The sequence below is a fragment of the Natator depressus genome, chromosome 10, assembly GCF_965152275.1.
Source record: "Natator depressus isolate rNatDep1 chromosome 10, rNatDep2.hap1, whole genome shotgun sequence".
Lineage (NCBI taxonomy): Eukaryota > Metazoa > Chordata > Testudines > Cheloniidae > Natator > Natator depressus.
In genome coordinates this window covers 74415788-74487876 of record NC_134243.1, presented here as the reverse complement: position 1 = coordinate 74487876, position 72089 = coordinate 74415788, and the positions used below count along the sequence as shown (strand labels likewise).

Here is a 72089-nt window from a genome sequence, read left to right as displayed (position 1 = left end):
GGTGCTATAAAATATTTTTGATATAAGGCTGTTGCCAAAGCCCTGGGGAAATGCTTGAAAGCAAATGGTTTCACTGATTAACATAAAGAACAAATCATCCTCTTGCAAATTTGCTCCCCGTTACCTTTCTGTTCTCTCCCACCTCAGAGGGACCCATATAAATCAGAAATCCCCCAGCACCTTCTGTAAGGGTCATGGCACAACTTCATTGGTCCAAAGTTTTGAAAAGTGCTGCAGTAGCGTTTACTGGACTAATTCAAAAACATGCAGCTCTGCCGAGATGTTTGACTACATGTCCTGCAGGTTTCCATGCAGCAAGACCTGGAAATCAGGTGGTGTGTTAGCTCTGAGGAGGATTTCAGCGCCTGGTGGCTAACATCAGAGGTCCTGCTGATCTTGCACTTTTATCCCGCTCTGTCACTAACTAGCATGGCCGTTCCTTGCATTACAAAGAAATCCAATGGTCTGCTGGCATTCCGAGTGCTTTGATACCAGGGTAGTGTCAAGCTCAGCATTGCTCCCTTTCCTTGATGCTCTTTCAATCAGACATACATTTGATTCGCCTCTGCAATACAGAGCAAACACTCTGGGCGCGGACTTGTAAGATGGCTTGGACCTCTGACTTTCAGACCCAGTTTGAATTAGCATCAGACAAGCATCTGAACTTTCAAACCTTTGTCAGTTGGCTCCTATGTTAGCACATGAATGCATTACTGTCAAGTATATTCATGTCAAACCTGCAGCGCTCCACGTCTGAATCATTACGGAGTGCTAAATCCTCTCCTGAACTCCCGTATACCGGGTCACATCATGACATCAGCTATATTAGTGGGGAATTATGCTTAGAAACTGATGGCTCAACACTGTCCACTGGGTTCAGGCTTGATTAAGAAGCGATCACCAATATACATGAGACTCCGTTTGTTTCGGAGGGATGCATTCTTAAATACTCCAGTCATATACGGAACTGCATATACAAAGCATTCGTTATGCCTAGTTCGCTAACAAGATTTATGTACGCCCTGTGCTGGAGGCAGGGGGTGCATACTGCACCACAAATGCTTTTCTCTGACAGTGGCAACTCAAACTCTGCATTAGATACCGATATTTTATCATAAAAGCTTGACAAGCTTAACAATGCATTGGGTAGATTTACTCTCTCCTTGAGTTTCGTGTTCATCATTCTCTTATGTTCCAGAAATGATCCTTCCTCGAGGTCTGGAGGCAAGGGAAGCCAGCTTACAGATGTAATGGGACTCAGAAACCGTTATCTGTCAAATCAAATTGTTCCTTTGAATATTGGCTACAGCCTGTAAGATGCAGAGTGCAGGACTTTAATGCCATCAGAGGGTTTTTCTTGGTACGGAGAAATCTTCCTGTTGGTATTCAATAGTTTCTTTATGGGTTTTTTGGTCTCTAGACATGAGAAAATCCTGGAGATTTAGATCATTTGGAGAGAATGAGTAATGCTTAGTACAGTATGTAGCTCTTCAAATCACCAATTATGCTTTATTTTCTATTATGTTGAATGGAGCTGTTTTATTATGGATGATCATTTTCTGTTTTTACTGTGGTTTATTTCAACGATCCCTGCTGAAGGCCTACCTACAGAGTGTTTCTAGATAATAATCAACCACCCAAGACTGTTTCAGTCACACTGATGGGTCTAACTTAAAATAACCAATTGAAGGCAGGGATTCAAAGGTAAGAACAATCTGAACATGTGTCATTCTGAAACGTTAAGGGAAATGGTTACCTGATGGCATGAATTAACCCAGCGTCAGCTTGGGTGTTAAGCTCTCACTAGAGTCTCAGCCTTAACATTTATGTTCCTTCCTTTGTGGGCTTAAGACAAATCTTTAGGGCTAAATGATCAGCCTCTGTCTCTGATTTTTGCACACCCACCTGATCACAGCTATGAAAGTGGGTGTGTGTTGGCTGTCATATTAGCCAACACTCCAGGGACTAACCTGAGGCCCTATAGGGCCAGGAGCATGAGTGTCTACAGCTGCACCCCCAGAGCCAGGCTCTGTTTCTGGGACGTCTCCGACTCAAGGAATATTTCCAACACACCTCTGAACAACATACTAATCCACAGAGACCTTCCTACCAACACTACAAAAAGATTCTAGGTGGACTTCTCCTGAAGGTCGAAACAGCAGACTGGACTTCTACATAGAGTGCTTCCGCCGACGTGAAAGGGCTGAAATTGTGGAAAAGCAGCATCACTTGCCCCATAACCTCAGCCGTGCAGAACACAATGCCATCCACAGCCTCAGAAACAACTCTGACATCATAATCAAAAAGGCTGACAAAGGAGGTGCTGTTGTCATCATGAATAGGTCGGAATATGAACAAGAGGCTGCTCGGCAGCTCTCCAACACCACTTTCTACAAGCCATTACCCTCTGATCCCACTGAGGGCTACCAAAAGAAACTACAGCATTTGCTCAAGAAACTCCCTGAAAAAGCACAAGAACAAATCCGCACAGACACACCCCTGGAACCCTGACCTGGGGTATTCTATCTGCTACCCAAGATCCATAAACCTGGAAATCCTGGAAGCCCCATCATGTCAGGCATTGGCACCCTGACAGCAGGATTGTCTGGCTATGTAGACTCCCTCCTCAGGCCCTACGCTACCAGCACTCCCAGCTATCTTCGAGACACCACTGACTTCCTGAGGAAACTACAATCTATTGGTGATCTTCCTGAAAACACCATCCTGGCCCCTATGGATGTAGACGCCCTCTACACCAACATTCCACACACAAAGATGGACTACAAGCCATCAGGAACACTACCCCGATAATGTCACGGCAAACCTGGTGGCTGAACTTTGTGACTTTGTCCTCACCCATAACTATTTCACATTTGGGGACAATGTATACCTTCAAATCAGCGGCACTGCTATGGGTACCCACATGGCCCCACAGTATGCCAACATTTTTATGGCTGACTTAGAACAACGCTTCCTCAGCTCTCGTCCCCTAATGCCCCTACTCTACTTCCACTACATTGATGACATCATCTTCATCTGGAGCCATGGAAAAGAAGCCCTTGAGGAATTCCACCATGATTTCAACAATTTCCATCCCACCATCAACCTCAGCCTGGACTAGTCCACACAAGAGGTCCCCTTCCTGGACACTACGGTGCTAATAAGCGATGGTCACATAAACACCACCCTATACCGGAAACCTACTGACCACTATTCCTACCTACATGCCTCCAGCTTTCACCCAGACCACACCACACGATCCATTGTCTACAGCCAAGCTCTACGATACAACCGCATTTGCTCCAACCCCTCAGACAGAGACAAACACCTACAAGATTTCTGTCAAGCATTCTTACAACTACAATACCCACCTGCTGAAGTCAAGAAACAGATTGACAGAGCCAGAAGAGTACCCAGAAGTCACCTACTACAGGACAGGCCCAACAAAGAAAACAACAGAACGCCACTAGCCGTCACCTTCAGCCCCCATCTAAAATCTCTCCAACGCATTATCAAGGATCTTCAACCTATCCTGAAGGACGACCCATCACTCTCACAGATCTTGGGAGACAGGCCTGTCCTTGCCTACAGACAGCCCCCCAACCTGAAGCAAATACTCACCAGCAACCACACACCACACAACAGAACCACTAACCCAGGAACCTATCCTTGCAACAAAGCCCATTGCCAACTGTGCCCACATATCTATTCAGGGGACACCATCATAGGGCCTAATCACATCAGCCACACTATCAGAGGCTCGTTCACCTGCACATCTACCAATGTGATATATGCCATCATGTGCCAACAATGCCCCTCTGCCATGTACATTGGTCAAACTGGACAGTCTCTACGTAAAAGAATAAATGGACACAAATCAGATGTCAAGAATTATAACATTCATAAAGCAGTCGGAGAACACTTCAATCTCTCTGGTCACTCGATTTCTGACCTCAAAGTGACTATTCTTCAACAAAAAAACGTCAAAAACAGACTCCAACGAGAGACTGCTGAATTGGAATTAATTTGCAAATTGGATACAATTAACTTAGGCTTGAATAGAGACTGGGAGTGGTTGAGTCATTATACAAAGCAAAACTATTTCCCCTTGTTTATTCCTCTCCCCCCCCCTCCTTCTTCCTCAGACATTCTTGTTAACTCCTGGAAATGTGCTGGAAATGGCCCACCTTGATTATCACTTCGAAAGGTTTTCTCTTCCCCTACCCCACTCTCCTGCTGGTAATAGCTCATCTTAAGTGATCACTCTCCTTACAATGTGTATGATAAACACCCATTTTTTTCATGTTCTGCGTGTATATAAATCTCCTCACTGTATTTTCCACTTTATGCATCCGATGAAGGGAGCTGTAGCTCATGAAAGCTTATGCTCAAATAAACTGGTTAGTCTATAAGGTGCCACAAGTACTCCTTTTCTTTTTGCGAATACGGACTAATACGGCTGCTACTCTGAAACCTTTCTGGGAGCTGTAACAGATCCACATCTTCTGTGGCTCTGGCACAGAGGGGGACACTTAACATACACAGAATAGTAGGTTACCAGTGCAGCTCCTAACATTGAGATGCTTATCCACAGACCCAAATTGTTGGATGGTAAATCTCAGGCTTTCTGGTCAGGTTAGGGTATTTCCAGTGAGATTACATGGGAATCACTTTTCTTGTGACATTTTATAGCTTTCCATCCAGAATCTGAATGTGCAGAGAGACACAGGATGGAGGACAATGGGTGGGTAGGTCGAGGGGAAGTTATCCAAACTCCCTTGAAACTCTAAACAACCCTAAAGATGGCTCCCATTAGGTTTCAGATTCCAGGCAAAGTTTCAGCTCATTTCTTATTTGATTTGCTTATCCATCTCTAATTATTAGGCTTTCACAGCATGTGTAATAATCACCAGGACAGATGATTATGCATGAAATTAAGGAATTATTAATGGGGGTACTACAGTCAAAGTCTTCAAGCTACAAAACCAGGTACATTAAACGTTCTTTTTATTGGTTTTTAACTTGCAGCAATTATGACAAAAGAGCAAAGTTACTGGCCAGAGGGTTTTTTCCCTTGTAGCTCTAATTATTAAATCTGGCTGTAAATTCTAATCTCATAAACCCAGACGGATTCAGGCACAGTGATCTAATAATTCCTCTCACTCATTAGTTATTAGAATATCTAGGAGCAATTTAATTTCCCCCCACATATTACTGTGGTTCTCTCTCTCTCTCTCTTTATCTCTCTCACATGTTGTGTAACCCTTCTGCCTGTCAGAGTTGGCAGCAACAAGGGCCGGGTTCAGTATCTAGGGGTTCCATTCCAATAACACAATGCAAAACCAGCTCGAGCCCCCACCCAGTGACCTGGGACAAATATATACCACCCCCGCTGGGCGCCTCCAAGAGGCAATACTTCCCCTCTCGCAAGCACATAGTCTGAGTGTAGCAAAAAGCCTTTTAATAACAGAGAGAAACAATGTGGCATTATGTTGGGGAAACACCACCAACAGGATTCATAACACAACCCATGAGCAAAAAACCCATCCCAAGCAAATTGGGGTGTGTCCTTTCCCTTTGGTTCTTGAGTCCAGCAACCCAAAATCACCCAAAGTCCCGAAAGTCCAACGACCCAAAAGTCTCTGTCCCTGGTCAGGGCAGCCCCAGAGTTCAAAAGTTTATCTGCAGAGCTTTACCTCCCAACCTGGGCGGAGATTGGAGGGGAGGGGGTTTAAGGGGCACCTTACGTGGTCCAAAGCTGATGGCCCCACCTCATGAGCTGCTCTAGGCATCTGACAAACTGCTCTGCTCCACCAGCCGCTCTGCTCCACAAGCTGCTCTGCTCACCGTCCCACAAACTGCAATGCTCTGCTCTGCAAACTGCTCTGCTCGCCGTCCCACAAACTGCAATGCTCTGCTCTGCAAACTGCTCTGCTCGCCGTCCCGCAAACTGCAATGCTCTGCTCTGCAAACTGCTCTGCTCGCCGTCCCACAAACTGCAATGCTCTGCTCTGCAAACTGCTCTGCTCGCCGTCCCGCAAACTGCAATGCTCTGCTCTGCAAACTGCTCTGCTCGCCGTCCCGCAAACTGCAATGCTCTGCTCTGCAAACTGCTCTGCTCGCCGTCCCGCAAACTGCTCCACCATATATCTTCAGGCTCCCCCACTACTTAACACAACGCTCAGTGATTTCAGCTCTTAGTACATTTAGCTCTTTTGTGATTTCAGCTTGTAGTAGGGGACCCTCAGTGCTGGTGCACCATTAGCTCAAAGTGAATTGTGAATTCAGCTCAGCAGCCTGTAACTAGACTCCTAATAGAATCAAAATTAGCTCTGATATTCCACAGTGGAGAGAGGCAGAAGTGCAATTAGCATGTAAGGCTCTCACCAAGTATTAATACCTATCCCCAGCCTCTCTCAATTCACAGTTTTGGAACCCATGTCCCTTGCCTAGCGAGTGCTACTTAGTTGATGGCGAGTCCCTCCATCATAACAAAAGGCCAAGTACAGTTCCACTGTCCTTGATTCCCATAATCAGGGTAATAACAATTTATTCTTCCTGCCCCAATAACAGAGACACTGGGGATCCCACAGCAGCCAAAGTGACCATTTGGGCAGCTATGGCCTCATTCTAGGCGGGGTGGGTGTGCCTATGCAAATGAGATTGGCCCCTGAAGTTCTTTTCCACAACTTGCCACACCTCACCACCAGATGTCAGGGTGGAGCTCATCCTGACTCTGCTTACAGTTGCATGTGAAACAGTAAGGTCTGAGGAGCATACACTTTCTCAGTGAAGTGGGGGAGTGCAGTACAAAGATGAAATGTATGCTCCCTTGCCTGGATGTTGCTGGGACAGTCCCCTGTGTAATTTAGACCAGCCTTTAGGAAGTGCATAGATGCGTATGAAGGCTGCAGTGAGTTACATCAGCTGCCAAAGACCCCAAGAAGCTGATGTAGCAGCCACAGACCAACAAGATATAGGAGTGTCCTGGACATTCCCTTTTTCCTCTGGCCACACGCCTCATACCGAAAGCATAGAAGAGGGCAGCATAGGAAGCACTATATCAACTCTGTGACACCTGAGGTGCTAAGAAGTCACACTACACCCCAGGATCTGCCTAAACACTAGGCTTGAAACATCTGCCCTCTCTGGATCCACAAGTTCAAATATCAGATCAACTTGGCCCTTCATCCACTGAAGGCCGATAAACTGAGTACTGTGTCGGTAGAGCTTTCAGATGACACCTTAAAACCCAAAGTCCTGTATGATCTCTCAAAGTGTGTGGCACTTGTAGCACGAATAAAGTGTTATGCCAGCAGCCTCAGACAAACATTTCCTTCTGCCCAGTGTTGTGCAGAGTTACTGAGCATAGGTTGTTTGAAGTCTTTCACCCCAGAGGTGGCTGGATTTGGTGGTGTTTCCCAAGAAGGCCCCAATTCAGGAAAGCACTGAAGCACTTGCTTATATGCAATTGAAGTTACTGGGATGGGGCTGGGGATGAGGGGTTTGGGGTGCAGGAGAGGCTCCGGGTTTGGGGGTACTCAGGGCTGGGGCAGGGGGTGGGGTGCGGCAGGCGGTCAGGGCTCTAGGCTGGGGGTGCAGGCTCTGGGATGGAGCCAGGGATGAGGGGTTTGAGGTGCAGGAAGGGGTTCCAGGTTTGGGGAGGCTCAGGGCTGGAGCAGGCGATTGGGGCGCAGACTTACCTCTGGCTGCTCCCGGTCAGCGGCACAGCCGGGGTGCACCGTGGACCACACTGCGCCTTGGAAGCAGCCACTCTTGCCAGCAGGCACCACCCCCTCCCCAGTTCCCATTGGCTGGTTGCCAGAACCAGAACCCGGTACTGGTCACTTCCGGGGCACAGCGCGATGTGGGAAACGGTAGGCGCTAGCCTGCCTTAGCTGGGCAGTGCTGCCAATGGGACTTTTAACCTCCCAGTTGGCGGCGCTAACCAGAGCAAGGTAACCCACGGTTTGAGAAACACTGCACTACAGTACTTGTCTGAGGTGAATTGAAAAATACTATTTCTTTTGTTTATCATTTTTACAGTGCAAATATTTGTAATAAAAAGTAATAATATTAAGTGAGCAGTGTACACTTTGTATTCTGTGCTGTAACTGACGTCAATATATTTGAAAATGTAGAAAAACATCCAAAAATATTTAATAAATTTCAAGTTGGATTCTGTTTAACAGTGTGATTAAAACTGCGATTCATTGTGATTAGTTTTTTTAATCACGATTAATTTCTTTGAGTTAATTGTGTGAGTTAACTGCGATTAATTGACAGCCCAATAATTACAAATCATTGAAATATAAAATGAAGAACTGTTAATGGCAAGATTAAGAGCTTTGATAGGTAAACTTTTAATGTTATAAGTCAGTATATGTTATTCTGCGCTATCCTCAATCTATTAGAAAGGGGAGGGGAATTATAGACTATATGATGATTCTATAATGTCAACATTTCTGATAATCTTTAAACATGGGTCTTTTTCATTCAAAGTCCAGTTTTGTTTGTGAATCATTACAAAGAAATGTAGTTAGAATCCTTCCTGTGAATGCATTTTGAGGGGGTGTCTCAATTTTAATGCCGGGATATTTAATTGCTTTTAATGGTACCCCAACAGACTTAAACCCAGGCTTTCCTGATTCAGGGCCTGAAATAAACTGAATGATGCTAATATTGTGCCTAGTTGCAAATTTTGCTTTTAAACCCATGTTCAAGACAAGAACATGGAATAATATCAGCGCCAATCTCATTGTCAAAGCACTCTAGTGTTTCCCATTGATCAGGCTTTCATCTGTAAACAACACATCACAAATACTTCTTTAGTGATGCGCACCTATGAAATCTCTGTCATGTTTGACGTTGGCATGTTTCTGAAGGTGTATTTTTCCAACACAAGCCTGAGTCAGGAACAAACAGAAAGTGCTCGTGCTAAGGTAGGGAACAGAGTCACCTTTTTTGTTTTTGTTCTTTGAGGGCTTTGGGTTTTCAAAAAATAAATGTGCCCTGGTGTGCTGAGTGCACTTATGTTCTGTGCTCCAAAGACTGATGTGTAGAAGACTGATAATCAGTATGGAGCTAATTCCTGCCTTCATTGTTACTCACTTGCAAACTTCAAAGAAGACAGGCCACTATCTTTGCACCTACAAGCATAATTTCCAGAGCTGAAGAAGGGTAATTTTCACATGCAAATTCAAGAGGCGAGTTTGCATTATCTGAGCCATTGCACATGCTGTTTAAAGGGACAATGCCATCTCTCCTACACTTCCCAGAAGAGGGACAAGGCAGGCAGCAAAGATAATAGCCTTTTTAAAAAGACAAAAAAGACTGACGCTTTTGCAAAAGGTGAAGACACTGCCTTGTGGTTTTCTTTGCTCATATGTAGAGGGTTGTGTCACTAACACAGGACAATCTAGAATTCCATTTAACATTTAGATTTGATTTTATATTTTCCATAAGCAGTAGGAACAGCACTGTGTTGGAATCAAAGGCTTTGCAAAAGAGTGGATCATTTTTACCATTTGCCTTGTTTTCAGGAGTTTGAAATATACAGATTTGTGTGCATTAATCTTAGCATTACTGATATGCTGAGACTACCAAAAGCAAAATCTACCATATCTACATTTCTCACCATGTCTTTTACATATTCTCTTGGGACAGTAATTTCTCTAGTTATTGTTTCCAAATCCTCTTTAATGCTCCTGCTTAGAATTTTGCTTGTGAGTGACAGCCCGGTGACATTAATAATGGAGGAATTATTTGGGAGTGTCACAGAATGATTGGAGCAGGGAAGTGGGTGCAGGAGCCAGGGTACCAGAGTTCTATTCTCAGCTTGAATACTGACTGGTTGTGTGATCTGGGCAGGTCACTCAGACCAAACTTGGGTCCCTAAGCTTGGGCACTTAGATAAGTGACCTGATACGTCAGAGGGGCTGAACTCTCACAGCCCTCTTTGAATGCTATGGCAACTGCATGTTCTCAGCACCTTTGCAAACCAGACCACCTTTTTCAGCCCCCAAATACAGCCTTTGATGCTTTATTGTGGCATCACCCAAAGACTGTGAATCATCTTAACCCATGTGCAATATAAAAATTCCGCCCATCCTCTCAAGGGCACAGGTTATTAAATGTTTGGAAAGCTTTTGAAATACTCAGCTAAAAGGCCCTTAGAAGCGCTGAGTGTTATTATTAAGGGGACAACACTTCTCAATGAACCAAAGACAATGGCACACTGTGCTAACTAAGCTTTGCATTTCAATGGCTCCTTTTTTGCCAGGGATGCCATTTTTATTCATTAATCTATACATGCAATGCCCTTCCCTTCTCTGCACTAGCAGGATGAGTGGAGACTTCACTTCAGCCAGCTCTCTCTCCGCTGACTGTGAGCCAATGAGGGGCGGTTGATGGCCATACTGGAGACGGAGGAATTCATCGTTAATCGCAATGAATTCTTTGTATGATTAAAGTAACATTATTAAGTAAGCTCCATCTGTTATTACTGACTGTGCCCTTATGTCAGGGATAGAGATAGCAAGTTACAGGTAATATCATCTGGACAATATTATCCTCATTACAGTTCAAGTGCAGAATAGAGATGTGGCCCCCACCAAGACTCCAGCTCAGAGCATCCCTGACATTCAGTTTGGATTCAGATCTGAATTTTGCAGCTCTCCCCTCTCTCTATAATGGACCAAACCAAATCCAAACACTCCTGAAAGTTAGAAAAATTATAGAGGTGGGGGTGGGGGAGATACAGGGGTAGGGATGAATTTGGTCCTGTGTTTCTCTTTGCCATATTTCTCATGACCTATAGCGCCTCTCAGACCCAGAGGTTGTGAGGACTATCAGGGAAACACAGAATAAGGATCCTGAGGTTTGTTTTTGCATGTATGGCTCTGCCCTTCTGCTTTATTTGGCTTTCAGTCTGTGCTCCTGCTCTGTGCACTGGGGTCTGGCATTCATGCACAATTATTTTAAACGTGGATTTAACCATTCTGAAAGTTTTACATAAAAGGCCTTAAAGAAAGAAGGTCGCTAGTCGTGATGACAAAAGTACTGATGGGATTCTCAAAATCCCTCTCTCCCTCTGGGAGCAAATCCCTCTTTGCATAAATGTCTGGGTCCTGGGACATTTGAGTTCTGAATATCACATGGGTTGGCTGGTGTTGTCTAGGAGCCTGACTAGGGGACACATGCGATGGGATGGCACCTATGCAGGAGCTTCACAGAACTGATACATTAAATAGCCATGGGATGGATTGAAGATAACTCATTTTTAGGCCCTGGAGGGATCGAAGGAGGTCGAAGCTGGTGATATTGGGACATTATTCTGCAACAAAGGCCAAGCAGCAGGGGAATCATGGGATGTCACAACACAGCTCCAGCATATGTACTCAGAAGCCTGCCTAAGTCGGCTTTGTGAAAGCTGTACACCCCACAAAGAGTGCAGAGCCCAAAGGGAGGTGAGGGCCTGCACTCTGAGGCTATGCTAGGAAGGCCCCCGAGGGCACCAAGGCTGCCAAAAGAAATCTGATCTTCAACCAACAGCTAGTTAAACAAACAGCACTTCCGATCTGCTGTGACTCCTTGTGAAAGACAGGATGGTACAAAGTGACAGCAAGGTACCTGCTGTCTGACGCTGTCACAACAAAACATCTCCTCACCCTTTTCCTCTTCCCCCTTCCCCTCTCAGTTTCCACAAAGCTGGGTGATTTTTTTTTTTAACGGCACGTTGTATTCATGCTTTTGTTTTTCATTAGCACCACACTGTGCTCCATGCACCGGTCTAGAGCCTGTTCATTGCTACAGGATAGAGAACCTCTGAAGTTCTCTGTGATTTAAACACCAAGTGAGAAAGCCTGGCCCCGCTGATGTCAATGACAAAACTCCCATTGACTTCAGTAGGGCCAGGATGTCACCCCCAAGACTTTGGATGATGTGTCCAAACCTCTTGTATTTACAAACCTGGGCTTGAAGTCCTGTAACAATGGTGCTTCGGTGAGAGACCTGGTCCCTCTGACATCCAGCCAGAATAGGAATACCACAAAAGCAGCCTTTTATGTAGTATTTTGTAACTGGCCCTGGCTGTAAATGGCAGAAATAACCATCAGAATTAAAGTAAAAAAGGGGGAAAAAGCTAAAACTTCTTTGACTCCAAAAGGTTTGGTTTGAGATTGGAGGAAGGTCCAAAGGGATCCATTGTATGGTCTATCTCTCCAAGAAGGATGAGGACTTACTTAAGGTGGTGCAAGGAGAATATAACTAAGAGTAATAGGCTAAAATTAAGGGAAGGAAAATTTTGACTGAATAACAAACTTTGCACTGGACTGTGGAATAGTCTCTCAAGGCAAGTGGTGGAAGCCTCATTGGCTGAGATGCTTATAAAAACAATAGACTGAACCAAACACTAGAAAATGTGCCATAGGGGACAACCATGGCAATATTTCTCAAGGAATGGACTATATGACCATATAGGTCTTTCCAGTTCTAGTTTCTCTGATACTATCTGGCTTAATTTGTCAGTGTCCCATCGGTAAACATCTAACCCTACCTGTGAGGCCCTCCACATCAGTAGTCTCAGTTCCTGTTTCAAATTCCTAAAAGGAATGCAGCTAACAGAAATGCAGGATCCTGGTGGGTTTTACCAACACAGTAAAAGGCTTACTCTGAAGGCAAAATAAAATGGGCAGTTATTTATTTTTTGTAAAATTGAGCTCTTAAGCAGGAAGTATATATTCTAGCTGGAGGCCAGTCAGAGTTTGAACATATGTATAAGAGTTTTTGCCTGAAGCACCCCATCTTTACTTCTGTTGCTGATCCTGCTAGGAAAAGGTAAGTGGATTCTGCTTGTTTCACTGAAGCAGAAGGCTCATTACCCCACCTGAATATTAGAGAAGTGTAGGAGAGGATCTCTTGAGAGACAAGACCTAGGGACCTAGGGTGTGGGCTGAGCAGTCCTGAGGAGGAAACCTAGGCTATGAGGAGAAAGTATAAACTGACCTTTATATTATATAATTGTTGGTTCTTTGTTTGTAGAGCTATGCCCTGCAATGGGGAACTTTACATATTGTGTGAACTGTGTTTGTGGAGGGGACTAGGAAAGATGCCTTCTCGCAATATGGGCTACAAAAGACGCTCAGAGATTTGTTTCTTATTAAACTGACCAGAATCGGCTCCTAGGATTTTCATTTCTACGCCCAGAGTTTAGAGTTGCAGATAACACCTGTTACAATATAATTGACTCCTGCAGGAATCTCTCAGAAAGGCAGCACCTTGTGATTAAAGTTGCAGAGCTATCTAAAATGATACGACAATTTAAATTACCATATCTAAAAATACACAGGTTGCAATCAAGCTTTTGCTTCTGCCCATTGTATGCTCCCTAAAGGGGAAAACACATAATTTACAAAATCTTGGGTTCTGTGAGCCACCTGTGAGTTAAAGTTACTGACGCATGAGATTATCATAAAATTATTTGGGCAGGCTGGAGAAATATTGGATGGAAAGCATTTGAGATGAGTGTAAGATAATATAAGCAATGTGCTGTCAATAGCATTCTTTAAGCCCATGTGAGGTATCTTGTAAGAGAGCTATATAGATAAAAGATATAAGTGCCTCTTTCTGAACCAAGCAGATTTATGGTTTAGGAAATGGGTGTTTATAGTATCGTGTGTGAGAGCTATCCTCTCTATAGTATGCTACTGAGAATGTTTTATGATGGCTTAAATCCGAGTGGCAGATGACTATACGCATCAAATATATTTCACTGCACAGTCTTGTTCTAAGTAAACCAGAAGCCTAGAAAACTCTGTAAATGCTACCTTGGGCTGTTCAGAATTAGTTCTCTGGTAGGCTTGCATAGAAATGGTCTGGTACTGCCTCTTCTTGGATACTCATGCAGCTCCTTCTAAAACGGTACACTTGAAGGCAGGAGTGAAGCTTTGAAGTCAGATGCCTGCAGTTTGGATAAGGGCCACTCCCGATCCATGGCTTTACTCATTACCTATTAGTTATCCAATGGCAGATTTTAGGCCAAATTCTTCTCCGATGTAATTCCAGTGACCGTAATGGAGCTCTACCAGAATGGAATTTGGCCTGCTGAGTCAAATTGGTGTACACAGTCACATTACTTTATTGCAATACTGCTTTGCACTTAAATAGCACTGGTCCTCTAGAGATCCCAAACATTTTACCAGGGCTAGCCTTAAGGGTGGGCGACATGGGTGACTGCCCAGGGCACTGCAGTCAGGGGGGAGAGGATTGCCATGGTCAAAAGGCAAGGAGCTGCGTGGGCCTGGGGTGTGAGGCCATGGAAGAGAGCTTGGGGCAATGCAGGGGGGAGACAGTGTGGCCAGGGGGGATGGGTGGGGAGCCCGGGGAGGAAGCGAGGCCAGGAGTGATGGGGGTGGAAAGGTGGGTGCAAATAATTACAGGTGGGATCTTCACAAGGTTTCGGTCCTGGGCTAATTTGGCTCCCATTTAAAGCATTCTTCTCCTGCCACAAACAAAGTCCTCCCCTAGGATGCTGTTGATAGGGGTTAATTCTGTTGAGGTACGTGGGGTAGCTCACAACTCAGAGCTATTCTTTCAGGCTGTCTGCCCAGTCAAGCGGATCTTGTTGCAGAGTTTATGCTTGGCTCATATTTTCAAGGTTTAATTTGCAACTCTAAAGCTAGAAACTTTCTTTTTTGTAAAAAGGGAAAACTTATGGAAACAAGTGACTCTAAGATCAGGGCTTATAACCATGGGTGTGTTGTTTCTAAGCCTTAATTCCACCCCACTTCCCTGCTGATTATCTATCTGCATTCATTAGCATTGCAAGGGATTGTCAATATCCTGACATTGATAACTCAAAGCCATATTTGAGTATGTAGCCATATTTATAACTATGCTTCACGGAATATATTTAGATAAAGTGACCATTCCAATTGTAAAGCCTAGAAAGATAAGGCAATTGGGAAAGTTTGTAAGAAAAACATACCTGAGATCTGCCCCCCATTTATATAATCCCTTTGTGAACTTCCCTTCCTCATGCAACACCTTAATCTCCTCAATAAAGCAGGCTGACAAAAGACGAGGACACGATTAAACTATTGGGAAATGAAACCAAATAGCAAAGCCTGGAGTTAAAAACTTGCTGATTAAAAGCAGCACAGAATTCCTGTCGCAGCCAGTTATAATGAACTGGTTCTGCTTTGTTTTGTGGTTAACAATATTCTGAGTTTCATTCCTGCGCACAGAGCTGTGCAGAAAGCCAAAGCTGTGATTTGGGATTACAGCCTGGTGACCATCTTAGCCATCTGGGCTCTGGCTGTTCTGAGGATGGGCACGGGACTTTCTCAGCCAAATAGACTATCTGGATTAGGTGACATTTCTGAGTTGTGCATCAAATTAGGATGGCAGTCTCCACTGCTGTGCATGCCTGTATGATTGAAGGTGGGTTATTTAGTGTGGGTGAGTTGCAGTCAAGATTTGCAGAGAGGAGACCGCTACTGGATCACCGGGCAGAACTGTTGCCAATGGATCACGCGGTGCCAGGTTCAGCTGTGGCTCGTGTTAAATGCGGACCACATGCAACAAGTTCGCTCACCAGTTAAACTGGCTCGAGTGTCTGGTCAGCAGGCACAGCATTGCACAGTTCATTACATGGAGCGAATGAGAAGATGCTTGTGATGTGATCCCCAGCAAAAGCCTGGGCTCAGCAGGGAAATATTTTGATTTGGGGGAAACCAAAATCATCATGGTCTGCACAAGGCTTGTGCGCCACAGAACTAAACATGAACTTGACTGGCATAGTCAACACCACAAACGCCAAGGCCATGCTTGATTTTATGCTGAAACAGATAGAACATGCTCTAGTAAATGGAAGGAGGTGTCTTTCTCCACTTTACAACCATAACAGAGCAACCCCAAACAGAGCAACTGAAAGGCTTTCAGCTCCGCACCAAAGAGCACAGTGAAAAAAAATGGAAGCAGGGCCCGATCTATCGTCCATTGAAGTGATTCTTTGCGTTGACCTCAATGAGCTATAAAACATACCCACAGGGAGAGTCCAAAATGAGCATTTATTTCAGAGCCCAAAAGACATATTTAGGCCATGTCTACACTTGCACTTATGTCGGCAAAACTTTTGTCGCTCAGGGGTACGAAAAAACACCCCGACATAAGCACTCGTGCACAGCGCTATGTCGATGAAAGAGCTCTCTCCTGTCACCACAAACAAGTGATCTTACAGCGGCCCAGCTGTATCACTGTAAGCTTGCTAGTGTAGACATGGCCTTAATGTCAATTAAAAACGTATGATAACTAAGAATGTATTTCTGGAAGTTGCTAGTAGCATCATTTGTGTATTGGGCAGTGCTGATACTTCAAGCTTTAGTGACTGATACTCTGGCTATTGTAAGTACTATGGCCACCGTCACCAGAGAACCTGAGCGTTTCACATGCATGTATCCTCATGGCGTGCTGTCGGTAAGGGAAGTGCTACTTTCCCCACTTTACAGATGGGTAACTGAGGCACAGAAATTCTGTGGCAGAGCAAGGAATTAAGCCTACATCTCCCAGGACTCTGGCTAGAGCCCTAGGCACTGGGCCATCCTTCCCCTCAAGATCTTGCTCTCCAACTCCCAAGCTCCCACTCTGCTCCATTAACATCAGTGGAGTCACTTCATATTTGCACAGGGGTCACAGAGAGCAGAATCTGATGCAGTACGAATGGAAATGGTTTCACTAATAGTTTTATCAATGGGGAAAATATGGTCTGAAACATTTTAAATACTGCCGTACAGTATCCTGTGCACCTAAATACCACAGTGTGATGTTGGCTAAAGCAGAGGGTCTTTTCTATCACATCACATCACGCAGCGCAGTTTCACAATCAGACCCCCTCACACAGGGGATTTTTTTTTTGTCTGCATGCTCACAAGCAGACTCATGCACAATGATACTAGAGATTGCTACGTGTTACACCCGTCCACATGGATCATGATCCCGGAACTAAATTTTTCATGCACATTCAGGGATATTTTCATAACCTTCATGCACACTGACACTCACGCAAAACACTGTACCTAACAGGGGACGCGGGATATATGTGTCTCAAGTCACACACTCAGGTTCCATGCTGAGGGATGGAATCAAAAATGGAAACTGAGTAGAAATTAAAGTGATAGTGAACCACCTCATTTCATTGTGCAAGACACAGGAAATGCAAAAAAACAAACAAAAACAGAATTGATTCCATTTGTATGTTCCATCTTGTCTTGTACTGCTGGTTTCTGCATTTGTATTCAGACGGCTTTCTTTTTAATTCTGTCTAGTGAGAAGTTCCCAGCAATTCAGAGCTAGCTTTCAAGGACCACATACAAGGTCACAGCATCGTGTATCCACAGAGTTTATAACATGGGATATAAAAAGAATCTTTTTAGAGATATGAAAAAAGCCACATTCATCTCTATAAGAGAAATGTGGTAAAGACACATTCTGGCTTTCTATAATAAGGCCCCAATTCAGTAACTAAGCACATGAATAGTTCCATTAAGCTTAAAGGCCTTGTCAAGATGGGTTCCAAAGCAATATAATTGTTGTCAATTGCTTTTGACAGAAATATGCTGAATAAATACTGCTATTACAGTTAAAGTTTATTATAGTTACTAGTAGTCTCTGAAGAAACAGCATGGTGGAGACATGATCTCATATTTTGCATTTTACAGCAATGTGCATTCATCTATGCTCCCACTCTATTTATTAGTAATAAATTTGATCTTATAGTGGTCTAATTTTGAAATGACAAAACCCTGAATTTCTTCAAAAAAGAGTCAGATTTTCTAGTCCTCAGCCAGTGCCACATTTGATCAAATATGCAGAGGGACTTTGTAAAATTCCCCTATCTTGTTAAGAGGGACATTATTTCCTTTAGCAATTGAGCCCCCCCTGTCCCCCTTTTTAGCTGTCAACAGGGAGATTATAATTTATACTAGTTGGATTCCCTCCTCCAAACTTTACTAGATGGGTTAACAATAAAATACCCACGGCTTCATTCTGTTCTCACTTAGAGCCGGTCCTGCTTCCAGTGATGTCAATGGCAAAATTCCCAGTGGGCTTTTCCAGCAGTGTAAATCAGCAGTATATCTATTAAATTCAATGAAGTTACACTGGGGTAAACTCAATATGGGCCAGCTCAGAGTCAGGCCTTTGGATATTTATGAATGACATGGATGGCCAATAACACCTTTCCTATAGCTGGAGACCCGCTGGAGATTCCTGCTTGGTGGACAGCGGAGCTCAAGGTCTAGGAAACCACTGGGCTTGACTTCAGTGACAACCACCTGCAAACAAGTAGCACAGCAGAGCCAATAATTTAAAAACCCTCTGCATTGCCCTTTCCAGTGTATCATTAAAACTAGAGCTGGTCAGAAGTTTTCTGATGAAACTTGGTTTTGTGGAAAATGATGATTTGCTGAATTAAAATGTTTTGCCAAATCGACTACAGATTTGACTAAACTGTCAACTGACACTAAACTGTCACTGACACCAGTTTCCTGCCGGCATTCCAGGGTCCACAGCTCTGCAGCAGAGAACCCGGAAGCCCCAGGAGTCTCGTCTGGAGCCGGGGGTTTTAGGTTTGTTCATGGCAACTCCATGAGTTAGCCAAGCCTGCTAACTCAAGAGCTCCAGCAGGAGACAGCTCTATGCCACACCAGCGAAATATATCATTCTTAGAATCATAGAATATCAGGGTTGGAAGGGACCTCAGGAGGTCATCTAGTCCAACCCCCTGCTCAAAGCAGGACCAATCCACAACTAAATCTTGGTGGCTTATGACCCTGCAATGCAAGTAAAAGTGCACCAGAGTTCTAAGAACCAGCTGGAGCAGACTAGCCTTTCATCTAGATTTCAGAGCCAGTTCGGTTTAAATTGTTTCTGACTGAACTCATTTAGTACCAGTGTGGATGTGGCCAAACTGAAATGATTCAACTAATGTTCCCCACTGCTGTCCCACAATACACCAATTGACTTTGAAATCTTCCAGAATCTACTGCCAGAAACTGTGGGTTAGAAACTGGGAGGCCATTGCAACTGAAACTCTTTGGTACAGAACTAGTGTGGACGCAGGCAAATCTATGCTGGTAATCAGGTAAACAAGGCTAGTGTGGACACTGAACCAGCCAGCTGTGCTTATGCCATTTCATTACCACTGATTCAGTTAAAACTAACTCAAGTCTCTTGTCTGGACACATCCTAGAAATGACATTCTGGCTATGTGAATTCAAGCTACAGTTTTCTTTGGCTATGGCTTTCTCCATCATGACCTGGCCTGAATTCTCATGTAGTTTTCCTGTACATAGTTAAACAGCTGCTGCATTGACCCCCGAGGTGGCTGCATTTCACGGGTGGGTGAAATCATTCCTCTTCCCATGTGGAGTTTTTATCTACCCCCGCCCCTCCAAAAAAAAATAAAAATAAAAAGAAGAGCCAGAGACTCTGTGAAGTCCACGGGGGACTTCACTATTACTATTGATTTTACAAGGAAGGTGTTCAGACACCATAGTGATGGATGTTAATATAAAACCCTATGGTAGTTAGATGTATAACAAGTATCTAATTTGTCAAGTACAATGAGAACTCATTGGAATAAAAGTTACATAGACTATGTACATGTAAGAGATCCGATTCTCTCGCTCGCTCTCCGTCTAGGTCAGAATTGAAGTGCACTTCTGGGTTAAAAATTACATTGCCACTGTACTCCTACTCAAATGAAATCGAAGGCTTGCTTAGCCTCAAGAAAAAGTGCCTTCCCCTGATTCCTGCCGCACAGTTAAATGCCAGTGAAAGCACTTGTAACACAAACACTTCTGTTTATGGGCAGGCATTTAATTATCATATTACTGAATTCTCAGAACCAGCTGCTGCCTGAGATTTCTGGCTAGGACATTTAACATAACATTCAAACAGTGCGTCAGATGCCCATGTAGCTGAAAACACAAGCGTAATATTTGCACTTTCCTGTTCTCTTCAAAGGGCCTCCCCGACGATATTTCTGCACAGCTTAATCAGGAGAAGTCAGTGTGCTGTAAACTAGAGGACGTCTTTGTGACTGGATCAGCAAATAAATGTTGTGATCCGTTCAAGGGCTCTGTGTGAGTGATTAAATGCCCTCTCCTGTTGCATTCCAGGCATATAGGTCAGACACTGGGATCAGAAAATTAAGCATCTCTTGAGTGGTTGGGAGAACTCAAAGGGTTCTGATCTGCATTTCTAGGACACAAACCTAGCTGATGGTCCTGATCACTTTGGGAGAAAGCCGAACCTTACTAGTATATTTAAAATATTTTCAGCGGCCATTAACTCTGCTAATGCTAGACAATGCTAAACAAACAAAATATGCTTTGAACCTCAGCAGTCTGCTTTTTACCCTAAAAAAGGTGCTGATGCTCCAAACCCCTACTCAGGCAAGTAAAGATTACTCCCATGAGTAAGAGTGAGCAGGCTCACGCTTGCCTTCCTCTCGTTCATCTATCTCCCTTCCTGCATTTGTCACTGTGAATTCCTTGTTCTGTCCCACCTTTCTGCTGGCACCGCAGTCCCTGCTCCAGCTTGCCACAAATTCCTTGTCTCTTTTCCTCGTGCCCTATGTTTCATTTTTCTTCTTCTCTTACTTCTTATACGCAGGGTCAGTATTCAGGTCGCCTGTGCCATCCTGTACTGCCAGTGTTCCAGTAAAGGGCTCCCTCCATCATTTCGGGCACAATCTTCAAAAGTGACTCAGGCACTTAGGAGCTTACATCTTGGGGAAAATTAATGGGGCGTAGGTGTCTATGAGTCATTCCTAGGCACTTTAGGAAATGTTACCCTTCTGCTGTGATAAACTCCAGAGGGGCAGGGTTAAACTGGGGGCCAGCCAGGGCCACTCCTTCCCCCAGCACCCAGCACTGTGCAGGGGAGACCATTATGGGGGCACTAGGACTCAGGTGGTATCTCTGTGCTCCCTCCCCACCATGGCCTTGGGGGAAAACAACCAGAGACTCCAGCCAGTAGGAGCAGAAGCTGCCAAAGCAGGGACTTTCAGACGTTCAGAGAACTTCCTGTAGTTTTGATTTGACTTTCTCTGCCCTCTGCTGATCAGTTGTTTGCTCCAACCCTCCCCATCCCCACCAATCTCTTCTCTTCCACACCTGCTCCTCTTACCCTCTGCTCCCCCACCCTGTCCCCCCCATCTCCTTCCCTTGTCTTCCATTTAGCTGCCTTCCTAAGTAACCCCCCACCCACAAATAAATTGTGAACTAATGTATTTGCTGCCATCATGTTGTTCGCTCTGTTTGCATTCAACTCCTTCCCACACCCTGTGGCTATCCTGTCTATTTAGAATGTAAACTCTTCAGGGCAGAGACCACCTGCTACTCTTTGTTTGCGGCCCTTAGGCACTAAACATGATTAATTCAGAGGTACCTATTCTTGCCGAGAGGAAGAGCGGCGCACTGGGAAAATCTATTTGGTTGACAAAGTACACCAGGAAACAAATCCCTTTCCTATAGCCATAACCAAAAAATAAGGTAAGCCCACTTGGCAAACCAAACAAAGCCCATTGAAGTCAATTCCACTTCTTTTGATGGGCTTTAAAGGGGCAGTGGGAAATGTATTAAGCTGCACTTTTCAAGAAGCGTCTAGATTTTGCTGTTGCAAGTCTACATGTCGCTGGTGCAGCACAGAGTCAAGTCTGTGTGAATTGTAGTGGTGTGGGTGGGTGAAGAGGCTGTAGGGGAGTAAACCCAGGCTTGTTAAAGTTACGTTGCAAATATAGTCTATTATGGCATTCTGATGACTTGAGCTGAAGTCAGTCAGTTGCCTCTGCCTTTTAGATGCTTCTGTACTGTGTGTGTGTACATTGCACAATGAGAACATGGCATCCCCGTGCATGAAGCAATTCGGAAGAAGAGTCGGAAAATTGACTGACAGTGATCGCAATTTTTTACAGTATATTCCTGGAGCCTTAAAATCCCAACTGTCTTGCAAGAAGAGCTTGTCTCTTTTATGTAAGCTGAGTGTCATTCAATAGAATTCAGCAGCCAGGCTACAGGGGAGATGGAAAGCTCCAAATTGCTCTTGCCCTTCCATGGGGCATTCCAGCCATTTTTACTTCTCTCTTTGCACTCCCATCCTTTCTGCTCATCTAGCACCAGCCTTGTCTCTCTGCCTTCACACATGTTGACCACTCGGTGCAAAAGCCACCTCCTCTGATGCTGCCATATATGGAATTGACTTTCTTTGTCTTTCTCCATGTCTTCCCCTCCCCTTCTCATTTGAAATATTGGCTCAAATACAGAACTTCTCATTCTAATACTTCTCCTCCTTGTTCTTCCTTCTTATTTAACTTGGCAACGGTAAATAACATGGTTGCACAGAGCCTTATGATTCAGTTTGTCTGAAAGCAGCTACAGCCTCAATAACATTCTGTTGCACTCTCTCTCACAGGATACATCCAATGCCATACTATTCCCAGTAACAGAGCCTCAGTTTTGCAACTTTCAGACTCCATGAGGGTTTACTTGGCTAGGGGAATGGAGATTCAATTCCTATCTTTAAGAAAAACATACCCACCCAAATGTACACCATGGCTGCATATGATTATAAAAGGCTGTGGATAAATCTTCTAAAGCAGAACCATTTGAAAGGAGGAACGCATATACACAGACAGAGGGGAGCAAATTTAAATGGCCACAATGTTACAAACAGACAGTGTGATGGGGGCATCTGCTCCACACTGGCCCATAAGGGGTTAATAGAGCTCTAGGCAGGCTGCACAGAAGGCAGCCAATTAGAGAGGGGCTGCAAGGAGCAGACTATCATGGCTCACCGGCTCATATAAGCGCAGAGTTCAGTAGCTGACTGGAGCTTGAGTGGAGAAGGTCAGGCGCCTAGCAGGAGGAAGGAGCGCCAGCACCTGGGACAAAGCAGTGCTGCAAGCAGGGACCGGGGGAGCTAGAAAGAGCTCCTGGCTGGCTGCTAGGGCCTGCAGGCTGAGGCCCTGAGGTAAGGGCAGAAGAGGGTGCTGGAACTGCATGGGAAGTGGCCTCGGGACAATGGACTACAGTTGCCACTGGGGGAAGTGGCTGGCCAGAGATTGCAGGTCCCCTGGAATGGGGGAACACAATATGTGGCATAGCCGGAGGGCAGTGTGACTGAAGAGGACCGCAGTCTTGGGAGTGGTGAGGGTCCTGGAACGGAAATGATGACAGTGAGGCACCATCAGAGGAGGGCACACTGGCGAACAGAGCTAATCCCCAGGACAGCCAGCAGGAGGCACCAAGGTGGCGAGTGAACCCTGTCACAGAAGGTTTTAAAAAATATCTGTCTATCTAGGTACCTATATAGCCCCCCATCACCTTAAAATCTAAGCACCTCCGAGTACAAAAGCTGAAATAAATATTAATAATAATAAAAGCATAAGGCACTCGTTAATGGGTCTCTTTCCTTGAGTGATAAACAGCACAAAGCCTGGAGCTGTTGTGCTATGAAGATGAAATGGACCATATGATCCTATTGCAATAGAACATGTGTGGAAAGTGAGGGAGCACAGCAAAAGATCATGAGCTTCTTCAGAGGTCAACCCAATTAGCGTCTCTGAATCTGTAACGCGAATTACCAATCTGTTTTGAATGGCTACAATTACATAAAATGAACGCTGATCCCCCAAAGGGCTGGCAGGGGTTCTTTCTTCTTTATCGCATTGAGGAAAGGTCTTGTTGTCAGCCTCAGAATAGCTTGACTCCAGTCCTCCTGCTTCTCTTTAGTGTCCTAGATACGGAAGCTTGGATGTGCTGTGGAACAGAATGTTCACGTGCAAACTCAAGCCGATGATAAAAGTCATGCTAGCTTCACGTGTTTCATTGTGAAATCAACAGACCCGTGAACTCCCTTTCCCTACATGCCCAGGGAAGAGAAAAAGGGGCATAGTAAGATCAGTATGAACAACCCATTTGAGATGGTAAAGAAATCATTTCAGCAGTTCAAGCAGCCTGATATAATATCAGTGGGGGGTGAAAAGTCACAAAGTGCTGGAGTCACTTGATGAACCGGGAAATACCCACAATACCAGCAGAGAAACCAAGGCACAGGTTCCTGTCTTGCAACAGATACATATGGATGCTAACAGCGTTTTCTTTTAAAAGAAGTAACCGAAGTCCCAGTCCATGTTTTGCTTTTCTGTAACAATGTACACTCCTGAACTTATCATTTTTACAAATACTATTTATTAGATCGCTACCGGGGAGCTTTTGATGATTGTCAGTTGTATGGATTTTATGAAAACCAAACCATGCTGTGCTAATACACCGTTAAGCTACACTAGTTTCTTTAAAAAGGACAACCCCAGCAAATATACACACCGCTCAGCGTGTGCGATACGTTCCCCTCTGTGTCCTAGCCGCACAGGATATAACCCTGCTCCCTTGTTGGAAGCTGTTTGCTTTAGTGGAAGCTGTAGATGCTCATACTTTCAGCTCTGGAGAGTCCAGGTTCAGTTCCCAATGCTGACCAAGATGCTGGTTCTTATACAAATGCTGATGTTCCAATAACAGCATTGAAGTCAGTCACGGCTTTGGAGCTGTGCTCCGGCTCCGCTCCAGCTCCAGGCAAAAACCTGCAGCTCCACTGCTCCGGAGCTGCTCCGCGGGCTCCGCTCCAAAGCCCTGGTCAGTCTCGTCTCCTTCTGGCTTTCTGGTTAATGTGTCGTTTACGATAGGGCTGTTCCTACAATCAAACAAATGCCATTAAATGTACAGCAGGATATCCATTGTGCTCATGGTAAAGTTGCTACAAGAACTTTGATTTTCACTGATCTTGACTTTGTAAAGTGCAACGGTGCAAATCTTAATGTTGCATTAACACAGGGCTAGCCTGTGCAGAGCGCTACCATGACTCTGCAGGAGAATAAGGATTCCCTCCCCCAGGAGCGGCTCGGCCAATTTTGCCGCCCCAAGCAGTCGCTGCCGAATCGCCGCTGCCGCAACAGCGGTGGAGCTGCCGCCGAACTGCCGCCGCCCCGTTCTGAATGCCGCCCCAAGCACCTGCTTGGAAAGCACACAAATAGATGGCATGCAATTGGGCTGCCTCAATCACGTCTCACAGAGCCTGGGCCTGTGTTACTTTCCTTAGGTGTGAGTAGGGAGCAGTGGTAAGTAGATGGAGTCAGAGTGCCACCCCCTCAGACACCGTTGTTGGCTGGACATGGGAAAAGGAGTATGATGCACCCCAGGAAGGAGGATCACAAATTTCCCCCCAGCCCCATGGAAAGAAGGGAGACCCAGGAAAGACTGGTTTCAGAGTAGCAGCCGGGTTAGTCTGTAGCCGCAAAAAGAAAAGGAGGACTTGTGGCACCTTAGAGACTAACCAATTTATTTGAGCATAAGCTTTCGTGAGCTACAGCTCACTTCATGTGCCTCTGAGGGGTGTCTCTAAGCATGCACCGACACACATCCCCTGACTTGGCTGAACCTAATCAACCAGTCTAGCTCATAGTTTTCCATGGAAGACGTATTTTTTTTTTTTACGAGGGCAGGCCTGTGGTTAATTATGTCAGTATTTCAATGGTTCCAGTTAGACTCTGATGGCCTGCGAACTCCCTTTGAACTTCGCTGACTTCAGTGAGGTGGTATTGGAAAAGGAGAGAGTTTTGACCTGGCCCCATTTGTCTCCATCAGAGGAGCTGCCCCAGATGGATCTGCGGCACTAAGGTCTGGGGTCCATGGTAGTCAGAACTCTGATCCACAGCTCAGTGGCAAATGTGCTTCATCTGCTCTGAAGATGTTACAATGGTGCCCCTCTCCCCAGCCCGGGAAATTTCTTCATAGGGCAGCCTGAACCTGGTAGACTTGCCAGTAAGAGTAAGTGCTTTTCTCCGAAGAGACATGTCAGTTCCTCTTTGCCGCTGGAGTTCAAGCACTGACCAGGCACTGCTGAGTCATTTCTGAGGAACATTTCATCAGAGTTGCAAGAAAGCAACTGGGAGATTCCCTGAGGACACAGTGAGTTTATAACTGACTTCATCGCCAAAGTGTTCAAACCAATCAGACTGTATGACCACATTCTGCTCAGTCAATCACATCCTTTGTCTCATCGCATGAACATGTGTGATGCCAACCACAATGGCCATTGACCCTGTGTGGGTCTGTAAGGGAACTCAGCCGGGGCTAGTCCCTCGGCGGGGTGGTGGGGTACCACACCACCTCACTACACTCTCGGCTGGGTTGGGGATTACCCAGTCTATGGCCCAGACCTTCAGGCTGGGCCCCGCAAGCTGTTCAGTATAAACCCAGGCCCTGGATCAAGGCGGGGCAGCAAACAAACAGCCAGGGGCTCAGGCCCTCAGGCAGGGGCTGAGCAAAGTAGTTCCACAGCAAACCCCAGGCTCCTAACTTTAGCAACCAGGGGGAGGGGGAGATGGCCACCCGCGAGGTGGGTGGCGGGCGGGACGCAGGCCCACCCACTCCACTGCGTCCCAGCCCGGGGCCCTAGCAGTGGCCAAAGTGGGGATCCTGGCCACAACTCTGGCTCTGGCAGTGTTGCAGCCAGACCAGGGTCGGCTGCCCCCGGGCTATTTCCAGACTCCCCCTCTTAGGGTACCTCGGTCAGGGTGGCGTCCTCGGGGGGTTCCAGCACCATGGGTTCCTCTGGGTAGCTGGTGAGGGGTAGACTTGGCCGCTCCTCTGTGCATCGGTCAGTGTCAGGCATTGGCCAGTCCTCCGGTCGGCTGCAGCTTGCCAGGGTCTCCCTAACTGGAGCCAGGCCATGGGCGTCTGGCCTCTCCAACTGCTGCTGCCCAACTGAGCTCCAGGGTTGGACTTTTCTACTTCCTGTCCTGCGCCTTGACCTCTGGGGAGCGGGCACAGGATCCACTGGCTCTGCCCACTTTGATGTCTGGAGAGGTTCTTCCCTGGGCGGGGTGGTGGGGTACCACACCGTCTCACTACAGGGTCATTTTATATTTCCAGAAAGCACACAGCCTGAATCAACATCTGCTTTCCTGAATTAGTGGTAAGCCTACAACTCATGACAGCGGCGTATTATTCTACAGGGTTTTGTAGGTATTTGGTCATTGGTAACTATTTAAAGAGACTTTTTATACCCAAAGGATTGGAGTGTTCGGATGGGGCCTGACTGACAGACAGGCAAGAGGCTGTTTTTTAAATTCATAACAAAAAACAAATGCATGACCCTGGTCTTATAGCGACACAATGCATTAGGTTGAGAGAACATGTTTCAAACCCTATGGACTAGATTCACCGAGGAATTTTTAGGGGCCTAGAAAATCACTGGGCTTCAAAAAGCCTGTGTTCAGTGCCTAGACTCTCTATACAATAAATGGAGAGAGAGAGAGGGAGACACACCTTAAAATGGGACTCACAAAAGCCAGCATGCTTCTTGCTCAAGGTAGCCAATGGGAGATGGCAAGGTGTGTGCATGATAAGCCTGGCCCTTCTCTGGGAGACAGGTGCCTAAACGCACACTGCAGGGAGCTGCCTTCCTCCTGCTGCTTGGGATTCCCCGGTGCAGATCCTCTCTTGGTCTTAGGTGCCTATGCCACTTTTGCTGCTGCTGCTGGGCAGTGACAGTGGCAGCAGCAGTTCCTGCCTAACGGTTAGCCCAGCGGTTAGGGTACTCACTTGGGAGTGCAAGGGCCCCTTCCTACTGAGGGGGAGAAGGGATCTGGATGGGGATCTGCAGTCTCTCCGGTGAGTGGGCTGAGAGATATTCTGATGTGGCGCTTCCTCGGTTCTCCTGTTGACGCTGTTCCACTGCGGGTAAATAATGAAAGAATCATTGGGTGAGTAAGAGAACAAGTGTGATAATGACTCTGTAGCCTGGTGCTTACAGCCTCTTGTGGGAGACACATGATCCAATTCCCCTGCTCCACTGGCTTTGTTTATCATTAGTTGTTATCCACGTTGGAGCAGCCTCACCAGCCGAGATGGGAATTTGCCTGTGTGAGGCAATGTGGACATTGTGAAGTGAATTCCTTTTGACCTGGCCCCATTTGTCGCCAGCAGAGGAGCTGCCCCAGATGGATCTGCAGCACTAAGGTCTGGGGTCCCTGGTAGTCAGAACTCCGATCCACAGCACATCCCTTGGCCCACGCCGCTTCCCGCAGCCCCCATTGGCCTGGAATGGCAAACCGCGGACAGTGGGAGCTGCGATTGGCCTAACCGGAGGACGCGGCAGGTAAACAAACCGGCCAGGCCCGCCAAGGGCTGACCCTGACGGGCTGCATGCCAAAGGTTGCCGATCCCAGTGATACACCAAGGAACAAAGGAACCCAGCTCATGCCTTCCACAGCTAGAGACAAGAGGCAGACGGTAGCACCATTTGTTTTTGTCATTAAGCTAGGAAGTGATCTTACTGAACGGAGAGACGTTAAGGCCTGAGTTTCAAAACATTGCGCTTAAAATGCCTCCTGTAATTTTACGTGTCCAAGAGTTTGCATGTTTGAAGTTCGGATTGGCACATGCAGCTCACGTACACATCTGAAATGAATGGGAGTTTAGGCACCTAAATACCTTTAAAAAGCTGGGCCAAAGTTTCTTACGTTATAATCTCACTCTGCAACTAAGTAAAGAATAATAACTAAGGCTAAGATTTTTGTCATGGTTATTTTTAGTAAAATTCACTGACAGGTCACGGACAATAAACAAAAATTCACGGACGCCACAACCTGTCGATGACTTTTGCTGCTGCAGCTCCATGGTTTCCCTCCGCCACCGGGGTGGCTGGGAGCTGTAGGGCTGGCTCCCCCTCTGCCCATGGCAACTGTAAGCTACAGGGAGGCCCCACCTCCTCTGCCCATGGTAGCTGGGAGCTCATTTCCAAAAGAGACAATGGGACACCCCCAAGCTGCTCGCCTGAGATGGCCCCCGTCTCCCACTGCCCCCCCATGCAAGGCTGCCGTCCCTTGCTGGAACATTGCAGGGGGCCCCCTGTTGGTGGAACCCTGCCGAGGCCCCCGCTGGCTGCCAGCTCCTGCAAAATGTTGTGGTGGTCTCTGGACGTCATGGATCTTGTGACTTCCCTGACCTCCGTGACATAAACGTAGCCTTAATAATAACGCTATGACACTGGTCTCATCATTTACCTGCCCTGTCTCAGCTGCCCAGGTGTAAAATGGCAGCCAATACTAACTTTTCCCATTAAAAGGGGTGATTCAAGGAGGATTAACTTGGTCAGGGCCTGGTAAATGAAGGCATGACACTATGCTACCCATGTGTGGGGTATGGAAGTATCTAATCAATTCTAACAGCAGCAATCAGGCGTGACTATGCTACACTGCTCTATTAGAGTAATGCACAGGGCCGGCCCTACCCATACGCAAAGTACGCAGCGGTGTAGGGCATGAGGAAATTTGGGGCACCAAATTTCCTGGTGCCCTACAGAGCTGCGTGCTGCTCCAGCCCCTGCTCTGCCTCTTCCCCATGGCCCCCGCACCTGCTCTGCCCCAGCCCCGCTGCCACCCCCACTGAGGACTGCAGCGGGGAATCGGGCCTGCACTCACCGGCAGCGGTAAGAGCGACCCAGCCCAAGCCCGTACCGCGCCTCCGGCTCCCAGCCGTGTTGCTGGCGAGTGCTGGGGGGGCGGTTCCCCTCTGCCCCCCAAGGCTGGGAGCCAAGGGACCAGAGCGGAGCGGGCTGAGGGCCTGGTCACTCCACTTCCCGCCGCCCTGTGAGTGCGGGGTCGGGCCTGGCTGCCTTGCACTTACGGGGCAGAAGGAAGTGGAGTGGTTTCCCCGCTGCCCCACAGCCTCCTCCCCCTCCACCCCCGCGGAGGCCTGGGGCCCCCCACAACCCCCACCACGGCGGGGGGGAGGGGTGCATAGGGCACCAAAAATGGCTAGGGACAGCCCTGGTAGTGCAGACTCTACCCAGCATTTTCAGGCCATTGCCAGCCGTCAAGCAATTCTTAGTGATTCTACTGTACGGGCTCAGTAATTGCAGAACATTGACGTTTTGGTCATTCAACATGGCCTCTCCTTATGGGCCTGAAAACAGGCACAGTGCAGCATGGCTTTCTATTGTTTTGCTGTGCCAGCAATTACGTGGGTTTGCCCCCTCAACCCGCACTCTTTCCTTCATTGTTTCTGATCTGCAGACTAACGCGGCGAGACAATAAGCTCTAGCTGCTGCTTTCCTTCATGCCCGCTGCACAGCATACCCAGCGGCGTAGACTTTCATTTAGCTCACCGGCACCTTGCGACTAGAAAAACAGAATGCCCTGCTAGACTCATCTTGCTCAAGGTCAAAGCCGGCTCACCCTGCTCTTGCCCGGTTTTAGTATTGCTTCATTCCCCCATGGAATAGTGTCAGTAATCAGGGCTTTGGGTTAATAGTTACATCAATATTTGACTGTAAATGTCCACTACAACCGGATAGGCCATAGGGGGGGGAATGGGTGAGAAGGGTGACATTTGTGCGTGCGTGCGTGCGTTTGGGGGGTGGGGGGGAGAATAGTAGTTTTGCATCTCTGTGTTGGGAAGGGGAACAGGAGTATCACAAGCCCACACCCTGGTGGTTCCACCGGGGAGGGTGTCTTTAAAAGTCGGGCCAGACTAATATAGGTCAGGGGTTTTGCCTGCAGTGACTGCCTGCTCATCATCTGGCTGGCCTGGCCACTATCCCTGCCTAAAATGGCTCCAACCCTCTTTTGGGATTCCCTCCACCGCTTGGAGCTTGCAGGGGGCTTTCATAGTTCATCCTTCCTCCGTATGCCTGGCAAATTTTCAGCCTTGAAATCACAACCAAAGGTGCAACTCCCCCCCCCCCCCCCCCCAATCTCACTGGCATTGCTTTAGCTACTGACTTTGTGTTTGCTTGAGGTGCATGGGTCCTGAGAACATGCCAGAAACCAGAACAGAAAAAGGAACCAGGAGCCTCCACCCACCGTAAGGCAAGAAAAACTCTGATAGCACTTCCGTGCAGACCTGGTTCATCACACGTTGCCGAGTGGCTTGAAGAGAGACACCAATGGCTGTCTCTTTGCCCAGAAAGCCTACAGGGGGATGTGTGCAAAAGGGCCCAGACCCTCCAGGGTGTTTAGCCACCTAACTCCCACTGACTGAAAAGGGAGTTAGGCAATTAATACATTTGAGGCTCTGGCCCAAGAGCTTACATCCCATTAAAGTTCAGTTAAAGGGAGTCAGTTAAAGGGGCCTATTGAAAGTCAGTGATTGTATTTGTGCTCCTAAATCATTAAGGAGCTTTCGAAAAATCCCCTCCCTCATAGCCAATTAAAAGGGCACCGGCTGGGTTGGTGGGAGGAGACTTCAGCCTGGCTGGATGGTTTGGCTTCAGAGTGTTAGCATTCCGACGAGTGCTGAAGCAGTATGACCATCCCACTTTATGATCCTTATGGCCTAGCGCCACACTCCCAGTCACAGGGCTGTTGTGATCACCATGAAGGCATATGGGAAACTGAAGCGCTTCAACCCTCGTGGAATTCGCCTTCCCCCCCCCCCCCCCGCTCTGTTTGCGTAAGAGCCAGGAGAGTGCGCCAAGGATTGGCAAGATTTCCACTCTCAATCTTGTTAATTTCATTCACTGGCTGGCTCACAGGAACCAAGCTGGCAAGAAGAGTGGTCTGATGGCAAATCCCTGCACTTCACTCCCAGCAATCCTTGTTCCTTGGGTTATCGCTCTGCTAGCTCACCCACCCTATAGGCTGGGATTTTAAGATTATTGCATTTCTTCGGCGGGAGGGAAGGAGGAGCAGACAGTTCCAGGAACTGGTAATGAGATAGAGGGCCTTTCCCCTGCTGCTCACAGTTAAAATCCAGCCAAGGCTAACAAGGAGTGGCAGGTGTTCATCCTGGCCAAAAAGCACTCAGTTAAGGTGTAACTAAAGTAGTAGGCATGAGTCCCTGTTGCCCTTGACCATGTACACCGGCGCCAAGTATGGATAAAAGACTATTAAGCCAAAATGGTCACAGTTTACACCCACTTTACACTCTGCCCCCCCCCCCCCCCCCGGTAAATACATTCTATCTAAGAGGAGTAGTGTTCTTTGTGCAATGCGTTGGTCCCAGTCCAATTCCTTGTGGAAGATTGCCCAGGCCAGAACTAGTGTTAACGAGCATGCTAAGAGGCAGGCCCTACCAACTGGGGGAAAAAAGGGCACTGATTAAGGACTTTTCTGTAAGGGCTTATGTCTATACTTGTCTATATAGCCGCAAATAGCTAGTATGGAATAGCTATTCTACATTATTTCCCCTTGTGGACATGCTTATTCTGCATTAAGAATGCCTTCTTCTGATTTAGAGTAAGCCGCTTGCAAGGGAGCTGGGCCCTAAGAGGCTAAATTCTAGAATTGTGACTATTTTTATTATTATCATATGTAGTGCGAGAGTATCGAGACTCAGCAGTCAAAGCCAAGGTCCCCACGGCCGACACTAGGCACGGGTGACTGTGTAGGCATGAATGGGACCGCTGAACAGATTCTTGAATTTCATTTTCCTGCCATACTTGGAATCAATGTGTTTGCCAGGTCTGTGTGCGGAAGGCTCAGCTGTGATCAAGCTGAATAGGTAGACAGAAGGTGTGATGTTGAGGTATGTAAATTACAGCCATTGTTGGTGGCGGAAAAGGAGACTCAGGACTACAGGGCTGGCTTCTAATTGGCCAATAGGGTGAACAGAGATATGCAAATGCTATTTCTGTAAATATTAGTGTGACAAATCTCAGGCTGCCAGTCGCTTCCCACAGTTAGAGGCATTTGCTCAGCCAGAGTCAGGAGCTAGAGAAAAGGGCCCTGGGGCATGGGCATACTTGGATTTTCTGTGGCAGGTTCTCATTTCATACACTAAATGACCTTGACTTATGGCAGCTAAGAGAATCTGTTATATAGCTGAGAGTTAAAACTCAATGCATGTAAAACAGTTAACTCAATTTTATACAACTGAACTTTCACTTCTTGTTTTACATATTAAACAAAAATCAACCAATATTTAATCAGCAGCCAGCAGAAGATGATGGCCAGTAGTCATACTGCACCATCTTCTGCCGACCACCCAGGAGATGACGATAGCTAGCGGTCGTACTGCACAGTCTGCTGCCAGTAAGATGTATAAAGATAGATGAAGTGGCTCAAAACAAGAAATAGACCAGATTTGTATTCATTTTCTCCTCCCTCCCTCCGTGAAATCAACGGCCTGCTAAACCCAGTTTTGAGTTCTATCCTTGCAGTTTTGAGTTCTATCCTTGAGGGGGCCATTCAGTTTCTCGCAAAGCCACCCCCTTTGTTGATTTTAATTCCCTGTAAGCCATGTCATCAGTCACCCCTCCCTCCGTCAGAGCAACGGCAGACAATTGTTCCGCGCCTTTTTTCTGTGCACACATCATACCATGGAAGGATGGAGCCTGCTCAGATCACCACATGCATTATCCAGCAGCATATGCAGCACCAGAACCTGGCAAAGCGAAACCAGGCGAGTAGGCGACGTCAGCGCGGTAACGAGAGTGATGAGGACATGGACACAGACTTCTCTCAAAGCAGGGGCCCTGGCAATGTGGGCATCATGGTGCTAATGGGGCAGGTTCATGTGGTGGAACGCCAATTCTGGGCTTGGGAAACAAGCACAGACTGGTGGGACCGCATAGTGTTGCGGGTCTGGGACGATTTCCAGTGGCTGCGAAACTTTCGCATGCGTAAGGGCACTTTCATGGAACTTTGTGACTTGCTTTCCCCTGCCCTGAGGCACAAGAATACCAAGATGAGAGCAGCCCTCACAGTTGAGAAGCGAGTGGCAATAGCCCTGTGGAAGCTTGCAACGCCAGACAGCTACCCGTCAGTTGGGAATCAATTTTGAGTGAGCAAATCTAGTGTGGGAGCCGCTGTGATGCAAGTAGCCCACGCAATCAAAGATCTGCTGATATCAAGGGTAGTGACCCTGGGAAATGTGCAGGTCCTAGTGGATGGCTTTGCTGCAATAGGATTCCCTAACTGTGGTGGGGCTATAGATGGAACCCATATCCCTATCTTGGCACCGGAGAGTACATAAACTGCAAGGGGTACTTTTCAATAGTGCTGCAAGCACTGGTGGATCACAAGGGATGTTTCACCAACATCAGTGTGGGATGGCTGGGAAAGGTACATGACACTCGCATCTTCAGGAACTCTGGTCTGTTTCAAAAGCTGCAGGAAGGGACTTTATTCCCAGATCAGAAAATAACCATTGGGGATGTTGAAATGCCTATAGTTATCCTTGGGGACCCACCCTATCCCTTAATGCCATGGCTCATGAAGCCATACACAGGCAGCCTGGACAGTAGTCAGGAGCTGTTCAACTACAGGCTGAGCAAGTGCAGAATGGTGGTAGAATGTGCAGTTGGACGCTGAAAGCACGCCGGCGCAGTTTACTGACTCAGTTAGACCTCAGCGAAACCAATATTCCCACTGTTATTACTGCTTGCTGTGCACTCCACAATATCTGTGAGAGTAAGGGGGAGACGTTTATGGTGGCGTGGGAGGTTGAGGCAAATCGCCTCGCTGCTGGTTACGCACAGCCAGACACCAGGGTGGTTAGAAGAGCACAGGAGGGCACGGTGTGCATCAGAGAAGCTTTGAAAACCAGTTTCATGACTGGCCAGGCTATGGTGTGAAAGTTCTGTTTGTTTCTCCTTGATGAAACCCCCCGCCCCTTGGTTCACTCTACTTCCGTGTAAGCTAACCACCCTCCCCTCCTCCCTTCGATCACCGCTTGCAGAGGCAATAAAGTCATTGTTGCTTCACATTCATGCATCCTTTATTAATTCTATCACAGAAATAGGGGGATAACTACCAAGGTAGCCCAGGATGGGTGGTGGAGGAAGGAAGGACAAGGCCACACAGCGCTTTCAAAGTTTAAAACTTATTGAATGCCAGGCTTCTGTTGCTTGGGCAGTCCTCTGGAGTGGAGTGGAGTGGCTGGGTGGCCAGAGGCCACCCCACTGTGTTCTTGGGCATCTGGGTGAGGAGGCTATGGAACTTGGGGAGGAGGGCTGTTGGTTACATAGACCACCGCTACAGCCCCTGTGCTCCTGCTGCCTTTCCTGCAGCTCAACCATACGCTGGAGCATATTAGTTTGATCCTCCAGCAGCCTCAGCATTGAGTCCTGCCTCCTCTCATCATGCTGCCGCCACCTTTCAGCTTCAGCCCTCTCTTCAGCCCGCCACCTCTCCTCCCAATCATTTTGGGCTTTCCTGCACTCTGACACTATTTGCCTCCACGCATTTGTCTGTGCTCTGTCAGTGTAGGAGGACAGCATGAGCTCAGAGAGCATTTCATCATGAGTGCGTTTTTTTTTCCTTCTTTCTAATCTTCACTAGCCTCTGGGAAGGAGAAGATCCTGTGATCCTTGAAACACATGCAGCTGGTGGAGAAAAAAAAAAAGGGACAGTGGTATATAAAAAGACACATTTTATAGAACAATGGGTACACTCTTTCACGGTAAACCTTGCTGTTAACATTACATACATAGCACATGTGCTTTTGTTCCAAGGTGGCATTTTGCCTCCCCCCAGCGCGTGGCTAGCCACTCCCTGTGGCTAACAGCGGGGAACATTTCTGTTCAGTCACAGGCAAACAGCCCAGCAGGAACGGGCACCTCTGAATGTCCCCTTAAGAAAAGCACCCTATTTCAACCAGGTGACCATGAATGATATCACTCTCCTGAGGATAACACAGAGAGATAAAGAACGGATGTTGCTTGAACGCCAGCAAACATACACTGCAGTGCTTTGTTCTACAATGATTCCCGAGTACGTGCTACTGGCCCGGAGTGGTAAAGTGTCCTACCATGGTGGACGGAATAAGGCTGCCCTCCCCAGAAACCTTTTGCAAAGGCTTTGGGAGTATATCCAGGAGAGCCATGAATGCCAGGGCAAATTAATCATTAAACATGCTTGCTTTTAAACCACGTATAGTATTTTAAAAAGGTACACTCACCAGAGGTCCCTTCTCTGCCTGGCGGGTCCGGGAGGCAGCCTTGGATGGGTTCGGGGGGGTACTGGCTCCAGGTCCAGGGTGAGAAACAGTTCCTGGCTGTCGGGAAAACCGGTTTCTCCGCTTACTTGCTGTGAGCTATCTACAACCTCATCAATCATCAATCATCATCATCATCATCCCCAAAAACGGCTTCCGTGTTGCCTCCATCTCCATTGAAGGAGTCAAACAACACGGTTGGGGTAGTGGTGGCTGAACCCCCGAAAATGGCATGCAGCTCATCATAGAAGCGGCATGTTTTGGGCTCTGACCCGGAGCGGCCGTTCGCCTCTCTGGTTTTCTGGTAGGCTTGCCTCAGCTCCTTAAGTTTCACACGGCACTGCCCTGGGAGATTTTGACAAATATTTTGGCATTTCGAAAACTGGAAGGTAGTTCTGATGGCACGGATTCCTCTCCCCATACAGCGATCAGATCCCGTACCTCCCGTTTGAGCTCTTTTGCGATTCTGGGACTCCATCATGGTTACCTCTGCTGATGAGCTGTGCATGGTCACCTGCAGCTTGCCACGCTGGCCAAACAGGAAATTGAAATTCAAAAGTTCGTGGGCCTTTTCCTGTCTACCTGGCCAGTGCATCTGAGTTGAGAGTGCTGCCCAGAGCAGTCACAATGGTGCACTCTGGGATAGCTCACAGAGGCCAGTACCATCTAATTGTGTCCACAGTACCCCAAATTCGACCCAGCAAGGCCCATTTCAGCGCTAATCCCCTTGTCAGGGGTGGAGTACGGAAATCGATTTTAAGAGCCCTAAGTTAAAAAAGGGCTTCGTTGTATGGATGGGTGCAGGGTTAAATCGATTTAACGCTGCTAAATTCGACCTCAACACCTAGTGTAGACGGAGGGCTGACTGACATACAAGCAAGATGTGACAAAACAGTACTATTTATATAGAACCTAGAAGTGTGCTAGGACCTTCACAGCCATCTGAGAACAAAGGGTCACTCAACTGAAGTGCTTATAATCAAAACAGATGAGGAGCACACAAGGATTAAAACATAAAAACACAACACTTAAAAAAAAACCCTGCCCTTTTGTTTTGACCATTATCAATTTTGCATCTTTAACTCTCGCCTACTTCCATTTTTTCCTCTTTCAAAATTCCTGGCTATTTGGACAACAGCATTAAAGAAAAAGTGCTCCTACTTTCACCAAAACATATAACTATAGGGTTAGAAGGGAATTGCAAAGATCATCTAGTCTAACCCCCTGCCAAGAGGCAGGATTTGTTGCGTCTAAACCATCCAAGACCGATGGCTATCCAACCTCCTTTTGAAAACCTCCAGCGAAGGAGCTTCCACAACCTCCCTGCGCAGTCTGTTCCATTGTCCTACTGTTCTTATGGTTTTTCCTGAGATTAAATCTGCTGTGCTGTAGTTTGAACCCATTGCCTCTTGTCCTACCCTCTGTGGCAAGAACGAACAACTTTCCTCCATCTTAAACATGGAGTATCATTGTTTAATAGATATGTTTAGTAGAAGTCCAGATTTCATACTTTAGGACAGGGATCAGCAACCTTTGGCAGCGGCCAGCACATCCCTCGGCCCGTGCCGTTTCCCGCAGCCCCCATTGGCCTGGGGCAGCGAATCCCAGCCAGCGAGAGCCACGATTGGCCGAACCTGTGGATGGGGCAGGTGAACTAATTGGCCTGGCCCACCAAGGGCCTTACCATGGCAGGCCACATACTGAAGGTTGCCGATCCCTGCTTTAGGATATAAAGACTGATGATCAGGTCTACTGTTGGCTATGTGATCTATTTGACAGCTGTGGAAAAAGGCAGAAATTCATACTCAAAATCATGTCTCAATTTTTTTTTCCTTTGCCTGCTATTACACAACCTGCTACTGATTTATGAATAAAATACCTTATTGTCTGTTTCAGAGTAGCAGCCGCATTAGTTTGTATTCGCAAAAAGAAAAGGAATACTTGTGAGTATTCTAAGGTGCCACAAGTACTCCTTTCCTATTGTCTGTGAAAATCAAGTTTATAATTCGATTGTAAGTTTTTTTGGGTGGGAACGGTTTCTCTGTTTGTACAGTGCCGTGCAAAACAGGACGATGATCCTCATGGGAAGTTCTGCATTATGCTAATTAAATGATGTAAATGTTGAGCAGCCAAAACAAACATTAGCTTCATTTAAAATTGGAGATAAGTTGAACTTGGAACAAAACCGTAAACAACACTCAGTCCCTCTAAATCAGCTAATGCGCTTAGTTTACATGGTACAGATTTTTAAAATGTCAGTTGGCTATTCTATTGGAAATTAGCAGTGTCTCTCTCTGAATCCAATATACACATACTTAACCCCCTGCCTGGCTAAACAGCCATGTTAATGCAGCACACTTCCATTCCTTTTTGGTGGGACTTCTAAAAACAAATACACAAGTAGAGACCACCTAATGAGACTGACATTTGAGCATTTCAAATTACTGGCTGATGGGACAGAAGTGGAAAAATAGATGAGATTACAGCGTGTCTAGAAAAGCCAGACCATCTTGCTTTACAGCAATAAAAAGTGACCATACAGAGTCTTCAAATGCACCTGGCAATATATGAAAACAGCAAGAGCCTCAATGGATGCAGTTGATAGTATAAGCAGAACTCTGTATCCTAATGTCTTATTTTTCTCTGCTATTGATCAAGTGCATGTATTGACCTGAGAATGTACCATTTGTAACCCAGTATGTTGATTATGTTCATTGTTAAATGACATGAGAGGAAAACGGTGTTTCCCTGTGAGTCAGCAGGGAACGATATAAGAGGCGCAGTGTTCTGGATAAGGCATAGAACCAAGGAGCTAAGCAACCCCTGGCTCTTGTAGGTTCCGGTTTATTCCTTGATAGACTAGGGGTGGCAGTTGTCTTTTGGCAAATTGCGGCAACGTTGCACGTTACTTCTGTGTGCTGCTGAACAGATGCTGCATTCAACCACCACAGTGACTACATCTCAGGGATATGTATAGACTGCATGATAATTTGTGGAGTGGTTTTTGATCACAGATGTCCCATATTAAGAATACTTTACAAGTGTAGACAGATTCTGAATCAGAGCTTTGATTGGTGTAAAATTCAGCATACTCCCACTGAAGGCAGTCAATTTATGCCAGTTGAGAATCTGCCTCCTATATGTTCCACAACCTTGTTCTAGTTTTCCAGGCTCAGATTTCAGAATGTATTTTTGAACATTAACATTATCCAGTTAGGTGGAATAAGTTATTCTATATTCCGTTTATTATTTCTGAATGCATCCGATGAAGTGAGCTGTAGCTCACGAAAGCTTATGCTCAAATAAATTTGCTAGCCTCTAAGGTGCCACAAGTACTCCTATTATTTCTATGTAGCAAATCCGATGTACTCTTCACTAGTCAACAATAGAAGCATGGTATGGTTAACAGCTCAGCTCTAATTGTGCTGCTCAATGAGTTTTGATAAAAAATCTTTAAAAAACACCCTCCCCCCCAGAACAAAACAAAGAAACCCCCACTATTTTAGTTATCCCCATCCTAAAATTCTAGACTAGACTAACTGCTAGTTTGGTCTCTCTGCAATCATTCCCTATTTGTAACCATAATTATGAAAATCAACTAAATTAGAGTCTCAGCAAATACTTAAAGTAACTATCCACTTCCCAGTTTGACTCAGGAGATACCAATAGGTATATCAGAATCAGCAGTTTCTACTCTTACCTTGTAGGTTTGTTTTTCTTGCCATAAAGATGTCCAACTGGCTGAACACAAGCCAAAGCTAAAGATTTCTTCTTGTTCTCTGAAGAGAAGGTTGCTGAGATGTATTAGTAAGTCATATTACAGTTGTAATCACGTGTTGTGTCATTAAGAAGGCCCTCAGCATAGAGACTAAGGATCAAATTCACCACTGGTATAAACAGCTACAGCACTACTGAAGTCATGCTTGTGTCTGCAAAATTTGAGGGGTATAGTGAAGTCATAGTACATATTTCCTACCCTAAATTAGATCTGGATTTCTGTATTGCCATGCTGAACTGCAGATTGCACAGAAGAGCTACTACCCTATACTTTAAAAAACCAAATAGATTAGAAGACACTTCATTATTAAAAATCAATAACGTTACTGAGTTTGTTTAAAGGGCACATTAAAATTAGAGATGTCAAATTTATTTTTAAACCCATCTTCATTCCCACCCTGTCAAGGCCTCGACAAAAAATTGGAGGCATTTTTGCCCAGAGGGAGCACAACTCTACTCAATGCAGTTGGGTATTTTAGGATGATGGCCTCCGAGAGCCATATAAAGGCTGAAAAGCAATAAAGCATCACTTATTCTTTGTCCACTGAGTGCTACTAAAAGACCATTCTCTCATTACTATATGAAATATATAGGACAGTGAAACCAGAATACAAGTATCTGCAACCAATTTAATCTTGCCCACTTACTGCGACTTTTCACTATCACAAGTTCCATGGCAACAGTTCCTCTAAACACAAACGCAATACAATGATGAGGCTGCACAAGTGCTACATTTATTTTCTTAGCAAGATTTGCAGCACATGCAACCAGACAAAAATAACTGCTGTTTTCCAGCTATTTAGCTTGTTTGCTTGCACTTTTAGGAGCTTCACAGCAGGTGAAAGGTATGACAAGACTTGGGAAGAAGAGGTTTAAGCTGTCTAGAACCTTATTTTTAGGATATTGGCATAGCAGACACTTTCCTAGTTGGAACAACTGCTAAGCTTCACCGAAACATAACTTTTGTGGCTTAGGAAGATAACATGACAGCTGCCCCTCTAGACAATTCTTCACCCCCTTCTGATGATTCCTGTTCCGTACACCACAATCTCAGGAGCCACACTTCTATCTTTTGTGAGTCAGTTAAGCTTTGTCACACAATTCAGTGCAGCTCTGCTGCATTATTTAGTTCTAACGAGCTGCTTAGTACAAGAGGCCTTGGATAAAGGCAATGTGTGGTAAAAACCACCACAGCAGGCAGAAAAGCTAGTACTACTTCAGAGGTATTTCAAAATATGCTGGGAAGAGACCAACAAAATTCAACTAAAATGTATCCTTCTACTTAAGTCATTATGGGTAAGAGATACAGGATTGAGTTGTTGCATTAATTGGCTGTACTAATATAGCTGTTCCAATTCTTAGAGACAATATATGGGTAGTTTTGGGAGATGGGAAATAGTGACAAGAATTCTCCAGTAATACACCATTGCATATTTAAGATTACAGATCTATTCTTAAACATTGGAGTAGATATATCTGTTCTAAAAGAGAGACTTCACAACCAGGTTTATGTTACTTAGTTCTAAAATACTAAACTATAGTTTTCAGAGTAGCAGCCACGTTAGTCTGTATCTGCAAAAAGAAAAGGAGGACGTGTGGCACCTTAGAGACTAACAAATTTATTTGAGCATAAGCTTTCGTGAGCTACAAACTCACTTCATACTATAGTTCTAATCAATTTCTATAAATAATCAGGACAACATAAGTTTTACATTTTTATTAACAAAAAGAACCCACAGGGCTCATAAATACAAAATACAATCATATCCTTGTATGTTAAAGTTTTGAATAGCAAGGTTTTTTTTTTTAAAACCTGTTTCACAGTTATCAAAAACTAACCACTTGCATGCTAAATTTGTTATCGTGCAAAGGACCAGATTCCACCCTCTAAACCTGGTATTAGAGAGCAGAACTGGGCCTTCAAACTTTCATCCTTTCCCTAAAAGGTCCTTGTGTGCTTAAAAATCATCTTTTTGCCACAATTTAAGGCCACAGTTTTCCTGCAAACAAAAAGTAACCCAAGGATTTTGATTCCCTCCCCCCCCCCCCAATTAAACTAGAGATGCATCTTTACCTTTCATTGACACATACTCTTGCTTGCATGATCAGGTTTGTACCAACATACTACCCAGATAACATATCAACCACTGGTTTTATAATCATTATAAGCACCTCATATTTTTTAGGCTAATATTCTGTATGACTAACATGAAAGTTAAACAATAGCCTGGCTATCAGTTTAGTTAGGACAGAAATGATATTTTCGTTGGGGGGGGGGGGGGGGGGGAGGGAGGGAGAGAGAGAGACACACAGAGAGATCGTTCCCTGTTAAGGTGCTGTAAATTAAAATACTGCATTGACTAAATGGAGCATGCCATCAAAAGGCAAGACAGCTATATTGAACTTGAGACTTTAAGACAACTCCAAGTGTCTTCTAAAAGATGGAGTCAAATTTTGGTTAAAGCTGCATTTGCTAGAGAAGACAGTAGTTAAACTTGCAAATGAAAAAAACTGCAGTTTTAAAATATATGTATCTGCATCAGTACCACATCTATTATACACAATTGTGAGTCAATAGTTAACTGAAGAGCTAGAAATTAAAGAAAAAAAGTCATACTAAAGGATGGAGACAAAGTGAAAATAAATATGCCTGCAGAAAAATCCCTGTTTCACTTAAAGATTTTTTTTTTAAATAAAGCCATTTAAACACTTAAAACTATAGTTTGATAGAAGTTGCAATGACACTTTTAATCACCAAAAAAATACAGTGTTCTACCATATGAAGCACTAGCATCTCTAACCCACAACCCTTTTGTCAGATATACAAACTGGTTTTAGCAGTTCAAAAAACCATATATCTAACACTACTGTAAACTGGACATTTGCACATTGAGAATGCCATTTTTCTGCTGCTTTTTTTCAAGTGAACTGCTGACAGCGTTGTCATCCGTTAGATTATCTACACAAATTCATGCTTAGTAGGAAGCAAACATTCTACTCTAGACGAAGGCAGTAAGGGCAGGCAGCACCTTCATCCTTAGCAGCAAGAAAATTCTCACTGTTCTAAGTTACCTGAGGAAGAAAACAGTAAAATATTGCACCAAAGCAAAATTACAGACAAGTAAAATACTGGAGTATGGATAACAATGAAGAGTGCAGCCTCCGATGACAGACTAGGTCTTTGAACAAAATCACAGAAACCAGTGGAAAAAATGTGCGCCTTTACAGAAGAACATTCCCTTGCTGGTTGATTGTGGTCCAAATACATTTGCTTTCTGCTTTGTCTTCAGATCTAAACTAAGTTTATACTCCTCCCGAAATCCCCTGCCTCTTTTTCATTTGTTAACCGCAGAAATTTAGGGTCCCTTTTAGAACCTTGCAGATTAGTGCGAGTCTTAGATGTTTTTGGACTCAGTCTGACCCTTAATAGATATCCAAAACAGAGGTAGGCTTAAAAGGCTTTTGAATAAATTCACTTTGATAAATATATCTGCTACTGGCAAGAAGACATTCTCTGTCCCTTGCCTTGCGTCCCATTATCATGCTATCCACAAGCTTAAGATACACACACAAAATTATTATAGGAGTGAGTACAAGAGGCTAGAATAATTCCCTTGAGATCTCTTAAGCCCCCCCCCCAAAAAAACCCCCCACATAGTGCATAAGCTGTTATCGAAGTTCAACTTTCTCTCTTAAGTAGTTTATCTTTCACACAATGAAGACTTGCCTTCATAATATTGCAGTAATAGCTATATTTTGCCATCCATGACAACTTTAAATTCAGCATGAATGATGAAACAGTACCACTTGACTGATGTTAGAAGGATATGTTCCCATGAAAAGTTTGTTTGTAGCTGGAGTTAGAGCTGGAACTCTAGATTTTAGTTAGTGTTCCTTTTCTTGATTACAGACAGCGCAAAATGAAGTCCCTGCAACACAGGAGAATCTTTTGGAAATTCTATCCTACCTCTCATATTCTTGAGATACAAATGTACTTTAATTCAGATTCTTCCAAGCAGTTCTTAAGTGTAAGTACATTTTCATTCCTCTTTGATACATACTTAAAACTCTTGCTTGTACTTTATGTAGTATCTCTTCTTTATGCATATTCTCAAACACTTCCCACACCTCGAATCTTGGCTGCTCCCACTTAGTCACATACATTTGACACCCACATCTCCCATGCAGACTAATCCAAAAGGGATTCTTTTCACGCCAAACATGCTCAGATTTCCAACTCCAATTGCCTTTGCATTTTGTTTCTGAACTTAAGCTCTTAACAAGAAAGCAATTTCCTTTTAGCTTTACTAACAGCTGAAGCATAAGGGATTCCATTTAATCACAATACAGCTATTTTGAATATTGTTTAGAGCATGAATGAAACAGACTGCATCTCTTCTATATGAGTAGGATGTGGATCAATCTGTAGACAGAAAAAAAATCAAAATGATTACTTCCTATACATTCATGTAATATTTAAACCTTTTATGTAGTTTGACATGAAATTTTTATTTACAAATCTAATAGCAGCATGTTGTTTTATTTACCTCTGAATAGAGAGGTGGAGGCTGAAACCGGAACTCCTGTATATAGGCAAACATGTGACCACATAATTGTTCCTCATAGTCAACTGGTTGTGAGTAAGCAGGAACACGTCTAGAGAACTCTTCTTGTGATACTACATCAGCATAATTTGGTGGTGCTTAAAAAAAGAGAGAGAGATAGATGCCACTGTCAAATAATAAGTTCATTGAATGATTCACTTGTTTCTAGATTGTGTATGTATCACAGTTCTTGAGAACATTACGAAATTTACATCTCAACAGAACAATGAAAAATTCTACAAATATTAGGTATTTTATTTTAATGACACTACATCTGGTGAACAGTAAATTCATAAACTGAACAGAAGTACTTGTGGCACCTTAGAGACTAAAATTTATTAGAGCATAAGCTTTCGTGGACCACAGCCCACTTCATCGGATGTGTGCGCGTACACACACACACACACACACACACACACACTTGAAGTTACTATATAAACTGAGAGAGGCTAATTAGTTAAGATGAGCTATTATCAGCAGGAGAAAAAAAAACTTTTGTAGTGATAATCAAGATGGCGGGCCATCTTGATTATCACTACAAAAGTTTTTTTTTCCTCCTGCTGATAATAGCTCATCTTAACTAATTAGCCTCTCTCAGTTTATATGGTAACGTCCAGCTTATCTATCTATATCTTCCATTCTATGCATCTGATGTAGTGGGCTGTAGTCCACGAAAGCTTATGCTCTAAAAAATTTGTTAGTCTCTAAGGTGCTACAAGTACTCCTGTTCTTTTTGCAGATACTAACATGGTGTCTGCTCTGAAACCGGTCAGTAAATTCATAGGGTATGCCAATTTTATGGTATTAATAAACTGAAGTGATTCAAAAGGCAAATTACAAGAATTGAAGCTTTAAACTGGCACAACAGTCCCTGCTTCTATTATAGATATGAATCCAGATGAGAAAAGTTCAAAATACATACCTTCAGGGTGTTCTGGCATGGTCAGTGCCAACCAACTCATGTCCACGCTGAACTGGCCGGCGCTGGAGTTTCTGCTTGAAAACCCAGTACATGGAATTGTGCCAATCACCAGTGGCAATTCAATCATCAACTTGTTAGCACCAGGAATATGGATATACACCTGTGTGACAAATCCCACCCCACCCACATACAAAAGAATGAGAGGAGTCATGAAGATACAATGGAACTGGAGTTTATAGAAGCAGACAGACTTCCTTTATGTAAGTTATTAAAAAAAACAACAAATTTAGTGATTCCAGATAAGAAAAGTATAGCTAGTACTTGATAAAGCATAGAAAAGATAATAGTTTTAAGGTTGTCTCTAGATGACCTTTTCCTCTTGTTCTGTAAGAAGTTTTGACAGAATCTTGATGCAAATAACTTTCAGGTTTACCTTTCCACTTCTGACTTGTCTCTATCCATCTAATCACACATTTCAGACCCACATTTTTCCCTGATAAACTTTACACGTCTAAAGCCCAACTAATTATTCCCCCTAAATTCTCTGCACTTCCTCCATCACAATAATTCCTGTCATTCAGTTTCAATATCCCGGTAATAACTTCAATTCCTTTCTTTCCCCCTCATGCCTGCAGACCACACCCCATTCTTGCTGTTTCCTTCTCCATAATATACTGGAGAGCTGTCCGCAAAGAGAAAACTCTTCCATACCCTGTTCACCTTCCATCTTGTTAATTGAAACTCCTTCCTCTCTGGTCTCCAATACTAACAGCAACCAGTCACTATAATTATCTTCTTTACCTAATCTGACATTGTCCTCTTTGTTGGAAAGAGATTGTGCCCCATTCTTGCTGTTGTCTATGTGAAGTCACTGATATGTCTGTAGTCTGATACATCTGTAGTCTGTTTTCCACCTCTATACTAACGTTTATTTTACTTTAAAGTCTTAAGATGTAACAACAACATGAAACATTCATACAACTGCATAACTATTAAGCATATAATTTGAACTTGATTATTTTGAAGCACTAAGTTTATTGGTAACAAACCTGTACTTACAGCTAAAGAATACTCTACTCTGATGATACAACAGTTAAGAATGGATGGGGTTACAGGTGGGATTTTCAGAGTTTTCCCATTCCAGGTATCTGTACTCCCAGAAGCAATAGGGTTTCCTCGTACATTGGCAAGCATCTGACGGAAAGTCTTTGTCTTCCCACTGGCTAGATAAGTCTGTGTCTGGAAAATGGCAGCTTTTGGAACAATCAAACGAGAGGAACAATTCTCAATTTCTGCATAGATCGGTATGGCTTCCTCTAAAAATAGAAAAGTCTTGTAAATAAATGTGCAGTTTTCTAGAATCTATTATTTGAGGAGAACACACTTTACAAAGTCTGTAAGTCATATGTAATGTAGGATATTAGTTTTGTTCATCCCCTTAATGTACTCTACCTTTGTAAACTGGTGTCCAGAGTTAACACCTTTTTTTTTTAAATTTATCAATGTTTATAAGCTAGACATGTTGTAAAAGTTTGGTTTGCTAGATGTATTCTAGTGTTTCTCTAAGAATATCGGCAAAATACTTGCACTTCAAGAAGGCTTGTGATAAGCACTTAGATACATTAGGACATATTAGGAAATTCGATAGGTTATTCTTAATATATAGTTCTACAGAAAAAAACTAAACATACCATCCTAATAAAACAGTCTGCCTGCCTAACAGATTTATTCTGTTGTCCTTTACACTCCTGGTATCTCAAATGTAGACCACCTTTGGAATAAGAACACTAGCTTTCAATTTGCATTACCAACAGATGTAATCTTTTAACCAAGTTTACACAGGTCTGATTTCACTAACTGCTAAATGAGAAGTATTCATTTAACTGTTGTTACAAACAAGCGTTGGTTTTGCACTGCTTCTGTGTTTGAAGACATGACCTAATAGCTCGATTATTAAGATTATGGTAATATTCACAAGCGTACTTCAGAGTTGAAGAAAATTCTTACCATTACAATATCCCTTCCTCTCAATTTTGGCACTCAGAGAGACTGGACCAGAGGTGAAAAACCAACAGCCAACCATCTTCTCCTGGCTTCTCAAAACAGGTATCTACAAAAAACACAATAATAAAAGTTTTTAATTTCAAATGGCAAAAGTTTGCCAGCTACTTTCACTGTGAAATTAAAGTTAATGGATACAGAGTTTTGAAATCTAGCTCAGAGCCATTTTGGGATGAAATCCTGGTAGTGCTATTGAAGACCGTAGGAGTTTTCCCATGGTCTTCAACCAGGATGTGGTCATTTCCAAGTTAAAAAAACCCGTCCAAACTGAATCCAACATAAAAACTATTAAATGTAAAAGTTATTAAAGTGACCTACATACATTTTCAATGAATTTGAATTTCATCTGTATGGAAAAAGTTTAATGCATGCAAGTTACAGCCAAGTTTTACAGTCACTGCCTTTAAAGGGCCAAGAGAAAAATATCTTCCCCAAAGGGCAATCATTGTATTTGGTTGTTTACATTAATATTTAATTTTTATGCAAGAAAATGAAAATAATTAGTTTAGCTTTTATTTCACCCATTAGCGTGGAACCAGCAACTATTTGGCAGCTAAAGAAAAAGTAAATTATATTTTACCTATCAATCACAGTGAAGTGTGGGTGAGCACGTTTTGTGCCTGAGCTGGTCTATTTTCATAGTAATTTTGCAAGGGCCGAGTTAAACTACAAACATTAAAATTCAGACCTAAGTGATCAAAGCAACAGCTCTCCCACAGCAGGACTGTCACGTTAGGTGAAATTCACATTACCTGTGCAAAGCTCCAGCAGATTGCTACAGTAAGCTTACTAAATGCAACTAAACTAAATAGGTGATTGACATTGAATCCCAGCTTACCATAACTCAAAGTCAGGACCCAAGGCATCTACCTAGCTAGCTCACGGTCACTAACATAGTCCTAAAAAGATTTGCAGCAGCCAGTATTACTGCAGTCCCTGAAACCGAGCCACAACCCCGACAGTCTTTGAGACACCTTGATGCACTGCTCCATGGCATTGAAAGTATTGCTCTCCCAATTGTGGTGCACTATGGCAGCCTGTCCCCCATGTACTACAGAACAGTTGCAGCTATGAATAGAATGCAAAAAACAATTATATATTAGGGGTTCCCAAACTGTGGTACATGAGCTTGATGTTCCATCCATTCACTTAACACCACATTTTTAAGATGGTGGTATGTGAATCAATGAAGTGTGGGAGCCACTGAAAGGCCCCAATCTTGTAACTTGTTAAGCACAAGCAGAGTCTCATTGACTTTCACCTGTGTGCAATGAGCTGTGGAATCTGGTCCTAAATATCCAAATTCCTGTTCTCTGTAATCAAAGTTGCGTAGTATCATCAAATACCATCACGTCCTTAACCTCATACCACCACTATCAACACAAACAGATACATTTTGGACAGTCACTATAAATTTCATTGAAAAGATACCTGATGCTCAAATTGGATTCTCTATTTTAGGCTATTGCTTAGAAGATGAACTGTGCTTTTCTTTACGATGTATGGATATGAGCGAAAATGTTAATTTTTTTTAAATTAAAAAAATCTGCTTTTTTTAAAATTAGAAATTCAGGTTGCGACTTCAACATCACAAGTCACAAATGAAACGTCAATCAACTGACATGTGATTTTTAGTTGGATTGTTTGAAATTTTAGTTTTAGATTGTTTGTAACTACTTATTAACATGAATGGATAATTACATTTTGAATAAAACCAGACTTTGTAAAAGAAACAGGAGAGAGCCCACAGTAAACGTAGTCTGAGACATCAAGTCAGTCTTCCAGCAAAACACAACGATTTGGGTAAAAACATATCCAGCCTTCTTTACTTTTTCTCTCTCACACACACACACACTAAAAGGGGCACAATCCCAATGTTAGAAGAAGATTCTTTGCAGAATGAATTTAAATGATGTAACTTTAGATTCCTGCTGAATAACTCTTCTTTATGGTGTTCTTAAATGATTAAGTTTGAATATCCTTTTTTAAAGTTTATTATAACAATAAGAGTGCCTTTCAAATAAATAAATATTCAATATTATCCACATTAGACAATATTGCCTATTTTTGATTAATAGAGTTGTGTATAATGCAAGGACTAGATCTGCTCCTTACAGATGTCACTGCCAAAAGATTTACATAAGTTCTAAATTTTAAAGAAAGAAAAATGAAACAAGAAGGATATACTATATTAGGAGAAAAGTAAATAATCTAACATAAACCCCCCCCACATCTTAGCCTCATCAGTATTATGATTGAACGTTAAACATTATCTTAGGTATTTCTATGAAGCAGATATTCATTCATATTTAAATGAATAGTCATTAGGTCCTAGCTGCTATCATGAAAGTGCAAGGTATAATTTTATATGATTTTGATAATATGGGTTTAGATAAAAGACTAGCTCATTAGCTTTCATCTTGCCTATTCTGTTGTTACTTATAGGCTGATCTTTCTTATTACTATACAGTATTTCTAGTGATTATTAGAAGTTCAATGCTTTAATGTGGCCAAATCCGTTATAAGAAATAACGGAAAAGATCTCTGAAGCAGCTGCATTCATGCACTTAATGTTAGAAAATGACATGCAAAATGGAAGGATACATAGCATAATGGCCAGAGCTTAAATGACAGTCTCAGCATGATTAATACTCTTCTGCAATTACTGTTCCTCAACCTACTATTATTGGAGTTTAGGACACTGCAGCCCTGTGAATGTAGCTGCTCTGGTAAAAGTAACTACTTTAGGCTTGTGCATTATTATTATTAAGCCTTATTAATGCATTTCAAGCCTGCATAACTTTTTGGCAAAAGCAGCCCTGCTGGCAGGGATATAATCAATGGTATTAAAAAAGCCACTCCGTTTGCAATTCACACAACCCAAGATCAGCTATTTATAGAGAGCTTAGAAGGGAGCTTATATGCTTTCAGAAATCAGCAAATGACAGGCCCTGGTACCACTGAACTGGTTACAGCTGGGTATGAATACTTCTTGAACACAGGTTTAAAAAAATTGCTCTTACCAATAAAGCTGGCGAGTTGACATCAACATGGCTGATAACCTGAAGTTCTCTCTTTACACTTTGATCAGGTACTACAGGCCTTTCCAGAACGGCTTTCACACAGTACTGAATACTGCCATACTTTCCACTGAAAGAGGTCACCAAAGGTCTGAAACAAACAGTCATAAAAACATTTCCACATAGAAGCTTATAACTTAAACACTAATATCTCTCTCTCTCACTCACACACTTACCACCTTACTCCTTATATTTACTTTTAAATCCGCTTAGACAAAGAAAACCACCACACCAGTTTTACTTTGATTCTCATACATTAGCACAATGCTGCAATGATGGAGTCAAATATGGCAGTGTTATATTTCTACTGGATTCTCTCCCCCCCGCCAATGTTATGGGAAGATTTCTATTTAAGCCCTTGGGGAAATCATAATACATAAGGCAAGCCTATGTGATGGCTGGTCAAGATAAACATATAAAAGTTGATTAATCTGATATAAAGAAATCAAAAACAAGAGATTAAGTTGCTCCAGTTACTCTAGTTATTCTTCAAGAGCAAAAACTTTCAAAATCATCATTCTGCGTTATATTATTTTACTTACTCATGTGGAAGTTGAAAGCTGAATGGGAATTCATGTTTTCCAGCTTCTAACAGGAATAAGCCATCTTCACCTGTAGAAGAATGAGGTTATAATTTTTTAAATAAAATATTAAAAACAGTTTATATAATTTATGGAATTTTATTTGGATGCAAAAGGGACTCACGCTGACTTCAATGGGCTTCGACTCAGACCCCATATATTCACCAAGTTCACTGCTGAACTAATGAAACTAGGGAAATGTGTAGAACTTAAGTTTCAACACTTAAGTCTAGCAACATTCTAATAACATTTCCCCGTAAGTAATTTATGTAAGGTTCTTCTTGTTTTTGGGAGGAGGGGGTTAATCCACTTTTATAATTAGCAATCTAATCACCTTTAACTGATAAAGTTTGATCACAAAAGTTCAATATTCAATACATACTTAGGTTACTAATATCAAAAAAATCTTACAGTATATTACAAAAGATCTTCTATTAAAACAAAATATTTAAAAATTCTGATTTTCTCCTTATATTTAGTTTTCACTTTGCTTAGACAACAAAAACAGACATGCTAGTTTTCCTTTGATTCTCATGTACTAGCACAATGCTGCAATGGCTGAGTCACAAACATGGCAGTATCATGTGAACAAGTGTTTCTATTGGATTTTCCCCTCCTCCAGTTCATGGAAAGATTTCTATTTTGTTTCAATACTCATCTTTCATTCCAAACTCAACCAATGTAGCTTTGGAAAAAACATTTATTTTTAAACTACTCATCAATTATCACCTCAAGTAAGTGTACAATATCCCATTCACTCAAAAACCATACCATACAATATCATTAAATATACAAGAACTTTGTTCTTGTGTCATTAAAGAGCCTACCAAACAAGTCTGAAATTCCTTATATTTCAACTTTCAAGCATCCAGCACGGTCTCATTTCCAAATAAAGGCAGTGCAACAAATTTAGCTTTGTTTTAATGATTTTTCAAACTATAAATAAGGAAAATAAGCTTTTCAAGCTTCAAGTTTGGTCCTGTATTCTTGAAGAAACACTACAGTACATAATTGAATTTCCTTAAGATGGTATAGCTGCTCTGAGAGTCTCCTTGCTGAGGATTTGAAAAACTGTTTACAAGGTACTCTAACATGCCTAAGTTCAAATCATGTGGATTTTGAACTAAGAATGTAATTGAATGGCTACATAATCAAACAAATATAATGCTAAACAGGATAGATTCAGGTGGAACACAAGAAAGGGATGGGGAAAAGGGGAAAGTTCAGGCTAAAGGGGCACACTTTAGAACTAGATAAGTTCATAGAGGATAAGATCAATGGCTATTAGCCAGGATGGGCAGGGATGGTGTCCCTAGCCTCTGTTTGCCAGCAGCTGGGAATAGGGGACAGGCGATGGATCACTTGATGATTACCTGTTCTGTTCATAGAATCATAGAATATCAGGGTTGGAAGGGACCCCAGAAGGTCATCTAGTCCAACCCCCTGCTCGAAGCAGGACCAATTCCCAGTTAAATTATCCCAGCCAGGGCTTTGTCAAGCCTGACCTTAAAAACCTCTAAGGAAGGAGATTCTACCACCTCCCTAGGTAACGCATTCCAGTGTTTCACCACCCTCTTAGTGAAAAAGTTTTTCCTAATATCCAATCTAAACCTCCCCCATTGCAACTTGAGACCATTACTCCTCGTTCTGTCATCTGCTACCATTGAGAACAGTCTAGAGCCATCCTCTTTGGAACCCCCTTTCAGGTAGTTGAAAGCAGCTATCAAATCCCCCCTCATTCTTCTCTTCTGCAGACTAAACAATCCCAGCTCCCTCAGCCTCTCTTCATAAGTCATGTGCTCTAGACCCCTAATCATTTTTGTTGCCCTTCGCTGGACTCTCTCCAATTTATCCACATCCTTCTTGTAGTGTGGGGCCCAAAACTGGACACAGTACTCCAGATGAGGCCTCACCAGTGTCGAATAGAGGGGAACGATCACATCCCTCGATCTGCTCGCTATGCCCCTACTTATACATCCCAAAATGCCATTGGCCTTCTTGGCAACAAGGGCACACTGTTGACTCATATCCAGCTTCTCGTCCACTGTCACCCCTAGGTCCTTTTCCGCAGAACTGCTGCCTAGCCATTCGGTCCCTAGTCTGTAGCGGTGCATTGGATTCTTCCATCCTAAGTGCAGGACCCTGCACTTATCCTTATTGAACCTCATCAGATTTCTTTTGGCCCAATCCTCCAATTTGTCTAGGTCCTTCTGTATCCTATCCCTCCCCTCCAGCGTATCTACCACTCCTCCCAGTTTAGTATCATCTGCAAATTTGCTGAGAGTGCAATCCACACCATCCTCCAGATCATTTATGAAGATATTGAACAAAACCGGCCCCAGGACCGACCCCTGGGGCACTCCACTTGATATCGGCTGCCAACTAGACATGGAGCCATTGATCACTACCCGTTGAGCCCGACAATCTAGCCAGCTTTCTACCCACCTTATAGTGCATTCATCTAGCCCATACTTCCTTAACTTGCTGACAAGAATATTGTGGGAGACCGTGTCAAAAGCTTTGCTAAAGTCAAGAAACAATACATCCACTGCTTTCCCTTCATCCACAGAACCAGTAATCTCATCATAAAAGGCGATTAGATTAGTCAGGCATGACCTTCCCTTGGTGAATCCATGCTGACTGTTCCTGATCACTTTCCTCTCATGTAAGTGCTTCAGGATTGATTCTTTGAGGACCTGCTCCATGATTTTTCCAGGGACTGAGGTGAGGCTGACTGGCCTGTAGTTCCCAGGATCCTCCTTCTTCCCTTTTTTAAAGATTGGCACTACATTAGCCTTTTTCCAGTCATCCGGGACTTCCCCCGTTCGCCACGAGTTTTCAAAGATAATGGCCAAGGGCTCTGCAATCACAGCCGCCAATTCCTTCAGCACTCTCGGATGTAACTCGTCCGGCCCCATGGACTTGTGCACGTCCAGCTTTTCTAAATAGTCCCTAACCACCTCTATCTCCACAGAGGGCTGGCCATCTCTTCCCCATTCTGTGATGCCCAGCGCAGCAGTCTGGGAGCTGACCTTGTTAGTGAAAACAGAGGCAAAAAAAGCATTGAGTACATTAGCTTTTTCCACATCCTCTGTCACTAGGTTGCCTCCCTCATTCAGTAAGGGGCCCACACTTTCCTTGGCTTTCTTCTTGTTGCCAACATACCTGAAGAAACCCTTCTTGTTACTCTTGACATCTCTTGCTAGCTGCAGCTCCAGGTGCGATTTGGCCCTCCTGATATCTTTCCTACATGCCCGAGCAATATTTTTATACTCTTCCCTGGTCATATGTCCAACCTTCCACTTCTTGTAAGCTTCTTTTTTATGTTTAAGATCCGCTAGGATTTCACCATTAAGCCAAGCTGGTCGCTTGCCATGTTTACTATTCTTTCGACTCATCGGGATGGTTTGTCCCTGTAACCTCAACAGGGATCCCTTGAAATACAGCCAGCTCTCCTGGACCCCCTTCCCCTTCATGTTAGTCCCCCAGAGGATCCTGGCCATCTGTTCCCTGAGGGAGTCGAAGGCTGCTTTCCTGAAGTCCATTCCCTCTGGGGCACCTTGCATTGGCCACTGTCAGAAGACAGGATCTGGGCTAGATGGACCTTTGGTCTGACCCAGTATGGCCGTTCTTATGTTCTTTAGTATATTTTGGGTGTACTGCTCCAAATACACCCCAAAAACTGCTTGTGTTGGAATAGTTAATAAAAAGCAGCATTTCAAACAGTCACAATTGAACAAATCCCCTTCAACTGCATCAATGAGGACAAGTCAATGACAAGTCTGACTTCTCCAAATAGAAGCTGACAGCACATAAAATGTTTCTCAACAGGTGTAAGTTACTGTTTTATTAACCCTCAAATCCCTCCAAAAGACAGATAGGATTTTTTCAACTTCTGTGGACCCAGAGAAGGCCACATGGCAATTTTCTAGAGTGTTACAGAGACTCAAGGAGTGGGAAAGGGGACTTCTGCCATGTATTGCTCTGAACTGTTAAAAAGTTAATTTAGAAATCTAATCAAAGCATCTGTATTTCTCAAACAAATGCATTTACTCAAACTTTACTAGATACTTCTTAGCAGCTTGAAAGAGAAGTGGATCAGAAATGCAAAATGTTTGGCTAAAATCCCACAGTGAGCCAGGAAGACAGCTCAGGAGCCTCATCTCTCATTTCCCCAGCTACAACTACCCAGGAAACTTCACATCTATTTTGGGAACTCACTTCCTGAGTTTCGCACTGATGACACCTGAAAATAAAGGCCAGCTGCGGAAGAGAAGCGGCAACTAACCCATTACCATTGCAAAAGTCAGAGTACTGTGAGCGTGACAGGGGCACTGGACATCTCCCCAGAGCACAGCTGGCTCCCCAACAGGTTTAGCAGGGAAGGCGAACAGGAAGACACAAGAAACAAATCAACAGAAAACCAGACAAGTCACCAGAGGGGACTATTGGCTCACAAGGCCAGCCCCTTGTGCAGGAAAATATTACCATCAACCCCTCCTACGGAACCCCCTCCCCCGTACCGGCTCACCCCTTCGGACCCCCGCCCCCCAGGCCGCCCCTCACCTTCCGGGGGCTGCCGCAGGAGGCTCTGCCGGACGTCCAGATACCGCACTTCGGCCTCCCGCCGGGGCCCCGGGACGCCCCACCCCGCGGCCCCGCGCGCCTGGACGGACGCCTTGCTCCAGGCCGCCCAGGCCCGGCCCGTGGCCTCGAGCCGCAGGGCCCGGAGAAGCAGCGGCCCCGCCAGCTCCACCAGCACCTGGCCCGACACCGTGTCGCCGCTCGAGTAGCCGCCCCGCCGGGCCTCATCCTGGAGCACCAGGGCCAGCTCCTTCACCTTCCCCGCGGCCGCGGGGACCAGGCCGGGGCCTGCCGCCTCCGCCGCCATCGCCCCACGGCTGCCGGGGAAACCAACCGCCGCCGCCGCCGGTCGCTTTAAACCCGTCCGACTCGGCTGGCACCTAGCTGGGGAAAGTCCCACCCACCGCGGCGTCTTATTGGTCACCTTCCGTCTCCCTGGTCCACTATTTGCCGCCTCCCTGTTCAGTCAGGGGCCTTTTCCCGGCACACGCCTCGAATGCGTCACCCTGCGTGATCACTCATGTTTGGCCAATAGGGTGGCAGCAGTGCCGCGTGAACAAAGCTTTGATTGGAGGACAGGCGGCAGCGCGGCCAATCAGAGGGCACATCTACCATGTGCCCAGGCTGTGGGTAAACAGGCTGGGAGGGGGGAAGGTGAGGGGGCGGAGCTAAGATAGGGGGAGGGGCAATCAGGGAAAGGCTTTTGGCAGGGCTTCCCTGCAGCTCGTGCCATGTGGCCATGACAGTGCCTCAAGGGGGGGGCGGGGAGGCTGAAATATGCAGGTCAAGCTCCTGAATGTCTGGTGGGCTGCAGGGCCTGCCCCATATGCAATAGAGAGACTTTGGCATCCTTGGGGGTGGTTTTGGAAACCACTGGCTCACTGTTCAGTTAGGGTTGACACCCATCCGGGTTTTACCCAGACAGTCTGGTTTCGGACTTCTGTGTCCAGGTGCCTAGGGTTGCCAGGTGCCCGGTTTTTGGAGACCTGCCAACCCTCCTGGTTTCGCTGGGAATCTCCCAGAGGATACTGAAGCCAATCCGGGAGATTTTAGGGCGCTAAAAGTCTGTTATGTTCTCATTCCTAGCACTCCTCTTATTACCACCAAAACCCAGACACTGTGTGGGATTTCCTCTTTGTAGTAAATGTGCACGGCCTGGAGCTTTGCCCTATATTTGGGCTTTATCGCAGTGGTGGGCAACGTGTGGCCCATGGGCCGCTTGCGGCCCCTCACGGTAATCCGCTGATAGGCCGCCAGACAGTTTGTTTACATTTGCAAGGCCGCCCGCAGCTCCCAGTGGCTGCAGTTCGCTGTTCCTGGGGCAATACTGCTAAAATTACCCACAGATATTCCTTTGGATTTTCTAAGCAAGGCTTGCATTGCCTGTGTTCACACACCTTTTTGTCTTTGCTCTCTGTGATTATCCCAGCAAACAAATGTTGGAGAATTTTCAGTGCAGGTGAATTTTGCATCTGAAAACATGAATACTTGCACCAGAAACTTAGTTCTAAGAGTTAGTTAACCTATAAAGCTCAAATTTTGAATATCCAGTGCTTGTAAGTTGCAACTAACTGTTCACACACCATCAGGACCAAGTATATCAAAATTATTCACTGCCGCTCATGAGCAGAAAAAAAAAGAAGATAAAAATAGGTTAACTAAGTTATTTGCAGTGGATTATTTGCTCAAATTTGATACTGAATATACATTCTCCCAATAGTTTCACAGTATCCTCATGACTGGCTACTCTCCACCAGTATAACCTCAGGCTCTTTCTTCCACAAAACCAGATACACTGCCATGGGAGAGACTGGGCAGCCAATGAAGAGCAGGAATATAGGGAGGAGGAATGGGGGAACACTCAATTTTCCCACACAAATGAAGAGGGCACTGCAAAATGAGGAACATTCGAGATGCCTAGATGGGAATCAGACTGAGAATTTGACTGAGAACTTCCCCTGATGATCACATTACTAGCAGGAAGAAAAGGAGTACTTGTGGCACCTTAGAGACTAACACATTTATTTGAGCATAAGCTTTCGTGAGCTACAGCTCACTTCATCGGATCTGAAGTGAGCTGTAGCTCACGAAAGCTTATGCTCAAATAAATGTGTCAGTCTCTAAGGTGCCACAAGTACTCCTTTTCTTTTTGCGGATACAGACTAACACGGCTGCTATTCTGAAACCTGTCATTACTAGCAGGGTGATCAGTCTAGAGTTCACAAGAAAGTGGCAAGAGGCTCAGGTCCCCTGAGAAGAATTCACAGTGATGTCAAGAAAGTTTTCCCAGAGTAAAAACTAAGTAAAATGGAAGATCAGGACTTGGCCCATTAATGGTGGTTTTAAAAAAGTGTCTGACTATATATAGACATATATAGAGGTGGTCAAGGCAGAATACTGGTGAGAAGAGTTATGGGGGAATTATATCAATTACAAGTAAACTAGCTTCAGAGTAACAGCCGTGTTAGTCTGTATTCGCAAAAAGAAAAGGAGTACTTGTGGCACCTTAGAGACTAACCAATTGAGCATAAGCTTTCGTAAGCTACAGCTCACTTCATCGGATGCATACTGTGGAAAATACAGAAGATGTTTTTATACACACAAACCATGAAAAAATGGGTGCTAGTCACAGATTTGTTTGAGCGTGGGCTTTCGTGGGCTGCAGCTCACTTCGTCGGATGAATTCAGTGGAAAATACAATGGGGAGATTTATATGCACAGAGAACATGAAACAATGGGTGTTACCATACACACAATGGCCCACCTTGATTATCACTACAAAAGGTTTTTTCCACCCCGCTCTCCTGCTGGTAGTGGCTCACCTTAAGTGATCGCTCTGGTTACAGTGTGTATGGTAACACCCATTGTTTCATGTTCTCTATGTATATAAATCTCCCCACTGTATTTTCCACTGAATGCATCTGATGAAGTGAGCTGTAGCTCACGAAAGCTTATGCTCAAATAAATTGGTTAGTCTCTAAGGTGCCACAAGTACTCCTTTTCTTTTTAAGTAAACTAGCTGTGACTTAAATGCATATAACACAAATTAGTTGCAAAGTGCAGCATACATTTATAAAAATGTTCTCACATTTAAGACACAAACTGATAGTGGGAAAAAAATAGATTGCAAGCAGGAAAACACATCGTGCTCTTAGCTTCGTCTAGGAGCCAGTTGATAACTTAACAGCTAAAGGTGCTTAAGTATAATCAAATTGTGTTGACATTGACAGCAATCCCCACTACCTTTTGTGCAAAAATTTTAGTGCAAATGGTTGTCTCCCCAATCCCTCTCTATTAAATGTAATGGAGTAGCATGATACCCAGAGCAGATCACCGTAAGGCTAAATCCTTCCCTACAGAAAGAAAAGGAATACTTGTGGCACCTTAGAGACTAACAAATTTATTTGAGCATAAGCTTTCTTGAGCCTTCAGGTGAGCTGTAGCTCACGAAAGCTTATGCTCAAATAAATTTGTTAGTCTCTAAGGTGCCACAAGTACTCCTTTTCTTTTTGCGAATACAGACTAACACAGCTGCTACTCTGAATCCTTCCCTACAATTACTTATAATGTAAGGTAATATTTGAAACATACAAGGAATAAAATTTAAAAGGGAGCCTTGTTGCTGTTTTTAACTCTTAAAAGTGGGGACTAAGTAAAACAACAGCAGATATGTGAAAACTAGGAGCATGAACTATTTATCAACAATACAAAATGAGACACCTTTTATATATGGCAAAACAGTTAAAATAATGCTTATTCTAGATAGAGTCACATCGTCTCTCTTAGATCACACATGAGTCTGCCCTTTGTGTGTCTACCTGATGATCTGGGCACCTCAGTGATCCTACTTCATTTCCCATTTTGTCATCAGGAAGGAGTTTTGCAATTTAAGAAGTCAATATCTTTGAGGGTTACAACACAGTACACGTTCTTCCCACACTTGTCCTTCAGTCACTCCTGTGACTTGAAGAACACCTGCTTGGCTGCATATGAAACTTCCAAGTCAACTGGGGCATCTTAGCTCAAATGCCATATTCCCAGGTGACCCAGTCAGTGACCTAAATTAGGAAAAAAATTTCTTTCAAATTGCCAGCCCTGGCTTTCAGGTAGATGTTCTGATGTGATTACTTCAAGATTTCCCAGAACACCACTATACCTCAAAACTCTATTGCACTATAGCTAGCTATGGGATGATTAGTTTTTTTACTGGTAACTGTCGGTAAACTTCAATTTCAATGTGTCAGGGTTCCCTCCCCACTCTGAACTTTAGGGTACAGATGTGGGGACCCGCATGAAAGACCCCCTAAGCTTATTTTTACCAGTTTAGGGTAAAAACTCCCCAAGGCACAAATTCTCCCTTGTACTTTGGATTAGGTAAACGCTGCCACCAGCAAGTGATTCAAACAAACATTTAGGGAGGGCCACTTGGAACCCTATCTCCCCCCCATAATATCCCCCCAAGCCCTACACCCCCTTTCTTGGGGAGGCTTGAGGATAAACAAGATGAGCACAGATGAACCTTGGGTTTTTAGGGACACTAAAAACCCCAATCAGATTCTTAAAGAAAACAGAACTTCATTAAAAAGAAAAGTAAAAGAAACACCTCTGTAAAATTAGGATGGAAAATAATCTCTCAGATTCAAAACACAGAGGGTTTCCCCTCTAGGCAAAACTTTAAGGTTACAAAAACAGGGATAATCCTCCCTCTTAGCACAGGGAAAATTCACAAGCTGAAATAAAAGATAATCTAACGCATTTTCTTGCTAATACTTACTATTTCTGTAAGATTAGATGCTTAGTTCCGATATGGCTTAGGAAGATCTATTTTCCCTGTCCTGGTTCCTCACTGACCCTGGAGCAAACAACAAGGAGAAGAAAAGCAAACCCCTGCCCCCACAGATTTTGAAAGTATCTTCTCCTCTCATTGGTCCCTTTGGTCAGGTGTCAACCAGGTTACCTGAGTTTCTTAACCCTTTACAGGTAAAGGAGGGATTTTATGCTACCCTTAGCTGTATGTTTATGACACACTGTACACACACAAACCGATGAAAAAATATTTCCATCAACAGTAATCAAAAGCTACAGATAGGCCAAGTATCTGAGAAACTGAGAACTTAGTAGTTTGATTTAAGGATATTTACTTTGTATATTTTGACCTGTAAATGTTGACAATTTGAGTTTTAATGGTAATAAAGCTTTAAATTTTGGAATCTCATCAGCTACATATCCAATCAAAACTACAGGTGCTGGAGATGGCGGCAGGGGACAAATGCCCATTACGCTCCCCTCCCCACATTTTTGAGAACATGAGCTTGCCAGGGACACAATGAGGAGGGGCCCCTTGTCTCCTGACTGGAGCTGGATGGCATAACAGTGGAGCCCCTTCCCTGCTGGCATGATGGAAGGATGGCCAGGCGAAATTTGAGTGAGTGGCATTGCAACCTGATGCACAGGGCCATAATTCGTAATGCCACTCAAATTTGGCCTCATTTTCTTCCTTGCACTTTTGCAGCCCACCATCAAAACAGATCAACACAGCTTGAATTTCTGATACCAAATACAATGAACTATTTGTGCACACATAGGTATTTGCACAAGCATGTAACCAGTTCGGACTTAACCAACCATGTGCCCATGCAAATACTTGATTGCACATGCACACTGAATATTTGCCTGCATACATTACTGTGACCAGGACAGCCGCCTCCTGTGTGCCCCCTCATGGCCTAGGGCAGTGGTGGGCAACCTGCGGCTGCCAGACAGTTTGTTTACATTTGCACGGCCACCCACAGCTCCCAGTGGCCATGGTTTGCTGTCTTGGATTGTTCAAATAAACTTCAATTCTGTCTTTTTTTTTATCAAAAATACCCCTCCTTGGAGATTGGCGCCACCCTGTTACACTTATGTACAAGTATATTTTGCAATTTCATACAGCTGACGTAGAAAATATGGCCTATGCATGATAAAAGAGAAAAAAGCTGGCTACATTTTCTATGTATTAGATAACAGGGAAAAGTTGTTTCACTTACGCATATTATGGAGTTTGATCAAAATTTGCAAGTTGTTTGCTCTTTGCTTTGGTATAAATTAATTAAAAGAAGATTGCATTATAAAAATGGACAATCACACATGAAAAAATACCATGTATAATAAGTAAGAATTACGGGACTTGAATAAATATAATTAGAACCATACAGGATATAAAATCAATGGGAAATGCTCATCTGTGACCAAATATTATTTATTCTAGATAATTACCTTTTAATATTTTTTTCAGAAGGATCCATCGGTAAGTACTTCCTGAATTGAAATTACCATGTGATAAGTGACCCTTTTATCAACTTCACAAAAAAAACCCCTCCTTGCAAATATTTGGTTGCATATAAGACATTTTAATTGAACAATATGATGAAATTATAACATGAATGTTGAAAATTGTAGCACTGTATTTTAATTGTGCTTTATAAACCAGAAAGAGCAAGGGCTGAGTGTTACTACACAGTCAGCGAGATGATCAATGAAGCAAGAAGGTATTCATTACTGCACGACCATTGGGTTTTCCTCTCACTTCTCTTACATATTTATTTTGGCATGTGTAGGGAACAGCTGCTTGACCAAATTCACTCAATAATATATGAGTTAGTCTGTTAAATAGGGAACTAATGCTATAACAAACAAACAGTTGTAATTATTGTTTCGACCCAGCCCCAAAAACTTATGGTAAAAAATTATCACCCAAGATAATTTCTTCTTTGAGAAACTCCACAGAGCAGTGGTCATATCTAGCAATTGGTCTCAGGCTAATTCTGAATCAAGGTGAAAACACCACAGGGACATCTTCCCAACAGCAGCTGCTAATAGCCCAGCTGCAGTCTGTTAACTTGGAAATAATTTCTGTGATCAAAGCATTGAATTTAGATGGATCTGACCATTTAAGTTTTAAGATGGTTCAGTTATCTTGGATTCAGTTCCAGTACACAGATAGAATAAGTTATCAATACTTTGAGTTTGATCCCATCAAAGGAGTTCTTGAGGGCAGGGCATGATGTTAGCAACAGACAACAGTTGCCTACATAAAGGACAAGTCTTGTCTAAAGTACTGTTCTCTTGTAGGGTACAACCTCTTAGAAAAGATGACTTCTGCCAAGAAGTTGCTGCTTTTGAGAGCTCCAACCTGTAGCAAGTGGACATGAATTGAAAATTTGACCAGAATCTGCCATTCTCTCCTTGCTTGAAGTAGTCTAGGAGACAGAATTATTAGCCATGAGACATTCAAAACCACTAGGGGGTTGCCTTTGCCAAGAAAGCCTTTCTGACGTTAATTAATAGACTATCAATAAGGAAATTGATCAGGAGTCTCTGCCATTGAAGGAGGACTTTGAGTCGTCTACACAGGGAGAAACATAATTTATACTGTTCCTAAAAACTGCTAAAGTGTAATTCAAGAAATCTGGATTTCATAATTGCATTTGTTGTGTTGTAACATGTGTACTTATGCTTAAGTATTGTTCATATACAAGCAAACAAACTGAAGGTCACAGGAATATACAAAACTATTGTATAGAGAGGGGTTCAAGTTCATTGGGACAGCCAGCCTACTGATTTTAGAAAGCAGAATTGTTTTGCTTTAGTATTGAGGAGGGACCATGTCTTCCCATGTGGTCTGTACAGCACAGGGTACATAAGAGAAATGGGAAGCCAGTAAGGTCGGACTGAATCTGGTCTGCTCACTTAAACAAGTCAATCCAACAGATATGCAAGATTGATTCCTACTTAAAACCCCAAAATAGGGCGTAAGTGGTGCATAAGCCTCATGTGAATCTCTGCACTTGGGTGAATTTTGTCTGTTCAGTAGTACCGTACTCTGCAGGCAGTCTCATCGGTTTCAGTGGGAATGTTTGTGGCATAAAGTGTTACCTAGTGTAAGGGCAGCAGAATTGGGCCACGTGGAGAAATTCACCCCTCTGCAGAAAGTCAGCACAAATGCTACGCATAGGGCTTATGATTTTAGGTGTTAACTGAAAAACACCAATAAAACACCCCGATTAAAAAAAAAGAAGAAGAAATCAGTGTTTATCAAATAAACACTGGAAAAGGTTACTTGTACCAAAGGACTTGTCCATCTGGAGCAGTAATGGGGACTGGGGAAGTGTGATTTCTAAAGCACACTAACATGTTCCATATTAATTGGTCATATAGACCCTGCTGGTGTTCTCTTTAGGGTCCCTTGTGTGCTTTACCGTAGTGCTGTTTAAAACTATTGTAGTCCGTGATTATATAATAACCATTACACATTACAGTATATACAAAGAGAAAGTCCAAAAAACCTTGATTGACATCTACATAAAACTCAGAAATTGCTAAAAATAAACTTCAAAAAATGAAGTTAATAAACTCCAATAAACAGAAGTCCTAACTATGCATTGTTTAGGTTCCACATAAGTCCTCAGACTCCTGGTCCACGCTCTGTACCAGGCTTGCAGAAGAGCCCCTCTGCAGGTTTTTCTGGGGAGCTGGGATGGGGCAGAAAATTTCCATCCCTTTGCTGCATGTGAGTTTTCTGGTGAGTGTCACTAAGCACTGAACTGTCAAAATTTTGCCCTGGGAATGAAGTGCCAGTCCTCTGAGACATCCCCAGCTGAGTACCATGTGAAGAATAATGAATATTGGTGACACTTCCTATCACATACCGTCTTTCATTACTTTTATTCTGTAACTGGTAACTGAAAGGCCAGTCAAATATTTTTCAGACAATTAAGGTGACATTTACACACTGTAGATTGTTAGTAGCAGTAAGTGCCTTTTCAAAAGCTGAAGCAAATACATTGTGCCCATCTGGTCTGATATATGTCCATCAACAATGTGCTAATGTCACAGATCATCTTTCTGAGTGTCACACTATCCCTGGTATATTTAGAAAGACAAATATTGAGTTATTGGCCCAGAAATTTAATTGTGCACATTTTATCTTGACAGATGTTTGTTTTTGAAGCCTTCCAGAAAAGGCCTAACAGTATTTAAAGCAAAAAAGTAATGTTAATACAAGGTTAAGTTTGGAAATTTAAAATTACAGATGTCAGTAGTGTTGCATATGTGAGAAATCTGGCCAACAATAGGAAGTGTATTGAATTAGAAGGTAATTTACTAGTGGGGCTGTAAATGTATTATTTAGTATATATTGGACTAGATTCTTGGACCTGTTGGTGCTGGTCCCCTGGCACAAAGCTACTGTATACCCAGCACGTCCACCCAAACATAGATTCTCCATGCCCAGGGGAATCACTGAGTGATGTACAGTTTCAGAGGGCATGGACGGAGAAAAATGGGTGTGGCTGGAGGATTCTTTCCTCCTGACAATTCCTGGTTTGATCTCTATTTACATAGCTTCATATGGAGGGCTCTTTTGAGACATAAATTAAAGGAGGTAGGCCTAGAAATAGACCCACACCAAAACCTCAGATCAGAACACCCCTTAACTTTAGGTAAGTTCAGGTCTGGATCTGGACCTTTAATTAGGACATTACTATAAACTAGAATCTCTGCTCAACATAGCTCCTTTGAGTTCAATGGAACGACACCAGTTTACACCTGCTAAAAATCTGGCCTCTTATTTACAGGTAAACACTGGTGGCATCTCCAGATTCTTTGAAAAGATCAGAAGTGCATTATTTGCTAGATCATTTCTGACTGAAGAGCTGCCTCTTGGTCATGGACGACTCTCAACACGATCCAACAAAATACTGTCTTTAACAGTGCAACGGAAACATTCATGTGCAGCAGCTACTCCGCAGCACGGTGGCCGAGTGTTCATTTGCCTGCTTTTGTTTGCCCCTGTTGTTGCTATGGATTATTAAAGACAGGGGTTCAGCAAAAAGCAGGCCCAATAGAATGCTTTACACCAAAAGGGAAAGCAGACGCAGAGCTGCCATAGCTGGGGAAGCAGAGTCAGCAGCCTGAGGCAGCACGAGCAATCTGCAGGAGAGGAACAGCCCTGGAGCCCTTGTGACTCAGTCTAAATTGGTAAACAAGCTTTAACTAATACCAGAACATTTGGTCCATACCGACCATTACAATGTGATTTGCAGAATGGACATGCGATGACTCTGTTAGTAAAGGAAAACAGGGAAAATGGTCCCTGTTATTTACAATGTCAGATCATTCCTAGTAGTGAGGTCTGTGGTGTAATAGGCTTGTTGGATGTGGGAGTCTCCAGCTCTCAAACCTGCAGGGCACAGCAGAAAAAGCCACTGAAAAGTTGGCGGTAGCTTATGCTGCTTCACATTCTGTGCAGTAGGACCCCTCCATCTGTCTCTAAGTCTGAGGGAGGTTTTGGGGTAACTCAGCTAGTGGGGAAGCTGTGGAGTCACTGTAAGCCAGGGGGTAGAGGAAGTAGTTCAGACTCCTCTTTCCTCCAGTGGATGTTGGGGGATTTATGGGGTCTGAAGGTGGGGGCAAGGGGATGATGGTGACAAACCATTCAAATGCCAGAAGAATTCAAAGGTAATGCTGAGGGTTTAAAATCATCGGGCAAAATCCTGGTCCCAGTGAAGTCAGTTTCAAAACTTCAGTGCGGCCAGGATTCTACCCTCACCACTATTCCTGTGCAGGGGATAATGAAAGTCAATATTTCCACAACCTCAGGTATAACTTCTAACAAACCTTCCTGTAGAGTCTGTCTTCACCACTGGAAACTAATAGATTTGTCTATTGATGGTCTCCAGCTGGAATCCATATTTCCACTTTTCCCAAACTGCTTTTTTTTAAACCACTGCTATGTTAACTGAGAAATATTTAACCAGCTGTTGGAGAGATTACTGGACAACCACTTCACTTTGCAGTTCAAGCTGCAGTAGAGCCAGTGCTGCCGCTAAAAACTAGTTAGCCATTTGATTCTTTAAGCAGAGAGTACTCAAAAATTTTAGAAGTCACGTACTGATTTATACCAACAGTGATCATATATATCCACAATCATCAATCAGCCAACCATACCAACAGATAGGATCAGGAAGAAACTTTATATGCACTAGTTACTCCACAAATCTATATCCAGTTTAATGTAACTTGTTATGGGGTTTCTTACATCTTCTTCTAAAGCAGAAGATATTAGCCACTCTTAGAGACAGGTTAAGGGATGGTCGACTTCTGGACTGCCTGATATAGCAATTCCCATCTTCCTTTGGAGTAAATTTGCATATTTTGGATCAATGAAATATCAACATCAAGAACATACACATTCTTTTCTTGTACCAGAATAACACCACACTTCCTCTTTACTGTTATTATACACACCAGAAGATTATATCTCAACCGTACTTCCACATTAATCACAGACTTCTGTGTGGGGAACTGGCTCTTTATTACATTTTTCAGGTGGCAAATTTCTCCACTTCTGTTTTTTCTTAATTATTATTCAGAAGCTGGTCTAAAAAAATTATTCAGAAACTGGCCTCATTTCTGTTGCTTGCAATATTTAAACTTATGCTCAGGCTTTACCTTCTCCTATGCATCTCCAATCGCAACATGCACGTGCAAAGTCTGCATTTCACTCTGCTGTAAAGTTCTGACTAAGCTGCATAGATCAAAGCGTCTCTTGACGGAGATCATGGCTGGAAAACAGTAGGACGCACTACCAGTATTTTTCTGTGTTCAGAGATAGCAATCACAGAGTACTTCATTTTAAGTATTTGATTAAGAACTCAGTATATACAGTACTGTTGCCGTTCTGCCAAGAATGTGTTTTCTTATAGAGGCATTCTTGTTAACAGATACTTTTCAGTACTCTAAGAAGGTTGGACTGTTAATATTTCAGCATAAGGAAGCTTTGAGAAGTTCTAAAGTTGATTGCTTTAAAGCTTATATTTTTTTCCATATTTTCATTAGTTACCTAAACAAGGAAACATCCCCCCCCCCCAATATTATAGCCAGTTTAAAGCTCTGTCTACACTACAGAATGGGTATGTCTCAGGATACAGGGTTTCATAGTGACTAAGGTCCCATTTACAGCAAGGTGATCGAGCCCAAGATGATGCAGTTCTCTCAGTGACCTCACTCCTGTTGTTACATCAGCAACAAGCTACAAGAAAATGCGATGGCCTTACAGCAGGGCTCTCATTAATATAGGATCTGATTCTTCTGCGCTCCCTCTTCTGCTCACCATTTTTCCCTTCACACATAGGGCCCATTTATCTAGGGGAATTACTACGCTGATTAAAAACCTCTGTTATTCCAAATAAGTGTCCATGTAGGGAGTTACACCAGTATAACAACAGCAGGATAATTATACTGGTAAAGTAACACTGGTAAATTTCCCTGTGTAGGCAAAAAGAACAGGCGTACTTGTGGCACCTTAGAGACTAACAAATTTATTAGAGCATAAGCTTTCATGGGCTACAGCCCCTGACAGATACAATATTTTGCGTCCATGTTGTGTAGGGTGACCAGATGTCCCGATTTTATAGGAACTGTCCTTATTTTTGGGTCTTTTTCTTATATAGGTTCCTATTACCCTCCACCCCCATCCCGATTTTTCACACTTGCTGTCTGGTCACCCTAGTGTTGTGTGAGATCAGGGTCTACATATAATCTATGAACAGGCTGACTGATGCTGTCTTCAAGATCTGAAAACGTGGAAATGGATAAGAAAGGATGCTGAATGGCTACTCTGAACAGTTCGTTGTTACAAAGAACAAAATCCTTTTTCTCCATGATACAACATGGTTCCTTTCTAACTCAGAAGGCTGTGGCAAGGAGAAGGTAAATGTTGTTATAATCTAGGAATGCAAAGTTATTACAAAGATATGTTTTTCAATTTCTAAAATGTGACTGTTGCAACCACTTGGTGAATGCACATTCAAACCTAAAATGACCCAGTGCTATCTAAAGGAACTCAGAAGAGGGTGAGTGAACGACCAAGCAAAGCAGCTCAGTTTGTTAGACAGTGTGTTTCTGTGACATCTGTGTGACACACAGAGCATGGGCGGCGGATATCGTAGGCACGGGAAGGTGTTGCCTTCACAAACAGCCTGACGTCCCCCGCCCATGCTACACCCCCAGGCCCCATCCTGCTTGCTGTTCCCTGGGGCAGGGAGGCTGGGGGCCGTGGTAAGCCCCTGGGGCTGCCCCAAGCCGCCTGTTCTCCCGGTGCTGGGGCTGCGCCGCTTGCCTGGCACTGGGGCTGGAGGCACTCCGGCTTAGCCGCCCGCCCACCCAAAGCTGAGGCTGGCAGCTTGGCTGGGGGGCACCTTCAGGGTTGGGCCCGGCAGCACAGCCCAGGAGGCTGGGGCCACACTGCCTGGCTCTCTGGCACTCCGGGCTGAGGGGAGCTGGGGGCACTAGCCTGGGGCAGGCCAGCGGCCACAGTGGGGAGTGGGGGCTGGGGGCGGTGGGCAGGGGCCAGTGGCCACAGTGGGGGCTGGGCTCCTGTGGGCGTGGAAGGGGCAGGGCCTTGGGTGAAAGGGGCGGGGCTGGGGGCTAGCATCCCCAAGCCAGGGGTTCACCCACTGCTCTTGTCACAGAGTGACAGTAATACCTTACTATGCCCTTTATTTAAAGCCTTTAAGCTCCCATCTGTCTTTGAACTAGAAACCTCTTCAAAAGACAAGATTTTGACAAGTCATTCGGCACTGATACCCCTACATTTTAACTTCATGTTAACATCATTCTTTGCGAGTGAAGCACCCATTCAGCAAGGCCGTTAAGCGTGTGTCTAACTGAGAAGTGCCATTAAAGTCAATGGGACTACGCACATGCTTAAAGTTACAGACATGCTTGAGTTTCTTACTCAGTCAGGGCCTTAAAGCATTTGTTTATGGGCCTGCTGATCCTATGTCTTGAACCCTGCGTAGTCACTTGGGGCCTGATTTTTATTTAGGCACCTAAATTTGTATCTTTAGGCAGATGCAGATTTAGGTGCCTAAATACCTTTAAAAATCTGGTGATTCCTCCTGTGCAAAGTGAGTATAAAATGCTACCAGACTAGAAGGGTATGTTATTTTACCCCTGGTGTGCCCAAATGTAAATGGCTACACAGGCAGCAAAGCAGTAGAGACTCAGACCTAATGGGTGCAATACTTATTTATCCGAAGGCCACTTTCCCCCATTCTGTCAGCATAAAGGGGCCTTAAAGTAGGTGTAAATGTAATTGTAGCGGTGTGTAGAGCAGAGGGTCTCAAACTGTGGTCCGCGGACCACCAGTGGTCTGCGAGCTCCATTCAGGTGGTCCGCGGATAGTTCCCTCTAAGGTGCATGCCTGGGCGGCCACACACAAGAGAACGAAGGGCCACCCACCCACACAGGCGTGGCTCCACTAATTAGGTGCCTGGACCCTGGAGAAAACGCACATGTAAGGTGAGGTGGTGGGAATAGGGGGTAGGTGGGAGGGGGCAGTGGGGTGAGAAGAGGGGGTGGGGGGAATTTGGGACGTGCAGGGCTGCGGCAGCCAGAGAAAGAGGCGACTTTCCCCAGCTCCAGGGCTGTGGCTGCCAGGGAGAGACGGCCCTTCCTCCCTCCCAGCCTCAGCTCTGTGGCTGTTGTGGCAGGGGAGAGAGGGAGAGACCCCCCCCTCCTTCCCAGCCCCAGCTCGGGGGCTGCCATGGCTAGGGAGAGGGCACATTCATCGCATTAGAAAGGTAAGATGACTGATATTAAAATGAGTTGTGTACTTTTATTTGTAGAACAAAAAAAGTTAATTATTATGAAGTTTTTTTTTATATAGCCCTTTTATCCAAAGCACTTTACAATAGTTAGCTAACGGTACAAAAACCATTTGGAAAGATCATTCAGTGGTCCGCCAAGACCCTCAGCAATTTTCAAGTGGTCCGCTGGAAAAAAAGTTTGAGAACCACTGGTGTAGAGTGGTGCTGGAGTAAATGAGCATTAGGACCTCTGGGCTTTTTATCGGCTATGCTTGGTTGAATTACAGTGTGTCAGATTAAATGAAGTCTACCACAGAACAAAGCTCAGCAACTAGACCGTTACAGACTGAAGAAGGGGTGATCACAAAAGTGACCACAGCTGCTAATTTGGGCCCATAGGTGCTGTAACGATAGCCAAATCTGAATTAGCACCTCCACTATTGCAGTTATACCCAGTTATGCCACTTCTACTGCTGCTGTAATGCTCAGTGTCACTGGGAAAACATCCAAGGCTCTTTGCTGTATTTGCAAGAAAAGAGGGAATTTTTCAGGCTTGGGATTCATGCTGACTCATCCACATTCAGACAGAGACCTGGGATCAGTGGGTTCACAGTAATATGTCTACGTTTTCCAGCTTGAGGAAACCAGCAGTGATACTGCTGAACACCACCAAGAACCACTGCCCCGCCCTTCCCCATCGAACCAGCTGTTCAAAGGCCAAGAGTTGTCACTGAGCTTAGTTTTTTACCTCCCTGGAGTAAAATTTTGAACAGTGAGTGTAATTAACCATTGAAACTATTTACCAAAGGGCTGTGGGGAATTCTCCCTTACTGGCAATTTTGAAGTCAAGACTGGGTGTTCTCCCAGATGAGATAGTCTAGTTCAAACAGGAATTAAGTCAGGGAAATCCTGTGACCTGCGTTATGCAGGGGGGTTTTGCTAGATGATCATAGTGGTCCCTTCTGGCTTTATAATCTATGAATCTATAAAGGAAATCTTAATAAAGAGACTCCAGTTTGTCACTGGAATCCTGCACCGCCCTCTCCCTTCTCTCCAGCTCCCTACACAAAAGAGTTGTTATCAGTTTTGCAGCATCCAGGATTGGTGCAGGTACAGGAAGGTTGTGGGTAGGACTGGGCTTTTATGGCTAGATTTTTCAAGAGCTCAGCTCCCATTTATGCACTTACATGAAGTAGCCAGATTTGCAAAAGTACTCACCTGCAGCATCTCCCGTTATTCTCACAAGCAACTTCATTTCGGTGCCCAAGTAGGAGTTGAGTTCCTTTGAAAATCTGCAGAAACAACAAGGAGTCCGGTGGCACCTTAAAGACTAACCGATTTATTTGGGCATAAGCTTTCGTGGGTAAAAAACCACTTCTTCAGATGCAGAAAATCTGGCCCTTAGTGTCTGAATATAATAGGTAATAATTTTAGAAGGGCCTAAGTGACTTAGGAGCCTCACACACATTTTCAGAAGTGACTTAGGTCTACATCCTCAAAGGATTTAGGTGCCTAACTCTCACTTATTTCAATAGGAATTAGGTGCCTAAATATATTTGAGGATCTGGGCTTTAGGTACTTATGACTGACTCTAAGTCTCACTGAAAGTCAATGGGACTTTGGCTCCATCCAACGTCACTTAGTTTTTTTGAAGATTATCCCTAAAATCACTTTTGAAAATGAGACTTAAGACTCTTAAATCATGTTAGTGCTTTTGATAGTTTGACCCATTAATATCTCCACCTAGTACCCTTTTTTGTCGAAACTTTGTGTATTTTCCCACTGTTTGCTTGGGATAATTGCCTGGAATTTCCCCTCCTCTCCTATTCTATACATAATTTTAAA

General features: G+C 44.1%; 1 protein-coding gene across 2 annotated transcripts; it reads right to left on the bottom strand.

Moving 5' to 3' along the window:
* Window positions 1–36028: 36028 nt before the first annotated feature.
* Window positions 36029–55918, bottom strand: ARRDC4 (arrestin domain containing 4). Of its 2 annotated transcripts, XR_012641310.1 has the most exons (9): window positions 55594–55918; window positions 50989–51058; window positions 50390–50537; window positions 47313–47415; window positions 46365–46621; window positions 45306–45465; window positions 44327–44481; window positions 43503–44202; window positions 36029–36058 (listed from the first exon to the last, which is right to left on the bottom strand). XR_012641310.1 is itself a non-coding variant. In XM_074966520.1 (8 exons), the coding sequence occupies exons 1-8, from the start codon at window positions 55916–55918 to the stop codon at window positions 44146–44148; spliced, it is 1275 nt and encodes a 424-aa protein (XP_074822621.1). In that variant the 3' UTR covers window positions 42108–44145. The 2 variants fall into 2 exon arrangements, 1 of the variants encoding a protein (XP_074822621.1); XM_074966520.1 differs by lacking the exon at window positions 36029–36058 and having other exon boundaries at window positions 42108–44202.
* Window positions 55919–72089: the final 16171 nt, after the last annotated feature.

What these genes read in the sequence shown, in the direction of transcription:
- ARRDC4 (XM_074966520.1), bottom strand. Translation starts at nt 55,918, where the DNA reads ATGGCGGCGGAGGCGGCAGGCCCCGGCCTGGTCCCCGCGGCCGCGGGG. An exon ending in CCTGCGGCAGCCCCCGGAAG is followed by an intron (nt 51,059 to 55,593) that starts GTGAGGGGCGGC and finishes ATTCTTCTACAG; the next exon opens with GTGAAGATGGCTTATTCCTG. An exon ending in GAGGAAGGGATATTGTAATG is followed by an intron (nt 46,622 to 47,312) that starts GTAAGAATTTTC and finishes TTCTATTTTTAG; the next exon opens with AGGAAGCCATACCGATCTAT.